Here is a 72,089-nt window from a genome sequence, read left to right as displayed (position 1 = left end):
TTTCATAAAAATTTAGCATAATAAATCAAATGTTGAGCTCCTACATTTATATAATTTGTATTAGGCATTTTCCACACATACAATTACAAATATCAAATAAATATTATATCTATTTAAAATTAACTAAAAAATTAAAAATTATACTTATATGAAATTACAAAAGTTTCAAAGAATTATTTTTATTTAGATAAAAATGAATGAGATGATTATATAGATGTGAATTAGAGCAAATTTAACTCTAAAAATAATGTATATTTCTCTTTTTTTTTTAGTGTTGGAAACGTTTTTACATAGAATTACATATTAATAATAATCAATCATAACAAATAAAGTCATTGGATGAATAGTTAAGTAGACTCTTTTTCTCACAACATACATAGGTTTTAATATTAGTTGAGTCTAATAGTCCACGAACTGCTATTTAAAAAAAAAAAAAACAATTCAAACACTTCATTTTTTTTACTGGGTTCGCCCGTGCTCACACTATACATGAATTTATATTATATATATCTTACCCCTTCATCTAATCTGTAAATTGTGAATGTTATATGTTATCAGTAGATCTTTATGCATAGAAAAAAAAAAACTAAATGTACATATAATGAAAGAAATTAGAACAACTGAACTACACACATTTGACATGTTAACCGTAAGTCAAGCAGAAAAATCCATTCAAATTGAGAAAATACTAAAACTACAACATCCAATTGAAACTGAAATACACACATTTGACATGTCAACCTTAAGTCAGGCAAAAAAATCCATAGAGCTTGAGAAAAATATTAAACATTTATGTGATCAAAAGAAGGTAAATCCAAAAGTGACATTTGAAGAAAAAACAGAGGAAGGTTCCCCTCAATACTGAGCCATTCATTTCCATCCATGAAGTGCCTCTCCTTTGAATAGTTCTTGCCCCTTTTGTGAGATCTCAATCTATTTATCAATCTTTTTCCAAATAAAATATTTATTAAAGTAATATTTTGTTTAAATCAATGGCTAATATGGTGGGACCAACTTCAAAAATATTCAAATCCTACTAAGCATTTGCTAGAATATTATAAATTAGAGAACCAATATTAAGCATGGATAGACAAATATGTTAGAGAACCTTCATGCCAAAGATCATAGTATCAATTTGCATCAAAGGACAAAAATAAATAAAATTAAAAATTGTATCTAAGGACAAAAATCCCTTGAGAGTAGTAAGATTTGGACATTTGTAGATTGTATTGCTTGTGAGAGCTTGGTATTTTGGTTTTTGTATATAATAATAATAATAGTTTTCTCACTTGCTATTTTCTTCTACTTCTTTTTTAGGTATTATTGATTTCTTGTCATGCTAAGCCATTCTTAAGCTTGTCTTAGGGCCGGCCCTGAAAAAAAGTGGGTCTAAGACGGTTTTAATAAATTTGAAAAAAATGGGTCATTTTGTATATGTAATTTTTTTAGGGTAATCTACAAAAATGCACTAAAGTTAAAAAAAAATATGAAAAATACGGTACATTACAAAAATACAGAATTTTTGGATAAAAACACAGAATGGCAAAATCATAAATAAAATCTGTAAAATATAATTTTTTGTGATCAACGTTTACAAACTAGTAAATATATGTTACAAACTTGTAAATATCTGTTACATGTTTGTAAATAATATTTACAAAATCAGTTATAGAATTGTAGATTTTTTTTTTTAGATAAAACTTACAAACAAATTTATAACTAAATTTTTTATTTTTGTAACAATAGTTTACAAATATAGTTTTACAACTAAGAAAGATATTTTTGTAACTAACATTTACAAAAATATTTTATAGTTAAGAAATCATAAACAAAATATACATAAAAATATTATACTTTTCCATATTCTTACAATATTGTACCAACAAATTGCAGGAACATTCATATTTATGCTATACAACTTAAAAATATAAATTTAAAATATTCATTATTTATAAAACACTTTATTGAATATATATATATATAGAGGTGAAATACAATATTCTTTTAAACAAATTTTACAATTTTGTAGCAACAATTTACAAAACTAATTTCACAACCAAAAAAGTTTATTTTTGTAACTAACATTTACATATATATTTATAAATTTATTTAACATAATTGTTACAGAGATTTATAAAATTAAGTTATGAATTTAGTGCATGTTTGTAACAAAAATTTATAAAACTAAGTTTCTTACTAAAATATACTATTTTATTTTGTAACTAATATATACAAAAATGTTAGATTGCATAAAACAAGTAACAAATATTAGAAAAAATATATAACTACTAATATAAAAATAGATTATATTTATTAAATATAATAATTTATGCAAGCATAAATATTTGTTTAATATTAATAATACATTCATTTTAAATATATAAAAATAAAAATAAAATTGAAGAGAAAATGATTGAATATTATTATATCACATCAATATAATTAAATTACATCAATTAATGATGTTTCTTTTTATGAGTACACGAAAAAATAAAAGCTCATCAATTAATGAACTGAACTCTTGTTTTTTTCTTTTTACTAATCTCTGAGTATTATTTGAGGCACCGTATAATTGTAATTATTTATATTCACCGTATATTTCAAATTTTTTATAAATATGCAGTGTTTTATGTAATTAATCTATTTTTTTTATGTAATTTTAAATAAAATTAAACTAATATTTAGTAATATAAATACATTCCAAACCAATAAGAATTTACATGATATTTTTGGGCCCTGGGTAGGGGTGGGCCCTAAGCACGGGCCTAGCCCGCCTATGCCCAGGGCCGGCCCTGGTCTTAGACATGAGATGAATTAGGTAAGGTACACAAAGTCCTAAATCATCAAAATATTTTTAAAACTAATTATTTCTCTTATATATTTATATTTGATAACTAGATGAATTAAAGAAGCAATTAATTGTTGTTGGTGTTGGGTTATATTAGTCTAGCAAGTTATTTGGCACAATTTTTCGATTCAACTAGATGATAATTTGATATTTGACTTTTAAGTTAAAAAAAGAATACTCGTGTTACAAATTTTCAATAGTGTACAATAACTTTCTAGCTAGGGATGGTGACAGACGATTAAACTTTACAGATGAAATACTAATTACATCCCAATTGGAATTAAGTTTTGTTAATTCAATAATTTAAATATGTACATTAAAAATTAACTATTTTACAAAGAATGTGGTTTGAATACCATGTATGGGCTATATAGAATAGTAATAGATTTTTTGTTTGGAAATAATGCATAATTAAAGCTTTGTATTATTGTGAGTTACGACAACCAATTGATGCATAAAGATTGCAATTTAAAAACACTTTTTGTAATTCTTCAAGTGAAAATAAAAAAGGAACACTTTTAGTTAAATTGTCAATTTTCTCTCTTTTTTCTTTTTAATTAGAAACTTTTCTTCTTATCTCATTTCTAATGAAAAAATAATAATATTTTTTCCAAAAGGAAAGAGAAAGCACAAAATTTACAAAAAAATTCTAAGTAAAGCAATAAAGATTAGGACGCTTTTGTTTTCTTTTGTAAAATAACAAAATAAATTTCCTATATTTTACATTAGAAAGTAATTTTAGAGTCTTTGTTTAGTATTTTTCTTTATAGTGGCTCATAAATTAATGTGAACTCCTTCTGTAAGACCAATAAAATTACAAAACTATACAATATACAATTTTGAACGGGAAATATCACATATACGTGTATTCTAATATACCATAATTTTTAAATATAGAAACATAATTAATTATCCAAAAACCATTTCATTTTGTAAAATTTAAACACAATTACCACTATCATTGCCACTATCATTAACAACCTTGCTCTCTCTCTCTAAAATTATTTCACAAACATTCTCGCAGCCACTCTCTCATTCTCTACCATGATGGCACCACCACCCCAACCTCCCCACGGCGGCAGAGCACCACCTCCCTACGTTGTCGCCATCATTACCACTGTCCTCTCCATTGGCGCCACCACCTTCCATCACCATTGAAGGACCCCATCGAATATCTCTCTTCATTATTTTTTATTTTTTAATGATATGCAATCATCGAAATTGTATGTAATACATACAAATTTTAAGATTTTACATGATCTAATCTTGTAGATCTCGAAAAAATACAAAAATTAAATAAAAAATTAACTGAAATGGACATTTGAGTAAAAAGATATGAACCTCCAAAATTTTCATCAAATTTCAGTGCATAGTATCGAAATTGCATCGAAAAAGTATCGTTTTAGCCAAAAATCAAGTTTTATGATTGCATCGCAAAAGTATCGAAACAACATCGAATTTTTTTAATCGAAAAAACATCGATTTTGCATCGAAAAAAATCATCGTTTTGACCAAAAGTCAAGTTTTCATGATTGCATGGCAAGAACATCGAAACAACATTGATTTTGGATAGAAAAATATCGTTTTGGCCAAAAAAATTAAGTTTTCATGATTGCATTGCAAGAGCATCGAAACAATATCGATTTTGCATGGAGAAAGCATCGTTTTGGCAAAAAAAAAAAAGTTTTCATGATTGTTTGCATTATTTTCATTATTTTTTGGTACAAAAATGATGTTTTCTCAATGTTCTTGCGCTGCAATCATGAAAACTTGATTTTTGGGCAAAACGATATTTTTTTTATGCAAACTCGATGTTGTTTTGATGCTCTTATGATGCAATCATGAAAACTTGATTTTTTTGTTAAAACGATGCTTTTGCGATGCAATCATGAAAATTTGATTTTTTTTGTTGCCAAAACCATGATTTTTCGATGCAAAATCGATGTTGTTTCGATGTTCTTGTGGTGCAATTATGAAAACTTGATTTTTGGTCAAAACAGTGCTTTTTTGATGCAAAATCAATGCTTTTTCAATACAAAATTGATGTTGTTTTGATGTTTTTGTGATGCAATCATGAAAACTTAATTTTTGGCCAAAACGATACTTTTTTCGATGCACTTTTGATGCTCTGCACTGAAATTTGACGAAAATTTTGGAAGTTCGTATCTTTTCACTCAAATGTTAGTTTAAGTTGATTTTTTAATTTTGTTATTTTTTCGATATCTAAAACATTAGATCATGTAAAATCTTAAAATTTGTATCTAGAACATACAATTTCAATGATTTCATTTTGAATCATTAAAACATAAAAAAAAATTAAAGAGAGATATTCGATGAGGTTTTTCAATGGTGATGTAAGGTGGCAGCGCCAATGGAGAGGACGGTAGTAGTGACGGCAACAACGTGGGGAGGTGGTGCTTGCCGCCGTAGGGAAGTTGTCGTCATGGTAGAGAATGAGAGAGGGGTTGAGAGATAGTTTTAGGGAGAGAGAGATTGTTAATGACATGGTGATTATGGCCAAATTTTATAAAATTACATAGTTTTAGGATAGTTAATTATATTTACATGTTTAAAATTGTTGACGCTGTTATTCGTCAACTTAGATCGTAGAGCAATTAAACAACGTGAACTATGAAGCGAATGAATGAAGAAGAAAAGAAAGAGGGTTTTTACATGGTTCAGCAGTTAACTCTGCCTAGTCCACGAGTATGTGTTATTAAGACTTAAAGATTTCTGGAAATTCCTCAGAGATGAATTACCCAGAGCTTTTTCTCCAGTAAAAAGAAATCGATCATTTACAAGTGGTCATTCCTCCTCTATTTATAGGGGAGGTTACAGAGTTCATTCCCACATATTTTGGGAAGATACTCTGCATATCAATTTAAATAATGACATTAAATGTAATATCTCCTATATACATGGAAACGTCCCATAAGAATCGGGAACGAATAATAGACTAAATGATATCCCTTAAATATTGGGATTATACAACAATAAATGTGTTCATACGTAATGGGCTATCCAAGGTGACTCATCAGATCTTCGAGATCAGCAATCGGCCTTGTGGCTGTCAAGACTTATGGTACTGCTACGAGCTCGCCACCCTACTTCAAGACATGCTCGGAGTAGATTAACACTTTCGAAGCTATCACACTCGAGCTTGCACTTCCCAAGCTTGGACTATTTAATCTGAAGACAATCAATAACGGATGTATCCCAACGTCGTGCCATTTCAAACTCATAAAGCATCCCGAGGTTAGACATCTTTGAGGTCGTTGTTTTACTTCAAATATTATACAGCTGGACCATACAACGTTTTCATACATTTCGAGCTCGCACTTGACGAGTCCAGTTTTCGAGGTCATAACCTCTGGTCTCAAAATTTGGGTGTAACAGTTTGCCCCCTCAAAAGTATCAGTTCGAATTCTATGAGAAGGAAACTTTTGAACTGCTCCTCTTGGAAACTGTACCATAAAAAACACTCGAGTGTGGACACGCGTCAACCGGGTATCGATCAATCAAAGTACTTGAGTACCTTGGAAACCTGCCCACGTTCATTCGTCTGCCACTCTTTATGGTACTATCATTTCACAGATCCCTGACCGTCGGATCTGATATGGAATCTAGCCAATGACCCAGATTAATTTGGCTTTTTACATTCCCATGGGTCTATAAATACTTCTTCACTTGTCTTCCCCGTTTTACTTTCATGCTCAAGCTTTCGCAGAGAGAAAAGAAGAATAAACCATAAAATTTTCCCCAGTTCTTGCATGTTCTCCAAGCCCAGAAACACAGAGCAACGTTGGCCTCTTTGACTCCGTGAGATCGTTTTTGCAACCGCTTAGTTGGTCATCAATCTCCCTGTTTTCGCCGACTGTATTGTGTAAGTCTTTGTTCATAGCTTCATATGCCCGTATATTTTTCATGCATGCATGTTTGTATTGTTGTACTGTTAATCCCATCACTAGTTTTGCACATTAGAGTGTTTTAGTAAATATTAGTCTTAAGTTTTGATATCACGGGTTCCAAGCCCAGATCATGTGTAGAAGACCGAAATTTTTTTCCTTTACTGAATTTTTGAATTTCGGATGACATAGCTTGCACACCAAGATATTGGGTACATAATTAGGGATTTATAAATTGCATGTTTCCCAAAAATATCACTTTTTGAGTAACCGCCAACTTTTTTCCCTGAAATATCGGGATCTTTAAAAATAAATCCACCTCCCTTTCTTTTCATTAAATATACGCTCCGAGACTGGCCTCGTCTTTTGGACCGAGTTTGCCTTGTAGCCTTGATTATTCGAGCTTAGATCATTATGATTTTCATTCTTAACTGCTTGTTCGTCTGGCCCTCACCCTTTTTTCTCTTGCTAGATGCTGCAGAACTCGAAAAAGCGGTGGGGGTCAAAGCTCGCAATTCCTTATTCGCTGAAGACTTCGAGCCCAGAATCACCTTTCACCCAGAACCAGGGTCTGATTCAGGAGCACCAACTAAAGCGCGAGCAAGAAGACACCCGAGATCACTTTCGGTGCCAAATCGACGAGGTCGAGGAGGGAAAAAGGAAGAGACTTAGGGTCGCCGTATACCCGGATCCAGACTCCGAGCCCAGGCCAATTCCCATCGATCCCACTCTCAGAGTGACAATCGCCTTCAAGTCAGGGGACCTTCAATTTTCACTAATGGGAGAACCATCAAACCCCCTTCTACCTTGCAGCCAACCTCCATTCCCACCTCAAAGAGAGAGTTCTTTGAGGCCAAGCACTACTAGAGCTCTATCTCTTCATTAGGGAAGATCTCCGACATCTTGGCCCTTCACAACATCGGATTATCGGGCTCGCTGAGGTGTCGAGCTCCGTCATCCCATGAGCGAAGTTGCCGTGCCCCGGGAGATGGGAACCCTGACAACAAGCTGAAGTATGCGGCCTGGAGCCAGGAACATATGAGGGCAGAGGCTTTACTGCCCTTAAAGTCCTTTTTCAAGAACTTCTTGGACTTCGTTGGGCTTGCCCCTTTCCAACTCAACACTAATTCGTACAGGGTCTTGTCCGCCTTGAGGTCGCTTTACCACGAGCTAAAGTGGGAAGGACCTTCACCAAAGGAGATCATGTATCTCTTTTGTTTGAAAAGCAATCCCTCCCGAGCTCGAGGAGGGGACGACTTCTACTACCTCTCGAGCTATCCCAAAGAGAAGAAAATCTTTGAGGATCTACCCAACCATCCCCCAGACTTCAAGAAGGCTTTCTTTTGGATGGATGGATTAGCTCCTTCCAAACACTACTCGTTCAGGCGAATTCGTAAGTTCCTAACAAATTTCTTCTTTTTGTGCTCGAGTTTTGTTTAAGCTCGCGCTTAGTCATAATATGTTCATTTTTCCAGCCAAGTACCGTTGTCCCACTCCCACCAAGGAGATGAAAGAGCACAAAGAGGCTTTGCTTCAACTTCCTTACGGCAGGAGGTCCCTTTCCTATCTCCTTCACGAAGACAAGCTCTGAGCTGCAGCCTCCTGGAGAAGGATTAGTCCACATTTGACTGGTCCAACAAAAAATATATCGAGTGGGAGCTTGTGCCTCTCCCAACTGGCAGCCTTCCTCCTAGGCAAAATGCTAAGCCTCCATCCCCAGCTCGGCGTCGCGGGAGCCCGCAATCGGGGAACGAGGCCAACGATGAAGCCTTGAGCTCGAGCTCGAGTGACAGAGGTACGGTCATCCTTAGCTCGGATTTGTGGTCTCCCTCACTACTTAAGCATAATCTCGACAGATTAGTGTTGTGTAAGGATGATAGGGACCATTTTTATGTATGGTCTTGGGTAGATGAGAGGGTTCATAGGTTCGATAGTTGGCTCGGGAAGTATGACACTATGTATAGTCTGAATGAGGTATGGAATGGAATAGCCGTTCAATACAGGACGAACGACTATAGAGACCTTTCGAGGTTGACGTCAACTTATAGGGAAGGTACTCCCCCCGCTTCCTCTGAAGATGGGGGAATCACATGGTCACCGAGCAAGAGCTCGGGGAAGAGTTCCAGTTAGGTTTCTCTCTATTTGTCTTTTTATTCTTTGCCTGTCTGCATCATGCTAACTTTTTTGTCTTGGAATATCTCATAATGCGATGTAACTGTGCATGTGATATGGATTCCAACCTCGACACTGTGCTCGCTAGTGGCGAGGGAGCCCAGAGGAGTAAGCGCCCGAGGGGGTCGCAGAAGTCTGACCGACCCGCCAAGGTCCTCAAGAGGACTGAGAAGACACCTCCTCCGCCAGCTCCAGCTGCTACGAGCCCGGCTGTGGATCTGACTCCTCAGGTCAAAGCGTCCACTACGGTCGAGCTCCAACCTCCTCCGATCATGGTTCATTCAACTGTAACGCCCTACTTCCTTAGAGGCGTTACCAAGTGAGTTTTAAAAAAAAAAACTTTGTGCAATTAACTCGTTAACCGAGGTTTTTAAAACGAAAGTGTGACTAAGCAAAAGTTAAGGCTGTAATCTTTTGAAAATGCTTTACTTCATTGAAAACTTCGAGTATCTAATATTTGAGATCCCAAAATAAGGTTTGCAAAATGTTTTACAACTTAAAATAAGTTTACAGTTGATTGACTATCAAATTACAGGTTAATACAACCATTTAGAAAATGCCCCCAACCAAAGCAGTCGGGCAGGCCAAACATGTACGCGCCGCTTCATGCTCTCCATACTCATGGCTGGTTGACTAAATCTTTGCCCTTACCTGCAAGACAGAGCACCCGTGAGCCGAAGCCCAGCAAGAAAACTCGAACAGCACATAGCATATGCATAATATATAATCAACCTATCAGATAATCCACAGATAACCAAGTAGTCCATCAGACTAAACAAACATTCCACGTGCTAGGTATTACTCCCGGCCCCGCTGCCGTTCGCGGCTCCCTTGCCGTTCTCAGCTCATTTGCCGTTCTCGGCACCTTTGCCGCTCTCGGCTCATTTTCCGTTCTCGGCACCTTTGCGTTCTCGTCTCATTTGCCGTTCTCGCTACTATAATCACATATAGTATAATTCAAATAACATTCAAACATATAACAATTCAATCAAAACTATACCATAATCATATAATACAATTTAGGGTCGTGCCCTGCATTAACACTATGGGTCCATGCCCTGTCCTACGGGTGCTACAGTTTTCTTACCTGTATCCCGAGCTTCACAGTGCACCAAAGTCACGAGCACGGTCCTCTAGCACGAGCCTCTCCGAAATCCTAGTCACAACACACATAAAACACTTTTAATACTAACCAACCCAAAACCACTTCCCTGGACCAATCCTGTACTTTCGGGACTCCCAAATTCCTAAAACAATTCATTGGAAACATCCCCCGAGCCCCCGGAACAAATGCCCAAAATTGCAAAATTTCCCATCTTGAAAATAGCCTAGCGCCGCGGCGCTACCCGTGAGGGCCGCGGCGCCCAGCGAAGTCAGAAAGTTCCCCTGACTGGAAACAGCCTCGCGGCGCTCCTTCGCGAACCCAGAAATTCTGGGTTTTTCCTCTGCATTTCTCCGAGCCAATACCCCTCCAAATCATCCCAAACAAATACTTAAACCCCAAGATCAATTTAAAACCTCAAATGAACCACCTAACAACCCATAAACACTAGCATCAAGATCAAACACACAATCACACCCAAAATTCACCCTTTGATTTCTAATTTCAACAAACTCAAACAAGACTTAAAAACTTAACTCATGCATTTAAATTTCTCAAATCAAAACAGAAACAAGACCTAAATTTTCATAGAAACCTTACCTCAAGTGGAGAATTCACCCCTAAGATCCCTTGATTCTCCTTCTAAACTCCCACTTCAGCCCCTTCTACTCTTCTTCTTCTTCTTGCCCTAGCTTTTCTTCTTCTAGTTTTTCTTCTCTTCAATTTTTATCAAAACCATAATATGACCCAATGCTTAAACCGAATACCCCAATATCACAGCTGAAATTTGTCTAAACCCCTTGCCAAATGACCATTCTACCCCTTTTAATAATCCTTTCTTAACTAAACCTCCAAGGGTACTCAAGTCTTTTCACTTCTATTTCAATTCTACCATTTTCCATCTAAACTTGTTACTCAAAGCAGTTACAAATGGTTACCCAGGTTACTCAATCACCAATAACTATATCCACTAGTTCTCAACTCAACCCACAAAATTCCCCAAAATACCCCTAGGCTCCTCCCGAACCGGGTATAAAATCCCGTTGTGACTTTTGAGTTAACTAGCTCTCTAGGACCGTCTCGGCACGTGCATCACAATAATAACACCACACTCACGTGGTACAAATCACATAGAACAATTATCACATATATGCCCTCAACGGGCTAAAATTACCCATTTACCCTTATCATACAAACGGGGTCCACATGCATATTTATTTCACCTAAACATGCATACTAACCACATATTCATTAAATTCACATAAATTAATGTAGTATAACAATTATTGCCCTCCAGGCACACTAATCAAGGCTCCAAGCATTATTAGCAAATTTGGGTCGTTACAACTCGGCCCACCTTCGAAAAAACCCTCAGCTTCCACAACACGCATGTTGTCAGTTTCTACTCACGTCGATGAGTATGTAATCAACAATGCTGCTGGATCCCATGGGGCTACACTCGGCTCGGACATTCTGTCTCGAGTGGGCCAGAGCTTTAGTGGCTTTGATGCCCCTCATTGGAAGTTTTTGAACAATGCTCGAGACTGCAACACACTTTATGAGAAGAGCATAGAGCTCACTGCTGCGGTAACTTCCCTCATCTTGTTATTAGTTGTACTTGTACCTAGTTCATGTTCTAATTTGATTTCTTTGTGTGTCAAACTCTTGCTGTCTATGCTCAACTTAATTATAAGTTGAATAATGAGGTCCATTCGAGCAAGTCTTATGCCCAGGAGGCAAATGATCTCCAACTCAAGCTTAGTGATGAGATTAAGGCCACAAAGGCAAAGATGGAGGCTGAAGCTGAACAACTAAAGGCCAAGACAGCCGAGCTCAAGAAGGTGAATGCCCGGCTCGCGGAGCTTGAGAAGATTAAGGCCAAGCTTGAGGAGGAGAAGGCGACCACTTTCGAGATTATGGAGGACAAAAAGGCTCGTCTCCTTGCAGAGTTTAAGGAGAAGAAGGATCGGGCGATCGACCTGGCCATGCATAGGATCTGGGCTAGTAATGCCGATCTCGATACCAGCTTCTTAGGCTCTTTCGAGGAAGAACTTGTGGCCAAGTGGCAAGCTCGGCTCGACGAGGAGGAGGCTGCTCGGGAGGAGGCAGAGAGAGCCAAGGAGGAAGCTGAGAAGGATAATGAGGATGCTCATCCCTCCTAAGTCTCTACCTGGGGCTGCGTCCCTTCAAAAAAAAAAATTGTAATAGTTTTTTTATCTTTTTTATGCCCCTGGGGCTAAGACAATTTATAGCTCGTGACAGAGCTAATTTCTTATGACATCTATAATACCGTATTTTACTTTACTTTAATATTTTTGCTTTACATTTCTTAGGTCGAAATATTTCACGCAATTTATATTAAAGTGTCCTTATGTCTGTTTATTCATACAAACACGCGGTGGATTTTAAGCTCGAGCTTCAATGCATTCATGCATAGTTTGCACGATATATCCGTATCCGATCTCGTTATTTGTCAAGGTCAAAAGTTACTTTTACCATGCACCCGAAAGTACTTCTATGGCGTGTAACGTAGGTGGTTTAGTTATATCTTGCTTTTTTAGTTACTTTTCCTCATCCTTGGGTAGCTCCCCAAGGTTATGAGGTCGAAACTATCTTTTTGCAGGATATTCCAGCCTCGATTTCGACTTAGCTTGAAGTAGGTTGTGTTCCAACTTACTGTTGATTAGTTTTAGCTGGTTCATTCCAAACCTATTCAGGTCGTGTTTGGTTTGAAATCCATACACTTTTAATTTTTAATAATTTGGTTATGTCCAAACTATCTTAGCTCGCGTATTTGGTTGTATCCAAACACTTTTATTTTTTAATAATTTGGTTATGTCCAAACTATCTTAGCTCGCGTATTTGGTTATATCTAAACACTGTATATGCTATTTTATTTTTTCAAGTCAATGGTATATATATACCACTAATGCCCCCTTAATATCCTATGAGTTTGACCATAGGTTATTAAATCAAGAGAGTTTGCAAAAAATACAGCATATTTAAACGAAAACGAAGTTTATTTGAAATTGAACACTTTATTAACATAGAAAAGATAAACAAACATGGTTACAGGTGCCATTGTCCTATACTATTGATAGTAAGGTCGCAAATGTTCACCATTCCATACTCGTGGGACCAAGCTTCCATTCAATCTTGCCAACTTGTAGATGCCAGGTCGGATAACTGATTCGATCTGATAAGGTCCTTCCCAATTAGGCCCAAGCACGCCAGCAATTGGATCCCGTGTTACCAAGAACACACGCCTAAGCACCAAGTCTCCCACCCCGAATTTCCTATCTTGAACTCTTTTATTGAAATACCGGGTAGCTCGCTGTTGGTATGCATCATTTTTTAGCTGTGCCCTGTCCCTTCTTTCTTCAACTAGGTCCAGACTTACTTCGAGCTGGGATTGGTTCAAGGCTTGATCATAAGCGTGGGTTCGAATGGTGGGTATTTCGACCTCAATTGGTAGCATAGCCTCGCATCCATATGCCAGAGAAAAAGGGGAATGTCCTGTTGAAGTACGAGCTGTGGTTCGATATGCCCACAAAACTTTGGGCAATTCTTCGGGCCATTTCCCTTTAGCTTCTTCCAACTTTTTCTTCAGAGAAATCTTCAGGGTTTTGTTTACAGCCTCAACCTGGCCATTTGCTTGGGGATGGGCCATGGAGGAGAAACTTTTTATTATCCCATTTTTCTCGCAAAAGTTGGTAAACAAGTTGCTATCGAATTGAGTGCCGTTATCGGACACTATCTTCCTTGGCATCCCATATCGGCAGATGATATTTTTTACCACGAATTCCAAGACTTTTTTCGAGGTAATTGTCGCCAGAGGTTCGGCCTCGGTCCACTTCGTAAAGTAATCTACTGCAACTACTGCGTATTTGACTCCGCCTTTGCCAGTTGGCAATGAGCCTATGAGGTCGATTCCCCAGACCGGGAATGGCCATGGGGAGGTCATCATAGTTAGCTCGGAAGGTGGAGCTCGAGGGATTATGGCGAATCGTTGACACTTGTCGCATTTCTTGACGTAATCAAACGAATCTGCTTTGATGGTAGGCCAGAAGTATCCCTGGCGTATGATTTTCTTAGATAGGCTATGCCCCCCAGTGTGGTCTCCACAGAATCCTTCATGAATTTCTTCTATGATCTTCTTAGCCTCGGGTGGTGTCACACATCGGAGAAATGACATAGAGTATACTCTTCTATATAGTCTTCCATCCACAATGGTGTACCTGGGGATCTGATACATTAGTTTTCGAGCCTTGGTCCGTTCTCTTGGGAGAATGTCGGTTTCAAGGTATCTAATTATCGAGGTCATCTAGGTTGGCTCAGAGTTTATCATGCATACATCTTCCTATTCAGGCTCAGTTATACTGAGTGTCGATAGATGTTCGATTGGCACGACATTCAGCTCGTCAACCTCGGTGGACATGGCGAGCCTGGCTAAGGCATCTGCATTCGAATTTCGCTCGCGGGGAACATGTTCTATCGTGTAAAATTCGAAATGCTCGAGGGCTGCCCTCACTTTTTCTAAATATGCAACCATTCTCGTCTCGCGAGCCTGGTATTCTCCTAAGATTTGGTTGACCACCAGTTGTGAGTCACTGTAGCAATGTATTGCCTTAGCCTTGAGTTCCTTGGCTATTCGAAGTCCTGCCAGTAGAGCTTCGTATTCAGCCTCGTTATTTGACGCTTCGAAGTCAAATCTCAAAGCCGAGTGAAATCGACTTCCTACTGGGGTGATCAGTATTATTACTGCCCCTGACCCATTTTCACTGGAAGACCCATCAACATAAAGTTTCCATAGCTCGCGGGCTGGGGTTATCACTTCATCGTTAGTCACTCCAGTGCATTCCACTATGAAGTCTGCCCGGGCCTGTCCTCTTATGGTTGTCCTCGGATGGTAGGTGATCTCAAATTATCCGAGTTCAACGGCCCATTTTAGTAATCGGCCCGAGGCTTCTGGCTTGGACAAGACTTGTCTTAGTGGTTGATCAGTCAGCACATGAATGGGATGCGCTTGGAAATAGGGTCAGAGCTTTCGAGATGAGTGAATTAGGCTGAGAACCGATTTCTCCATTAAGGGGTATCTCAATTCTGCCCCCAGTAACCTTTTGCTGACATAGTATACTGGCTTCTGCACCTTCTGTTCTTCTCGGACGAGCATGACGCTAATGGCGTGCTTGGTCGTAGCAAGATATAAGTACAAAACTTCCCCCGTGACAGGTTTCGACAAGATGGGAGATTTCGCGAGGTGCTTCTTGAGCTCCTGAAAAGCTAGCTCGCATTCTTCTGTCCACTCGAATTTTTTGCCTCCCCCTTAAAAGGTTGAAAAATGGAAGACAGCGGTCTGTAGATTTCGAGATAAACCTACTTAGTGCCGCCATTCGCCAAGTCAAACTTTGGACATCCTTATGCTTTCGAGGTGAGGGCATATCAATTAAAGCCCGAATCTTGTCTGGTTTAGCTTCTATTCCCCGGGCGTTTACAATGAAGCCTAGGAACTTTCCTGACGATACTCCAAAAGAATATTTTTGGGGGTTGAGCTTCATGTCATACCTCCGTAACATAGCAAAACACTCTTCAAGGTCATCCACATGGTTACTGTCATGTTTAGATTTAACTAACATATCATCAACATAAACTTCCATGTTATTACCTATCTGTTCGGAGAACATCATGTTTACGAGCCGCTGGTAAGTGGCTCCAGCATTCTTTAGTTCGAATGGCATGACATTGTAGCAATACAGTCCTTTGTCTGTCACAAAACTCATATGCTCTTAGTCTGGAGCATGCAGGGCGATCTAATTATATCCAGAATAAGCGTCCATGAATGACATAAGTCCATGCCCAGCTATGGCATCTATGAGCTGGTCGATTCGAGGTAGGGGAAAGCAGTCCTTAGGGCAGGCTTTATTGAGGTCTGAATAATCAATACAGGTCCTCCATGTCGTGTTAGGTTTCAGAACTAGCACCGGGTTGGCGACCCAATCGGGGTAAAAGGCATCTCGAATGAATCGGTTTGCCTTCAACCTGTCGACCTCTTCCTTTAGGGCCTTCTTCCTGTCGTCATCTAGGAGTCTTCGGTTTTGCTACTTCGGGGGGAAGCTCTTGTCAATATTTAGAGCGTGGCTTACCACATTCGGATTTATCCCTACCATATTCGAATGTGACCAGGCAAAAACATCCTGGTTCTTTTAAAAAAGAAAATTAACTGCTATTTCGTTTCTTCTGGAAGGTTTTTCCCTACCTTCACTGTCTTTGGGGGGTCTACTTCTTTGAGCCTGACCTTTTCGAGCTCTTCTAATGGCTCGAGGTCAGCTCTTTCCTCTATTCTCGGATCAATTTCTTCGTCTATCTCGAGGACTGTTCCGTCCTTATTTTAAATTATGATAAGTGCTTGTTCACTTGTCTGTTTCTTTCCTCTAATGGAAATTCTATAGCATTCCCTCCCTCCGAGCTGGTCTCCTTTCAGTGTCCCGATGCCACTAGAAGTCGGGAACTTGATGGCCAAGTGCCTTACAGACGAGACTACCCCCAGCCCTACTAGGTCGAGTCTCCCGAGCAGTACGTTGTAGGCCGATGGTAGATCCACTACAACAAATTCCATCATCTTGGTTGTCGAGACCAGGTAGTCTCCCAAGGTTACAGGGAGTTCGATGGATCCCATACAAGCAATCCCTTCTCCTGAAAAGCCGTATAATGTCGTTGCACATGCCTTTAGGTCATGAAGCGTGAGTCCCATCTTTTATATGATGGCCTTATAGAGAATATTCACTGAGCTCCCGTTATCAACCAGGACTCGGTGAACCCTCTTATTCGCAAGCTGAAGGGTGATGACTAGCGGGTCGTTGTGAGGAAACTGCACATGAGATGCGTTGTCCTCAGTAAAAGTTATAGGTTGAGATTCAACCCTCTGGTGTTTTGGAGCCCCGGGTTCAGGTTCGTAAGGGAACCTGTCACCAATTTTTAGCTCATTCACGTATTGTTTTTGGGCGTTCTTGCCCGATCCTGTGAAATGAGGTCCCCCCGAGATGGTTACAACATCTTCTCCATCAATCGGAGGGGGCCGCTCGTCCTGCCTTGCTCGGGAGTTATTGTTTTGGGCAGGCGGTGATGCAGCTGCCCTCTGACTGGTAGAAGCCTGATTGGGATTTTGGTTTCTCACATATTGCTTGAAATATCCTCTCGAGATCAAGCCTTCAATCTCGTCTTTTAGTTGCCTGCATTCATCGGTTGTATGTCTGATGTCTCTATGGAATCTGCAGTATTTACTAGAGTCTCTCTTTGCTTTCTGGTTCCTCATGGGGTCCGGACGCCTGAAAGGGACCTGGTTTTCATTAGCCAGGTAAATATTCTCCCGAGACTCATTCAGCTCGGTATACACTTTGTACACGGAGAAATATCTTTCCCCTTTCTTCTTCTTTCCCCTTTCCGCCTCAGGATTATTTCCTTCATTCTTCTTTCTTTTAGAATGGTTATCCACAGGGGGTTTCGAGGTCGTAGGATCTGCCGAGGTCGAAGTAGAGTTTACGTTTGTTGTTGTAGTTATGGGCTGAAAGGCCATATTCAACGCCGACCTCGCCTCTTCTACATTAACAAACCTGTGAGCTCGTCGATTGAACTCGGTTAAGGACCTTATGGGTTTCCTCTGCATATCTTCCCAGAGAGGACTTCCAGGCATTACCCCGACTCGGACAGCCATCAGATGATCACTGTCATCTACGTCACGAGCTCGGGCGACTCCAAATTGAACCTTGTAAGGTAACTTTTCAATGTTTCATTTGGCTGCTGTCGGACATTGGTCAAGGCAGATGCTTCATGCCTTATTCCAATCATGGCTCTGAATTGCTTCTTGAAATCTCTAGATAATTGATCCCAAGAAGCAATTGAATGCCTCTTATATTTTTCAAACCAATTTTTTGCTAGTCCTGTGAGCGAGGCTGGAAACAGCATGCATCTGAGCTCGTAGCCCACGTTACTCGCTCTCATGATTGTATTGAACGTACTCAAGTGACTGTATGGATCGAAATTCCCATCAAACGGTGGGATATGAGGAATTCGGAATCCTTGAGGAAACGGGGTGTTGGAAATATGGGGGGCGAAGGGCTCGAGTTCCTCGTCAAACACTTCGTCCCGATCCCGACCTCGTTCATTTTGTAAGAGCCTGAATGTTATTTCCAGTTGTTCGATCCTTTCTTGGACTGGATCCATGGGGGGTCTGACTTGAAACTGGTTATCGTTGATCACAATTCCAGCTTCGCGCCTCCGCATAGGATTCTTGCGTCCATTGAGGTGATCCCTCAGATCTAGGTTTGAGGGGTTATCATTACCCCAATTCTGGTTCAGGTGTTCCCGTAAATCTGGGTGATCCCTTTGATTCCCAGTATTTCTGCGTCCTTGGTCATACATACTGACTAATTTATATCTCCTGAGCCTTCACTGATATGGCTTGTCGCGCGGTTGTTTCGAGATGGGTTCCTTTCTGGTTGTCTCATCTCAATAGTGTGAGATCGAGACATTTGGATTCTCGTGGGTTGGGTACCTCTATGCTCCCTATCACCCTGAGTCGGTTGCGTGTTTCTCCGAGTTGGTGAGGGATACCTTATCGACGATGGTGGGTGCCTTATGGGTGATGGTGGCTGCCATCCATTACGGGGCCTAGAAGGTCCCGAGTTTGCCTGTGCCGGTTCAGGAGCATTCTGCGTGTTACCAGGATTTTGGGTCCGAGATTCCGTGGGGGCTCGGTTATTCCCAATCTCAGCCAGTACCTCAGCAGTTGAGTTGGCAGGGGCTCCAGCCTGGGTACTTCTCTAGGGCCTTGAGGGAGCAGGCTGTTCTGCAGGTGGCGGAGGTTGCTCCGTTCTTCGTGTGGCAGCATTTTTGCGAGGGCGCCCACGAGGCCTGCGTGATGGAACATGAACATCTCGTGGCGGTGGAGCTTGAGCCTCAGGCGGAGGCAGGGGCTGAGCCACCTGCACCTCGGCAGCCAATCTGGCCAGCTCCTCGTTACGTTTCTTGGCCTCCGCCAACTGCTTTTCGCAGTTGACGATTTTCAAGCTCCATAATAGGGACATATCGCTCAGGGTTGTAGTACATGTCCTTGTCGTCCCTAGGGGCGGGTGGTGCAGGTGGTCCTCAAGAGTCAGAGGACCCACTCCTCTCATCTGGGTCCGAATTCATCATCGGTTGCTTCCCAGGGCGCTGGGGGTAGTCAACTTCCTCTAAGATTTCCTCCTCAGGAATATTGGGATCATTCGCGGCCATAGTTGATTCAAGGAGGCTTCTTCGACTGAATAGACTCACATATGTACTGCTTAATGTTCTCAATGAAAGCACCAAACTGTTGACGCCATTTTTCGTCAGCTTAAATTGTAGAGCAATTAAACAACGTGAACTGTGAAACGAATGAATGAAGAGGAAAAGCAAGATGGTTTTTATGTGGTTCAGCAATTAACTCTGCCTAATCCATGAGTTTGTGTTATTAAGACTTAGAAATTTCTAGAAATTCTTCAGAGATGAATTACCCATAGTTTTTTCTCCAGTCAAAAGAAATCGATCATTTACAAGTGGTCATTCCTCCTCTATTTATAGGGGAGGTTACAGAGTTCATTCCCACATATTTCGGGAAGATATTCTGCATATCAATTTAAATAATGACATTAACTGTAATATCTCCTATGTACATGGAAACGTCCCATAAGAATCGGGAACGAATAACAGACTAAATGATATCCCTTAAATATTGGGATTATACAACAATAAATGTGTTCATACGTAACGGGCTATCCAAGGTGACTCATCGAATCTTCGAGATCAGCAATCGCCCTTGTGGCTGTCAAGACTTATAGTACTGCTACAAGCTCGCCACCCTACTTCAGGACATGCTCGGAGTAGATTGACACTTTCGAAGCTATCACACTCGAGCTTGCACTTCCCAAGCTCGGACTGTTTAATCTGAAGACAATCGATAACGGATGTATCCCAACATCGTGCCATTTCGAACTCAGAAAGCATCCCGAGGTTACACATCTTCAAGGTCGTTGTTTTACTTCAGATATTATACAGTTGGACCATACAACGTTTTCATACATTTCGAGCTCGCACTTGACGAGTCCAGTTTTCGAGGTCATAACCTCTGGTCTCGAAATCTGGGTGTAATAAAAATTATGTGATATTTTCCCTCTTCAACGAATAAATGTATCAGATATCAACTATCAAATGCTAATTTTTAATTTCTAAATGTGGGGAGACTGATTTGACAGTGTTACAATAATTTACATGCCAAGTGCATATTTGACAATTTTCACATTGACTCTGTGTTCTAGAAAATGAGATACAAGTCTACAAGTCTATGATTGAATTTCAAATGAATCATAATCAAATGTCCAAATACGATACGTTTTCATTCGTCGTTTTAAAGAATCTAAAGTAGTGAACAGGTCCCACGTTGGCTTTCGGCCTTTCTTTGTGTGTTCTATTGACCTCGCGAGTTCTAACCAATAATTGGTTGCCACCCTGTCATTTGCCTTATCGCCTATGTTGTGGCCCCTACCAATATTTGTCGTCGAATCATCAAGTCACTAATTTAGGGAACCTACCACCAAGCCGGCTTGCGTCTCCGGCTTGAGCCAAGTGGTTCGAACCTGTTTACCTTGGCCCAACGTGGATGCAACTTGCAACACCTTGGAAATATTTGACTCAGAATCTGGTACAACCAAAAGAAATATCATCAAACTATACTGAATTAATTGATCAATATTTGGGAGTTTTTTTATTTATTTTTTGTTTTTATCTTGAACTTTGTATACTTCATGATTTTAATTAGGGTTTATACTATTTTAGACCATGTGTTTTGTCTCATTATCTATTTAGATCCTGTGTTTTGATAAATTATTTTTTGGACCCCGTATTTTCTAAAATAGTTCAAATAGACTCCGAAACCCGATTTTGATCAAAGTTTTTTGAACTAAAATCACAAATAATTCATCAAACTAATAACTCAGAACAAAAATATAGTCATTCTGCCTAAGAACTGTGTTGTTATACTCAATTTTTTGTTCATCAAAATCAGGTTTATGGGCCTATTTGAACCATTTTACAAAACACAGGGTCCAAAAAATAATTTGTCAAAACACAGAGTCCAAACAAGTAATGAAGCAAAACAAATGCTCTAAAAAAATATAAACCCCTTTAATTATATAGAAGAAAACACTATCCTTATGAGTACTTAAAGGATGTAAAGCTATAAAAAATCTACTCTAGTGATAATTTAGTTCATGTTTCTTTTTTAATAACTCCTCAACTAAACAAAAGATAAAAAGAAGCATTACTACCTATACATTATCTAGTCCAAGTTCTAACTTTTACATCTCAATGTGTATTAAAAGTTCAATTTAACTTTTTTTTCTCTCTAAATAATAATAGCTGTCAAAATATGAGTTTTGAAAGTATTATGCGGTTGCATTGGAACGGACTCACTCAATCAGCTCGCTCAAGCTTATTATGAAAACTGACTCCGCTCGGCTCGGTTCACTATAAAAATTACGTGGGAAACGCAAACGCGTACTACTATCTAATTTATGAAAACACCGGCTTAATTAACACTAACTTTTATTTATTTATTAGAAAAAAAACAGCAGAAGTCCTAGTAAAAAAATTATATTTAATTTTGAATAATATAAATACAAATCCAGAGATGACAGGCTGAAAGGTGCCAGAGCTCAGCGCTCCAATTTCTCTCACTAAATTTTTGTCCCTCTGCAAGCTGAGCAAATCTCACACATTTTACGAGAAACCTGAAGCTTCGACGGAAGAGATCGTCGGAAGTTGCAGAAGCTCAAGTGCTTCGCTGTGAAGGTCTATACTCCGGCCATGTGTAACTCACGCGCTCTAGTTTCAATTGCTCTTCTTTTTAGCTTGGCTGTAGCTTCGGTCTCTGCTCAGGGATCTGGTTCCAAGAGTTCATGGGAAACACTTAGCGGTATTGTGTTTTTATAGCTCTCAGTATTTTGTGCCTTTTTCGTTTTGTTTATGTTATATGCTGTACTTGAAGGATTGATTGTGCTTTGTTGAGAAACTATCTTTGGATGCTGATAAACCAGTGGAAAGATGAAATGGAGTTCTTTTTTTTTTTTGGGGGGGGGGGTTCTCGTTTTTTTAGGCGATCACAAACTGTTATGCTGTTTGAACTGAGTGCGGTTTTGATTAGACTTGGTTTATTGAGCTCTAGAGTGGAAATGGAATGAAAATTGGGAGATTTGATTTTTCTTCTTGCATTTTAATTTTCTATTTTTATTTTCCATAACTGGTTGGAGACGTTTCTTGTTATGAGAACTGGAAAGGGTGCAAGTTTGAAGTGACATTTATGAGTTGTGCTGTTTTGGTTGAGCTGCAGACGGCAAAACCGTTGGGTTAATTGAAATCTATAGCTAAATTTGTTTTTTTGGCTGATTTGCTGCGCTGTCTTTAACATAGTTTCATTATAGCACCTAACTAGGTCGGTTCTATCAGCACCCTCGTTTTTTTTTGGTGGTGAGAAAACTAAGGAAAAAATTATGGAATGTAGTTGGTCAATTCACATAAATGAATTTGAAAGCTTAAGGTTTATCTGCTGGAAATGGTAGACATAAAAACCTAGAAGCTGCTGTTTTTGTACTTGTTTCTATGTGGTCTTTTGTTTCATGAGCTGACCTTTGATCTCTCTCTCTCTCTCTCTCTTCCAGGGAACTCACCTCTGGTCATAGCCCGTGGTGGATTTTCAGGGATATTTCCTGATTCCAGCTATGCTGCTTACAGTTTAACATTGTTAACTAGCTTATCCGGCGCGGTCTTGTGGTGTGATGTGCAATTGACAAAAGACGCTGCAGGAATTTGCGCTTCAGATATCAAGTTAGACAATAGTACTGATATTTCAGATGTCTTCAAGAAGAGGGATAAAGAATATGTTATTGATGGAAAACCTACGAGAGGATGGTTTTCGGTGGACTTCACTCTCAAAGAGCTAGCAACTGTCTTCAGTAAGTATAAACTTTTGTCGAATTGTTTCTTGTGATAGTCTAACCCCATATATTTTGCTAGAATTTCATAACATTTTCAAAAGTCACTGATCAGTTTTGTGAACTTGGCATGTATTCTAAGAATCGAAGAGAAAAGCACGAAACTTGAAAATGTACCAAACCTGAAAGTGGGATTTAATAATGGAAAGTATTTTTAAGTTGTGAATAAATCTTCATACCTAGATTTCCATGCTTTAAGTCACAATTTATGATACTTTTGCCGGTGGTGGTCATAATAATATGTTCGTTTCCCTCATTTATATTTTTATTATTAGATGTTACAGAAAAGAAAGTTTCATTTGGAATTATTAAGAATGTCGTTTTCTTTCTAAGGAAAAAAATCTGGAATAATGGTGTTGCAAAGGGAGGATTGAGATCTTTATTAAGATTTTTATTCCCCACATCATCTCACTGGTTGAGATTATTGTAATCATTGTTATTTATTTTTCCTATTCCTTTCATGCAAACCATATAAAAATTTCTGATATTATGATCAATTAATTAATGTTCCTACAAAATCTAACTCTTTGCGTTTGCATTGATAATGGTTGCTTTTGCTATAGTTGAGATCTTATTTTATTCTAATTGGTTACTCTTGGATAGTACAAGTTGATTGAATGGTCTAGTTTCTCTTTGTTGAAGATGGTTCGTTGAGAAACTCTTCTAACTTTTGTTTTGTTATATCCTCACAGTCCAACAAGGAGTCTATTCTCGCACCAATAAGTTCGATGGAAATTTATTTCAAATTCTCACAGTTGATGATATGACTCAATTGAAACCACCAGGCTTATGGCTGAATATTCAGGTATGTGAGACAACGCATCTTGGCTTACTTTAATCTGCTTTTCAGCACATTTGCTTTCTCAACCTTCAGCTTCTTTCGATAAATAGATTCTGGTTTACCATATCAGGTTGAACCGTATCATATTTTCTGTTTTTTCAGCATGATGAATTCTTCACGCAACATAATTTAAGTATGAGAAACTATGTACTCTCTTTATCTAAAAGAGTATACATCAATTATATTTCATCGCCAGAGATGGGTTTCCTGAACAGTATTAGAGCAAGACTCAATACAAAGGTCACAAAGCTGGTCTTTCGGTTTCTAGGAAAAGATGAGATTGAGCCTTTAACTAACCAGACATATGATTCTCTCTCGAAGAATCTTACAAAAATCAAGGCATTTGCCTCTGGAATTATTGTCCCTAAAGATTACATATGGCCTATTGATACAAAAAATTATTTGGAACAACATACTTCTCTTGTCTCGGATGCTCACAAAGCAGGGTTGGAAATATATGCATCAGAGTTTGTGAATGACTTTCCTTTAAGCTACAATTATAGTTATGATCCAGTAGCTGAGTACCTGAATTTCATTGACAATGGCGACTTCAGTGTTGATGGTGTGCTAACTGATTTTCCAATAACTCCATCAGCAGCCATAGGTAATTTATTTTCTGTATCATAAGAATATTGGCTTACCTATTTATAAATTCTCTTCATGGTTATTTAAAACGTACAAATTACTTACAGTTTGACCAGAGATATGAAGTTTGACTCATTACCTATTTCCATAATGGGAAGAACATCAGAAAACCATTAGATGGAAACCTTTCCTTGATTCTCTGTGGAACATGATCATTTTTTATCGTTTATCTCAAACTGCTGACTTCTCAATAACACTGCAGGTTGCTTTGCTCACTTAGGCAAAAACGCCACAGAACAAGGTTTATAACACTGTATTTGTTTCTTATTAAATTATTTTTCTTCTTTTTTTTTCAGCAAGTTTCTTATTCAGTTCTAATTAGTCACTTTGTTATTTCATTTCTAACCTGTTTTTTGCATTTTCTCTTGCTTCAGTAAAGCTTTTGGTTATCTCAAAATGCGGGGCCAGCGGAGACTATCCTGGTTGTACTGACAAGGCTTATTTAAAGGCAATTGATGATGGCGTGGATGTACTTGACTGTCCAGTCCAGATGTCAAAGGATGGGATACCATTTTGCTTAAGCTCTATAAATTTAATAGACAGCACAGATGTGGCTCAATCTGAATTTAGCAACCTTACAATAAGCGTTCCGCAGATTAAGGGTGGCACTGGCATATTCGCCTTCAACATGACTTGGAATGAAATTCAAAAATTAAAACGTAAGTTCAAAACAATTCTCATGTGCTCACTCATTTGTGTGGTATTTTTGTAATTTCATCTTTGTTGAGTAATGGCCAACTTTTTATAGTCATGTTATGGATTATGGGAGACAAATAGTGTGATTTTTATAATATTTATTATGACTCCAGGCTTGCTTTCTTTGTAATCATGTTACTGGCGGAATCTATTTAAACTACTTGTTTATCACTGAAATAGCTGAAAATGTTTAAGACTTTACTATGTTTTCATCTTTGGTATTCTTATCAGTCAGACAGGGTTAAATTGGAGCAAGCTATTTGCTTGATTTGCCTCTTATTTATTCTTAAATATAAGTTGGGCTATTTATGTAGTATGTTGCTATAGTATTTTTTTGACAGTGGATATCGTCTTGAGAAATTATTTGAAACTTCTGTACTTGTTTATTTTCTGCTTACATGCAGATGTTATATCAAGCCCCTATTCATCATACACACTGTACCGGAATCCAGGGAGCATGCATGACGGCAAATTTATGTCATTGTCTGATTTTTTGGCCTTGGCAAAGAATTCAAGCTCTCTTACTGGCATCTTGATCAGCATAGACGTGAGTTTTTTTGTTGTGTCTGATTTTTCAGGATGGATGGTTTTCTAAAGGGTATTAAAACATTAAAAAAATAAAAATGTGAGATTAAGAATATTATTTAACAAGAAAGAATGCCTGGTTAATTTCAAATAATAGATAAATCCCAAAGCGGATCACAATTCAATTTTTACTTTACAATGATTTTTTCTGTTTTTGTCATTATTTTCTTTCAGCATGCGGCCTATCTTGCAGAGCAGGGCTTAAGTGTTACTGATGCAGTCATTAGTTCCCTGAGCAAAGCTGGCTTCAACAATCAAACAGTCCCAAAGGTTATGATTCAGTCTACTAATAGCTCTGTTCTAACAAAGTTCCGAGGCAAAAGTAATTATGAACTTGTATACAAGATTGAAGAGCCAATCCGAAGTCTTGATGATGGTTCCTTGGAGGACATCAAGTCATTTGCTGACTCTGTGGTTGTTAACAAGGCCTCTGTCTTCCCAGATACGTTGTTGTTTTTAACTGGTTCTACAGATGTTGTAAGTAAGCTTCAGAAAAAGAAGCTTCCTGTTTACGTAGAAACATTCAGCAATGAGTTTGTATCTCAAGCATGGGACTTCTTTTCTGATGCAACCGTGGAAATAAATTCCTATATCATGGGAGCCAATGTTCGTGGTGTAATCACAGACTTTCCTAAAACAGCTGCTAGATACAAAAGTAAGTACATAGTTCTATGCTAATTTATATTCCCTCTTTCCATAATTTGAATGATGCAAACCCATGTGTAATGCTCTTTTGACCAGCAGCCTTTTATGCTAGTCAGTTTTTTTTATTTACACCTGAATTTCTGAAACCAATTTTCCTTGATTCAATACCAAATGCAAATTTATCCTAGATTAGGGAAAAGTAAAGGTTACTGATGATGTTTTATATACAAATAAAGATTGGCAGGAAAAAAATTAGAAGGATGGAAAATTATGATATCCTTCCTTTTTGTTTAGTATTTTGGGTAGAAAAGAGCTCACTGATGGTACTTGAAACTAATGCAGGAAACAAATGTTTGGGTCTAGGTGACAAGACACCTGCTTACATGAGCCCTGTTGCGCCTGGCAGTCTCATGCAACTCATCACTCCTCCTTATATGCCACCATCCGAGGCACCAAACCCAGTCTTGACCTTGGATGATGTGTCGGAGCCACCTTTGCCTCCTGTCTCCCCAACGAGTTCGATTTCTGCGCCCAACTCTACAGCAAGGGCACCATCTCCCAATGCACAGCCAAAGATTGCTGCAGGCTCTTTGCTGTTGAGCTTAGCTTTGCTACTTTCTGCTATTCTCCTGTTTTGAAGCCATATTGGTCTATAGCTTTGAACTCTCTTTCTGCACATGTATTTCCCGTAGCTTGCTTGATATTTGCCTAGTTTGCAGATTTTTGCTGCTCGAATATATGGCTGATCCATTCTTTTTGCATCCTCTTTCCCCCTTTTACTGAATGTTGGTGATTTTCCCCTGTTGATGTTGTAGTTATGTTCATTCTTCTTCCAAATGTAATTTTAGGGATATAATGTATTTGAGAGATACATGTCAGATTGAATATTTTAGTTAGCATTTTCTTACTTTTCAATTGTTTTATGAAATGTTTACAAGTATTCTTTAGTGTGTATTATAAGATGAATATTTGAGTCCACAACTTAAACATGTTACATCTTGATCATGCATTTTTTGTCACGAGTTTTATTATGTGATCTTTTTTTTTTTTGGACATTCTTTACATTAATATGGGCGTTTGGAATTTTAGAGAAAATATGGGATAAACTAAACTAGTTATATAGGATTTTGGAAAAGAAATAGAAATGTTAAACATTGTTTGATAATGTGAAGGAAATTAAGGAAAGAAAAATGAAATGAATTCCTGTATTTTGAATTAAATGATTACTGAGAGATACTGAGGTATATAAAGTGATGTGTTAAAACAAGAAAGGTAAAAGCCAGTTGGCAACTTAAATGACAGACTAATGTAAAACTAAAAAGGGAAAAACAATACATAATGGAAAAATAATACAAAGAGAAATAAGCCTAAGTTGACGAAGTCTTGATAGGTCCCCCTCAAGATGGACTGTCTATATCGTGCACAATCATCTTGGAAAGATGAGAATGTAGAGTTGTTGAGGGCAGCAGCTTGGTGAAAGCATCTGCTAGTTGATGTTTGCTGTTGACCGAAATGAGTCTAATGGTGGAAGCTCGAATCTTATCTCGTATGAAGTGACAATCCAACTCAATGTGCTTTGCTCGCTCATGAAAGGTGAGGTTTTTGGCAATGTGAACAGCAGAATTGTTATCACAATATATGAAAGTAGGAGAGGATTGTTGGATGTGGAATGCATCAAGTAAGTATTGGAGCCATATTATTTCACTAGCGGTAGCTGCCAATGCTCGATATTCAACTTCTGTAGAGCTTTTGAGATAGTAGGTTGTTTCTTTGAGCGCCAAGATATTAAGCAATCTCCGAGAAAGACGCAGAACCCAGTGGTAGAACGTCTTATTGTGGGGCAAGAAGCCTAGTCAAAGTCTGAAAAAGCACGCAAATTAAGTCTAGATGAGGAAGGATAGAGGAGTCCTTTAGCCTTTAAGTATCGAAGGAGATGGTGAGTAGCCTATAGATGTGGTGTTCTAGGGGCTGACATGAACTGACTAAGGCATTGGACAACAAATGTGATGTCGGGCCGAGAAAGAGTGAGGTGTAATAAATGGCCAATGAGATGTCTGAATTGTGAAGGATCTTGTAAAGGTTGTCCTGAAGTAGTGTCAAGCTTGACTCTTGGGTCCATGGGAGTGGCTGCTGGTTTACTCCCTAGGTAACCTGTGTCTTCCAAGAGCTGTAAAGTGTATTGTCTTTGAGAGATGAAGAGGTCAGTGGCAGATCTTGCCATCTCAAAACCAAAGAAGTACTTCAACTGACTCAATGCTTTAAGTTTGAACTAATTGTTGGGAGTTTGCTTTTCTTACAATGATATCCTCCCATAGATTGTCTTTCAAATCTTGTGGGACCTTCCTCTAATAACCTGAGTTGATAGAAATCGTGGCTCGTACTGTAGATCCAAGATATGATATCATGTTTGTATACACATCGCCTATTGGTTGTCCCAAATCGTTCCATTCAAGATTTTTCTTGATACCTTTGGCTTTTTGTTGGGTCATGTAACTCATTCTTGTTTTACCACGATCCTGATGTTTCTCATTGTCATCTCTTTTATCCGCCATCTGCAACACACAAATTAATAATCACAAGTGTTAATGCATTATACAAATAAATAATCACAAGTGTTAATGCATTATAGAAATAAATAATCACAAGTATTAATGAATTATATAACTTACTAAACATGTTTTCTTCTTTTTCTTATTTTATTTTTGGTCGATTCACAATCGACCCATATTCCTTCTTCGATGTCGTTTCTAAGATAATCACGATCATCGGTATCGCTATCATTATCATTATCCTGAATATTCTCAACTTGTTCATGTATCGGTTGTCCAACAATGAAACAGTCATGATATAAATCATAATTTTCATCGTAATCTTTTTTATTTATGAGAACTTTCGCTCGGGAACTGATAAAACGATGGACCATTTATCATTAACTGGATCAAGTATATAAAACGCTTGTTTTGCTTAGGCAGCCATGATAAAAGGATCGTTCTTGCTTCCCTTCTTGCTTAAATTAACCAGAGTGAATCCAAGTTCGTCAGTTTTAACTCCAGTATTGTTGTCTACCCAAGAACATTTAAGAAGTGGAATACAAAATAGTGAATAATCTAGCTCCCATATTTCTTCAAAAATCCCGTAGTATGTCATTGTGCCTAAAATTGGGTTATTATCTTTTGCACTGGCAAAATGTATAGCTTCTGCAACTACACTTACTCCATTATTTTGAACCAGCTGAGCATCATCTCTTGACTTAGTATGAAATCGTTTCCCTTCGACAATGTAAGCTTGATGCTTTATTACATCAATGCTTGCTCCAAGAGATATGCGCTTCAACTCAGTCGACAATCCATGATTTTTTTCTCCCAACTTCGTGAAAATTGTATTCTTCAGCCACTGGAAAAATGTTTTATTATGCTCATCTATAACCCATTTTTGTTTATTTTTAACCTTGTTTGGAATCATCGACTGCAATAACTCTATGTGATCACAGAAACATAAAAAAAAAATAACAAAAAATTTAAACAACAAAAAGAAAATCACTACTCTAATATATATGATTGAAATATATTATCTACTTACATTATATATGATTGAATCTCAGGATTATTTTGCAACACAACTAATTGAGCTTGATCTAATTCTGCCCTAGACACGATGATCACTGTTTCGTTCCCTCGTAGTCCTTTATCAACTCCATCTGAGTTATTTCGTGGTTTGCTGATTCCGATTGCCTCAACCCCACTCATGTATTTTGAGCAAAATTCTACTGCCTCTTCCGATATATAACATTCAACCATACTAGCTTCAGGACGATAATGGTTACGCACATAACTTTTCAACACCTTCATACTTCTTTCAAATGGATACATCCATCTCGTCCAAACTGGTCCACACAACTTGGCTTCCCTTACTAGATGAACCATTAAATGTATCATAATGTCAAAGAAGGATGGTGGAAAAAACATTTCAAGGTTGCATAGAGTTTCCACTATCTTACAATGCAATGCATCCAATGTTTTCATTTCTAATTCTTTTCCACATAAATGATTGAAGAATATGCAAACATTCATCAAACAATCTCGAACTTCTTTGGTAATACTGACCGAATAGCAATCGGAAGTAATTGTTGCATCAACATATGACAGTCATGCGATTTCATACCCATCAGGTTCAAATCTCCCATGGATACCAAGTTTCGAATGTTGGATGAATAGCCATCAGACACTTTCATCTCTTCAAATGATTTACATACAACTTTTTTCTCTTCTCTGGACAACGTGAAACAAGCAGGAGGTAAATATGTGCGTTTACATTTCTGTTTAGGTGTTAAATTAGTTCGTATACCCATTTCAACAAGATCTAAACGGCTAGTTAAACCATCCTTAGTTTTACTGGGGATATCAAGTAATGTACCTATAATACTTTCCCACACATTTTTTTTCTATATGCATGACATCCAAACAATGTCGAACAAGTAAATCTTTCCAGTAAGGGAGACGAAAAAAATTGATTTCCTTTGGCCACATCCATTTACTTTCTTATTTTTTTGCATTTTTCCATACTTGAAATCAATTTTCTCTACTTCTTTAAGAATTTGTTGTCCCGAAAGTGGCAAAGGAGCAACACCTTGTTCTTTATCACCATCAAATGCTTTTTTTTTCCCCTATAATGATGATTTAGGGGCAAATATCGTCTATGAATCATATAAAAGATTTTGTGCCCATTCGACAGATGAATAACCCTTGTGTTAGTGCAACATATTGGACATCTCTGGTAACCTTTTGTGCTTAACCCTGATAGATTACCATAAGCTGGGAAATCATTAACAGTCCACAACAAAACAACTTTTAAGTTAAAGACTTCTTTCTTAAAACCGTCATATGCCTCAACACCATTTTCATACAAATCTTTCAAATCATCAATTAATGGTGCCAAATAAACATCTATATCGTGTCCCGGTTGTTTTGGGCCAGAAATCATTAACGTGAGCATCAAAAACTTTCTTCTCATCACTAACCATGGAGGAAGATTGTACATAACAAGGAAGACAAGCCACGAACTATGCCTACTACTTAGAGATTTATGTGGATTTACACTATCGCCAGCTAGACCTAGACGAAGATGTCTTGCTTCAGTTTTAAATTCTGGATTTAAGTTATTAACTTTTTTCCAAGCCTGCGAATCTGCAGGATGTCGAAGTTTACCATCTTTCACTCGCCTAGTCTCATGCCATATTAAGTTTTCAGAGTGTTCTGCACTTCGATATAATCGCTTAAGCCGTGGAATCAAAGGCAAGTACCACATCACTTTTTGAGGAATAAGTTTCCTAGTCTCCTTACTCTTGTTAGGTTTGTAGCGAGGTGAATCACATTCTGGGCAAGTGTCCATGTCTGCATACTCTTTACAATATAACACACAATCATTCAGACATGCATGGATCTTCTCATACTTCAAGCCTATGTAATTTAAAGTTTTCTTCACTTCATACATAGACCCAAGGAAGCAATTATCTGACAGCAAAACACAACACCAAAATCTACTTTCCACAACACATAATTATAAGTTTATTGAAATGTATTATAATTTGTATAAGAAAGAAAAAGCGGTAAAGTACACTAACTAAAAAAATAAGCGGCAAATAAAAATATAAGCAGCAAATTATATGTTAACTTTTCCCCAATTTGTTTTCATTCACTCTTCCCTCCCAATAAAAAAAAAATAGAAAACCGTAAATCATTAATTCCTCACTTCTGTCATCTTCCCAGTTGCCCTTACAGTTTTCTCTTTCTCTCTCTCATCCTTCTCTGTTTTCTCTCACTCATCTTTTTAGTCACTGTCACTTTTGGGTTGTGTATGTAATATCTCTCATTGTTTCATTGTTTTTTCATTTGGGAAATGTAAGGGTTCTAATTTATTCATCCTTACCGAATCACACCGAGTGGTTACAAAGATACAAACTGCACTACAACCCGATTGAATCCTAGAAAATCTCTCACTGATTGACTTTCACACTAATCAGTCATCACAGATCGTGCCGTCCGCCGCCGTCGATCCGCAGAGAATCAGTGCCGCCGATGGTTCATCCTCAAGCAAAGGGAAGCTCCTCTGGTTTGCTTCTATGCTACTAATTCTAGTTCATCGCTTTGGAACCATTCGAGTTGGCAAATCTGAGGTCAAATTTTGGTAAAGTTCTCGAAACTTCTGAATTTGATCCCAGAAACTTGGCCTCTGTTCTTGGGGAAATTTCTCATGCATGCCACTAGAACTACTGTCTTCATCCATGTTGTGTTGTTTGTCCCCAGCAAAGAAAGATACGCATCTGCAATCGAAGTCACAAAGTATTGCATGCTTGTTGTTTGATAAAATGACTCAACGAAACAAAATTAAAAAAGTAAACTCAGGCTTTTTTACTAATAGATTATTAATTTTTGGTAAAATGACTCAATGAAACAAAATTAAAAAAGTAAACTCAGGCTTGTTTACTAATAGATTAACTACGAATTGTCATTTGAGGAGATTACTCTGAAGTTTATTACTATGAGCGAGCAGTTAACTGCCAATTAATGTTCTGGGTGATTTTGTTCATTTAAATGATGGATGCATGGACTTTGAGTTTTATTAACTACTTTGCCTACTTGCAGGATTCTTTGAGAACTTTTTTACTGTGAAAGATTGATAATCTTGCAAAAGGTGATAAGTGCCAAATAACAATGATATCAACTTGGGCAACTGAATTATACTTGGACAAGGTTTTATTCCCCACACTCCTTTCTTTTTTTCTATTTTATTTGGTGTGTGTGTGCGCATAAAGTTTGGATTTAAGAACTCTGATTTCTCTCTTTATTTTTTGTCCTACTGCCTAGATGGGTTACAGGTTTTTTATCCAAAATGAGATATTATAAAAAAAAATTGCATAATGACTAAACGAAGGGATCATAAATTTCCCCAAAAGAAAAAGGATTCTAACACAAACAAACCAATAGTACAACTCAGCATAAAAAAACTAACTTATCTGATAGATATGAGTTCCAACTTTGTGAACACAGAATTATACATATTCGCATTTATGGCAGAACATTTTGATTTTACTTTCCTAGATGTTTTATTACTATTTGCTGTTGTTTCAGATAAATTTCAAACTTGATCTTTCCATTTCAGGCAAATCGTCTACTCTTGGAAGATGACACTGCTTTGGATAACCATAGTTCAGAACCGATCAATAATAAAAGAGTTCTGTGCTTTTCTAAGTGACTGCAAGGATGTGTTGGATGAGGCAACTATAATGAAACTTTTAGAGAGGTAACAATTGACAGGATCCTTTGTAAGTTAATCACATTTTTCGTAAAAGTATCTGATATCGCCTAAGCGGTCGCAGTAATAATCGGGCTATGTCGTATCCACAGAGAGGTAAAATACAAAATTAAAAGAAAGATTAGTAAATTAAAAATAATAAACTTTGGAAAGATGTAAATTTGAAAAAGAATATAAACATTAAATGAATAAAATTGAGGAATTAGAATAAAAAAGAAAGTATGGAAGGCATAAGTTTCATTCATGCAAACATATATATATTTTAATAAAATTGATTCATTCTACTCAACTATAATTCTACACCATTAATTATAGTTGAAAAATATATATAATAAAGCTCACCTTAAAATATGTTCTTTAATTAAATTATACTAACTTCTAATTTTAAAAACCTATCATATTATATACCTTAGAACGACAAAATACCAATGGCAGAATGCAGTAAAAATCATATAATATAACAAATATCTTAAATTAAATTAAAAGCCTAAATTACATAAGAAGAGCATGACTAGACTTATGTAAAAGACACTAATAACTTTAGAATAAAAATTTAAGAAAATAAATTTAATTGTAACAAATATATAGAAATGAATAACAAAATAAAGAATCAATATATTAAAAATATAATGTTAAACATAAACTTCACTTTAGCCTTTCCACAAGAAAATTTAGCCTAAAATAGACATTGTTTTCACTCACAAAAATGTAAAAGAAAAATATGAAAAATAAGTGTTTTTCTCTCCAATACTCTCTATACTCTCCTTACACAATCTGATGAAATTTTACCTCATTTGGTACTCTATTTATAGTGTAAATAGGACCTAAAAACATGCAAAACCGTGTACAAAATAGTGGGAAAGTGGCATAAAAAGCTGGTGGAAGTGGGGAAAATGTGTTGAGCCGTGGGAGACAGGGATTTATTGTGGCAGGCGGCTGGTCGGGTTCATGGGGAGCAGGGACTGACGAGAGGGACGCGTGGCAGGCTATGGTTCGTTCAGCAGCTGCCTCGTGTCAGACGGATGGGACACGTGTCAGTCGTGCAGGTGTGGCGTCAGGTGGCAGGGGGTGCAGCTGGCGGCTCGGCTGGCGTGCGGCTCGGCTTGGAGGCTCGAGTGGATGAATGGCGAGCTGCCATGTGGCAGCGTAGAGGGAGCAGTTGAAACTTGGGTTTGGGCTCCATTTTGGGCATATTTCTCCTTCAAAAATACCATTTTCTTTATGATTTCTTCAATTTTAATTCTTTTTTTCTCCTTTTTTTTTTTTTGTGTCAAAAATATATTTTATTTCCGGAAAATTAAACACAAATTAAATTAAAATTAATATTTTCAAATATAAAATATATGACAATAAATCCGTGAAAATATTAATTAAAACTTAATTAATTTTACACTTTAAGATTATTAAAATGATATTTTTGAGCACTAATCAGTATCAAAGCAATAGCTAATTCTTTTCTGTTTTAGTTTAGATGGAAGTTTTGGTTAGTATTTTAGTCGCTTTTATCTGTGGATGCTTACCTCTAACATGACAGGTGTTACGGCAGTATGTGTCACTTTTTTTAAACATTAATAATAGCTGGCATAAGCAGAGACTGTAATTAACTTCTTCTTTTTTTAATTATTTTTTGCATAATCACGTGATCGTTTTTATGTTCTTATTTAGATGAAAGAACACTAGATTTAATTATTTAGCAATATGTTGCAGTTATGGCCGGGTTGAAGAGTTGGTGTTTTTTGCCCGTTTAAAGGAGTAGTATGAAATTGTAATTCATCATTACATACAAGTGCTTCATCATTCCTTTCTGTTATGCATTTCATTTTTGTGATTTTTGTCATCATAAATCGCATTTACTAATGTTTTATACTAGTTCTGTACTTTAATCCATAAATACATAGACACACTTAGTATTGACATCTTCCTCCTTTATTTCTTTTTTTTCTCTTCCAAGTAAATTTATCATCACTTGAAATCTATAAAATATGTTTATGTTCACTTTACGGCTGAGATAAACATGATTATGTTTTTTTTTCTTTTCCGTATAGGACTTACTACTTGTTAAACTTAAAAACTATTAGAACTATCGTTCTTTTCTATTGATCTTTTCAGTTCAGTTCTATATCCTAGGCCAATTTTTTTAAGTTGACAAGTATTTAATTTTATTTTCCCGTATGGATTCTATCATTAGCAAGGAGAAGCAAAGAAAGCATTGGAAGTGCTTCAGAAACCATATGTTTCTTTAGATCTTCAGGTATAGATATCCAAGAATTTCAATTAAAATTGATTTTTACCCCAGATTGTTTAATTCGCTAAAATATTTGCAACACTTGATTAGAAACAACCAAATATATTAATAAAGGACCCTAAATATAAATTACTTATAGAACTAGTTCTCGGAGTAAGCCTGAAACAAAAAGAAAGAGCAGCCCAACAATTGGAAACACCCCTATGAACAAAATTCATCCAACTAGAAATATTGCAGTTTAGTGTTGAAGATCAACCAAAGTCACAATTTTCACAGCTCTGAAGTAGGAAACTTAGCTGTTTTAAGTTTTCTGATGCTATATTTGCTGTTCTGAGTTTACTTTGATGGATTTTATGTTTTGATTTAAGGATTTGCTTTGAACATTTGGTTGTGGACCTTTAATTTTGAAGTAATCTTTAAACAATGTACTGAATTTGCTATTTTGACTTTATTTGAATTCGCCACTTGGTTTAGAATTTGATTAACCTTTCTGCTTCCTTCAACCCCATTTTAAAAAAGACCTTATTGAAAGTCAGGCAAAAAAAAAAAAAAAAAAGAAAGAAAATGAGATAATGATTGAGACAAAATCTAAAAAGAAAATCTAAATCATTGATAACTTATAAAAAGAAATTAAAAAAACTTAATCATTACTCAAAGGAATATCTGGTTACATATGTAGCATATTTTGTGTTGGGCAGCTGTAGAATATTTTGTGCTGAAAGTAGTAACTTTTCAATATGTTGAATATTTAAGATTACTTGAATACTTAAAGAACATTTTGTTGTTGATGACAGTGTTGAATGTTTTAAACTAATTTGTGGATTGTTAATACAATGTTGAATGTTTTTACTTTTTGTTATTTGAAAATCAAGTTCATTTGATGATGCTAGTATATATTAGAAAGCTAATTTTAATTATATAAATAAAAAATAAAAAATATAATAGAATAAATTAGTGTTATATAAATGAATATATAATGAGAATTTAAACTTATCTAAATATTAAAATAATACGAAAAATGTGTTATAATATCTATTACAATAACACTTTTTATAGGTAAAGAATTTTGTTATGCCAACTTCATTATATAACACAAAAAATGTGTTATACTAAAGTGTAGTATAATACAAAAAATGTGTTATACTAAAGTGTAGTATAACACAAATTTATAAGTATTGAAATGTGTTATATAATCGACTATAAATAATATAATTAAACACTTATCTATTTATTAAAATAACACAAAAAGTGTGTTATCGTTGACAGTATAATAACACATCTGTAGAACAATGATAAAATGTTATGTAAAGTACTCTGACCTACGATAACATAGTCGGTCTTAACACGTCAAAAAGTGTTATGGTATGTTTTGATAACACATTTTTGGTCTTATTAAAAACATTTTTTCTTGTAGTGAAATCTCTTTAAAAGCAGCTAAAAATTGACTAAAACATTTATCGCTAACTCCATTTTCTACTTTTATGTTGTAAAATTTTACCATCGTTGGTAATATTTGTTTCAGACAACCATTGAATAATTTTTTATTTGCATCTCTAACCAATTTATCGAATTTTGAAGGATCATCAACAAACTCTTCTTGTGCTTCATTGAGCAATTCCATAGATGATCGTCAAAATCACTATAACCCAAATCATCAATCCCTCGCCTTCTGAATGGATATAGATTATTATTTTTCAATGATTCCCCATGCCAATACCATGTACGATAACTTGTATCAAATCCCTGACAAAATATATGATTTTTTATCATGGTAATATTTCCTTTTGATCCATTACCACAATATATATATATGGACAATGAATTCTTTCCGGATCACTACAATTTGTTTGGAAAAATTCTAAAAATTGGTTGAATCTGTCTTGAAATTGTTGTGTTTCTATATTCTCAAGAATCCATGATGTTTACCGAGATTTTCGGAAACTATATTAATAAAAAGTAAGCGAGATTAATGATATGAAATTTAGAAGATATAAACAAGATTTTTACGTGGTTGGGGTGTTACTGAGCCTTAGTCCACGAGACAGGTGTATTAGAGTTTGGAAAGCCTTTAACCATGGAGTTTCTCTCTATGTTTTAGCAGAGTAACTGTATATCAACAAAAAAAAAAAGGTCCTTTCTTCAGTGCTCTATCACCTGTATTTATAGGCTCACAAGAGCATTGGGCTTGGGCCAGGCTGACCCGGGCCCAAGAAGGATATAAATACCCATGACTTTTCAACCAGAAGCCCAATACAGAGGATAAAAATATAAAAGACAAAGAACGATCAAAGCCCACTGGGGCAGCCCAAAGCCTATACTTTGCCCGACAAAATGGGGCTTTTGGTCTGGACATTCCGAGTTACGAGGCAGATTTAGGGGACAAAATCAGTCAGTGTAGTGGCAGCGCAGGTCTGAACCAGTGGCGTGCAATCCTGAGGTGGCCTTTTCCACAGGTGAAAAGTGGGGACAACCCCCACACGTCATGGGGTGGCTTCAGGGGCCCGGATGCTTTTTCCTGCCAACCCTGAGGACTTGACCTGGGTTCGTTTACCTCTGTCCCTCTTCGTTTACCATTGGCCATGATCGTTCACACAGGTCCCGGATCGTGTATCAGGATCCAAGACCATTTGCATACCTATCGGCCGTAACCCCAAACAGCTATATGCCTCCGGGATGACTGTCCTGAATCATCCTTCCTGGACACTGTCCGAGCCTAGACCCACACTTGGGTCGTCGACGTTGGTCATTCCTTGCCAAGCGGGCCTGGGCTGGGCCCATCCTCCAATTATCCAGTTAGTGGGCCTAGACCACTGTCCCGGGCCCAAGGCAGGAAATGGGGATAACATTTACCCCCAAGCCTTCACCTGGGTCTGCGAGGTGGAGGCTTGCCTTGCTCCCGGATACTGCATGGCTGCCTTCCCAGTTCCTGCTTAGAATTGTGGGTCCGTGGCAAGGGGCAGTGTGCGCTGGGCGCACGCGGGGCCCGGACCATTTACCAGTGTCCGGGTCCGATTACTGAAGTCTTGTTTCGTAGTGAGAGATACACGTGTCGCCAAGCGACTGCTGCGACGATGGCACTTGACCTCGAAAGGTCACCTAACCACCTCAAGGGTCGCTAGGCCTAGGCTAGTGCGTCAGCACGGATTCCAAAGCATCCCATCCACATGGGGGTCCTTCATTAATACTTCTGCACTGAGGTGGACCGTAGGATGGGGCGACCTTTGAAATTCCCCTCTCCTGGGACGTTGGATTGAAATGGAGAGGGTCCAGCACTCGAGTGCTCATTAATGCCCTTGCACGATCTTGGACCGTCCGATGAGGGATTTTCTAACCGCTGGATTAGAGACCAGGATTTGGGTCTCTATAAATACTCCTCAGACATTCATTTGAAACTTTTACACTCTCGAGCCATTCTAAGAACTGAGGATCTGTTTATGTCCGATCTCGCCGACGACATCTTTCACCGCCAGCTCACTCTGCGCCATCGCCTTTTTCCAACAATTCCAGTGTCTGCACCTTTGCCTGCGTGCACGTCCTGGGCCTGCCCTATCGACGAGTTATTGAACCGCCTTCACCCGTTCAAGAACGAGATTCTGCCGTCCTTACCGTCGGACAACCACCATCTTTCATGGCCAGCCATTCACAATAAGTCTTTCTGTCCTTCTTGATAAATACATGAACGTAGGCTGTCTTTTTGTTCATATGCTTAGGTTGTTAGAACTTGTTTACGCTTAGGAATAGTGCTAGGCAGGTCGCCTGGTCAGGGTTGCTCCGGGTCTGGACGCTTCCCGGACAGGCGGTGGAGCCTATTTAATGGCCCCCCTTTTTTTGTTCCTGATCTGGGTCTCGTGGTTCTCTGGTGAACTCGGACCCGATCCGGAGGGGACTCCAAGCAGTCCGTAGGAGTCCCTCCGTACCTTAACCGACTTTCTTGGGTTTTGGTATTGACTGCTTGGTTTCTTTTCTTTGCTCCCAGATCATCATCCATGACGTCGGGTGTCACCCTTCATTCGGAGGAGAAAGTCAACAAGGCCCCCTTCGCCCTCCTCGGATCCCGGACCCCCAAAGGCAACAGATGGGAGATGGATACGGTGCCGAATCTGTTCCGGAACTACCAGATGATGTACATCTTGGAGAAGCGCCTGGGCATAGAGTCCACTCCCGGACTCTTCCACAACCACCTGGCCAGGATAGAGGAGCGGGCGCATACTTCCGTGGAAGGGTTCGGGGCTTGGAGCGCTGGCCACATCAGTGCGGGTGACACACTCCCGCTTCACGACTACTTCGTGCGATTCCTAACATACGTGGGAATCGCACCCTTCCAGCTTCTGCCTCAAGCCTACCGACTGCTTGCGGGATGGCGTGTCTTCTGCATCGCGAAGGAGATCACGGAGCCGACCCCCACAGAAATCTTGTACTTCTACAAGATGGAACCGCAGGTCAATGCCAAGGACAAGACCTTGGAAGGCTTCTATAGGCTGAAGCCGCGAGGTAGCTACCCCGCTCCCACAAGCTCCTGGAAGCATCCCCCGGACGTCCGGCATTACTGGTTCATGACGTCCGGCTTCCTCGTGGAGAAGAACCCCACGCTACTGCTGGACTTCCAGCGAGTGGGTAAGTGCTTCCCCAACCCTTAGCTGGCCGGTTTTTCTTTTTCTTTTCCTCTTTTTTTTTTGTTTCTCATTGTGTTACTTCGGGTGGCAGGACCTTTTGCCCATACTCCTCTCACCTAGTTCATCTTGGACCAGAGGAGGTTTTACTCCGGGCTGAGCGCAGAAGAGCTGGACGTAGGAGGCTACGTCAATACGGACAACCTCCGACTGGTCAGGATGCTCGCGACCCACTAGACTATCGTCGTCCCGAGCCTTCGGGGAATTCACTGTGAGAAGAATGCCATCATAAGGGAGCAGTTGGCCCTAGAGCACATCGGGGAGGTGGAGGTTGCGGCACGAGCAGACGTGGTCAAGCGGAAGAGGGACTTGGCCCAGTCGGAGGCGGCCGCTTCAGAGGAGCTGGAAGCCCTCTTCGACGAGGCCCTGCCGAACACGGGTACCCCCGGGGCTAGCGTATCAGGGCGAGGTAACTCACCTTTGATCTTAACTTATGCTCCCCAAGTTGGGGACTTAGCTAGGGATAGGCTAGCACTTCGAGGCCCCGTGTTCGGGGCTGACGAGGAGATGAGGCCTTCGTCTCCCATTCCCGTAGGCTCAGAAGTTCTCATGTTTTTGTCCGGGTTCCTTTCGTACGAGAATTTCTTGAACCTGGACGACATGGGGGATCGAGTCTACTTTTTCGCGTTAGATGAGTTGAGTCACGCCCGGGGCTTAGATGAGGGTTCGTCCCGGGTCACTCTTAGTTTTGACGTCTATTTTCCTGTTTAATCATACTAACTCTTTTTCATTTGCGTTTGTTGCAGGAGACTACGACATGTCTACCCTTGTGGACGAGATGAGGCAACTCCTTGAAGCCTGGGCCGCGAGGGCGGCACGGGTCGCGGCAAAAAAGGCTGCCAAGAGGCGCCAGGCCCGGACATCTCCCGCAACAAGGAGACTCCAGGGGTGGATCCTCGACCCGACGAGGGTGAAATTGCCGCGGTCCCTGTCACGGCCGTGGACCCGGCCGCCGTTCCCGGCCTTGCCCAACCCCCGGTAATCGATCTGGAGCTGGAACCCGCGGTAAGCCAGAGTTCTGGGAAGAGGGCCTTGGACTTGGGCGTGGCGGAGGCCGAGACCGGGAACAAGAGGCCCCGGACGAGGCGGGCTGGCTCAGCTGGTGAGTCGCACGGGGAAAGCCGCCTCGCCGCGAAGGAGATTCTCGCATTACCGGCCCTCCCCATACATTCAGCACTACTCGAGGAGGGGAAGCCGTCTTGCGGGACGAGCAGTCCCGGCTCATTTCCCGGACCTGAGAGAGTGGCCGGGAAAGGAGAGATGAGACGTACAAGGCCTTGACGATTCGTCGTCAGGTTGAGTTCGCTGAGCGCCCAGCGGCTTTCAGCGTCCCCCAGCCGATGGTGGATCGGCCAACCGCCGAGACGGGCTTTCGCCCTAAGCTGGGGCAGGACACGACCCCTTTTGCGGCGGACTTGTTGGACCAGGTGGGGAACACCATGTCCAACCTCCAACTCAAACTGTATGCCACCATCGCCAACTCGGACATGCTGTTCATCTTCCAGGCCCTCCGCCATTAGGCCACCGCTGTAAGTTTGCTTCATGTTTTTTCTTCCCCCTTTCTATTTGTTTGTAAGGATTCTTCTAACTTTGCTTTGTTCCAGGACACTCTGCTGTCCCATCGGAATGCTGACCTGGTGGCCCAGGCGGCCATGAAGATGGAGACGCTCTAGCTGGAGCTGGAGGCGGCCGTGAATCAAAGGGAGGTCGCCAAGGAGGCCCTGGCCAGGGAGACGGCCCAGGCTCGAGAGAGCTTGAACAAAGAGGTTGCTTAGGCCGACGCAGACCGCGCAGAGTTCGACCGAGTCAAGGCCGGGCTTGAAGAGGTCTTGTCCCAGAAAGAAACCGAGGCTAACGAGAAGGCAGCCTGTAATGCCCTAAATTTCCTAATAAGGTTTAGGACCTTGATTAGGAGGCCGGGAGGGCCATAATTGATTTATTATGGTATTTAATGAGTATATGTATGTTTATGTGAATTATATTATTATATGATGGTGAATGCATGCATATGGGCTCATATTTTAAATGCAAGGGCATTTTGGTAATTTGGCCGTTGGGGGGCGTGATTGTGTAATTTTATGCATATGGGTGAATTATAATTTTACCACATTATATGTGGTTTGGTTCGAGCCTTTCGATGTGAGACGATCATGGGAAAGCAAGTTTTCGGTCTAGTCATAACGGGATTAAGTTCGGGGCTCGGGGTGAGTCTTGGGATGATATTGATGATTATAGCGTTACCGGGGATTTTAGGGTAACGGGATATGAATTATTGGAAATTGAAAATATGGAGATTAGTGGGAATTGGGAAGCGTTAATTATGATTAACGGGATAGGTGGAAAATACCAATTTTACCCTTGAAATGGTTTAGAGGCTTTTATTGACTTAAGGGTATTTTGGTCATTTTGGGTTTTGGATACATATGATTTAAAGGCTGCTGGCTGTGGAAAGTGGTAGATTAAAACAGAGATAAAACAGAGGTTATCCTCTTCCCTTCCCGTACACTACCTTCCCTTCATCCTTCTTTGGTGTTCTTGAGGCCATCATGAGGTTTTGAGCTAGGAAATCAAAGGTGGCAGCTAGGGGACTTGTTTCAATCATTAAAGGGGATTCAAAACCTTGTTTGAGGTGAGTTCTAGTTGTGAATTTACTAGTGTGCTCTGTTTTTAAGTTCTAGTTTTCAACTTTTGGTTTCTTGATGGAGGTATGGATTTGAGGAGGTTTTAAGTGAAGTTTAGGTTGGGTTTTGATGAGGGGAAGTTTAGAGGTTTAATTGTGTGTTTGGAGGTGATTTGAGACAGGTTTGAGGGGCTGGTTCTAAGGGAAAACGCAGGGGAGAAATCTGGTGTGCGAGTTGTCATTTTGGCTGAACTGGGGGTTGCGCCGCGGCATGGCCAGGGAGAGCCGCGGCCCTTGGAGCAAGCTGGGTTTGGGCGCCTCTGTCTGAGGGGCGGGCCGTGGCATGGCCAAGGAGGGCCGCGGCCCTTAAGGTCATTTTTTGCCAAAGAAGGGGTTTTTAGCTTGGGGATTCAAGCCTTAAGCCTTAGGGTTGTACCTAGTACCCGGTTAAGTGGAGATTGATGTCCCAGAGGCTAGATATTGATTTGGGAACTTAAGTTGATCATTTTTATTGATGTTACCTTATGTTTGGTTATGACTAGGTGACCGTTAAAGGACTGATCGTTCACAAAGGTCGTTTCTTTTATTAATTCTCGCTCGAACCCAAGGTAAGAAAACTGCACCCTGTGTATATGTGACATGCATGGATATAATGGATGCATGTTGGTTGATTATTGAGCATGACATGCATGGCTATTATGATGCATGTTGGTTGGCTATTGAGTATGACATGCATGACTGTGATTGATGCATGTTGGATGTTTAAATGTAAACATTGATAGCATAATGAATGCTTGGCAAGCTTTCCCATTTGCATATGATTATTATTGAGGCATGCTGGATGATTAAGTGTGATGCATGTGGTGAACGAGAAACATATGATTAGGGCATGCCATGAATGATGAATATGAGATTGGCCAGAGCTTGAGTCTCTGAGTTTGTGCATGATCATGATTATGCCAGCAACTGTTTAGTAAGCGTGCTGAATGCCCTATTCTTGGATAACTGGCATATGATACATATTGATAGCATTGCTTACTTGTGCATGGTACTGACTAATTAGTCAGGTTTGGCAAAGGTGCTAGTATCAACTGTGAAGTCGTGATTTATTAGTCAGGTTCGGCAGTGGTACTGGGCACTGGTCACAATGCACTGACTTGTTAGTCAGAATTGGCAAAGGTGTTAGTATCAGCTGTGAAGCTGTGACTTACTAGTCAAGTTCGGCAGTGATACTGGACACTGGTCACATAGCGCTGATTTATTAGTCAGAACGGCCATAGCGTGGATCACGCAAGCCAACAGAGATTAGATCTAATCGACTATTAGCATTGAATGACTCAAAGAGCATTAATGCAAGACCGACCCCGAGGGTCGATGATTGAGATAAGCACTTGGAGGCTAGTGGCTTACCTAGCAGCCACTCTCCCTCTTGAATCATATGATGTTCACTCAATGGTTTGGAAGTTTTATGCTCCGTGTGATTATAATGATAATCATTTGATAATGTTTATGAAAAGTATTATGTTTTCTTGCTGGGCTTCGGCTCACGGGTGCTGTGTGGTGCAGGTAAAGGCAAGAGGAAGCTGGACCATCCTTGAGTTGGAGAGCTTAGGTGGTGACGTGTACATATGCAGCTGCTCGTCCGCCACGACCGAGGTTTAAAGTGGAACTAGGGTTGAACCCTGTTTTGCCGCTTAGAACGGCCTGTTGTAAATATTTTATGTAATAAACTCTGAAATTTTTATTTTCGGGATCCCAACGTATATATTAAACGTTCTAGTCAAACGTTACATCTTAACCAAAATGTTTAATCCCTAAATCGCTAATCACACTTAGTTCACGATTTTGGCCAAATGACTCGATTAGCGAGTTTAGCACTGTTTACAAGGCACACCGTAACGGTCCCAGGAGTTGGGGCGTTACACAACCCTTCTGGAGGCGGCTGCGGCTCAGTCCGTACGGGACGGGGAGAATATCCAAAGCTTGGAGGCCCGAGTCCGTGAGCTGGACGGTTCTCTTCGTGAGGAGATGATGGAGCATGAGGAGGCCCGCCGCGGAAAGGAGCGGGTGGATGACTTGCTGCACGTCACCTTTGAGGAGGCCATCTACATGGCTTGGCGCAAGGATAAAAGCATGAACCTCTTGATCTTTCCCGACCTGGACTCGAAGAGGGCTGAATTCGAGACCAAGGAGAAGGAAGACGCGGAGCTTCTGGAGGATGAAGCGTAGGCCCGGAGCTTCACCTCGCCTCTTTTTTTTTTCTTTCTTTTTTATAATTTTGTAATAGCTTTTTCGGACGCGTACGCGTCCAAGACAATTTGTATTGCCTTGCCCGGTTTATGTTATTTCTGTTATCCCTTAGAATTTTTTTTATCACCGCACATGACTGATTCTGAGGGTTTGGTCCCGGTTCCAACGACCTGGACTAGACTAATTCTGACTTTAGCTTGTCAAATTGTCTCAGTCCTACCCGCCTAATTTTTAACTTCGAAAACCTGATGGCCTGGGCCAACGAGGTTCAAATAGTTTACCGCGAAACTTGGTTCCCTTATTCTACCAGTCGCGGACCACAACCTTGCCCTGGGGAATACTGGATGCACTATACCCCCGAACATTGTTCGTCCAGGGCGGGACCAGCCTGAGGCTTGTTCCTCTTTATTTATACCCCCGGAGATCGTTCGTCCGGGACGGGACCAGCCTGAGGCTTGGTCCTCTTAATTTATACCCTCGGACATCGTTCGTCCGGGGCGGGACTAGCCTAAGGCTTAGTCCTCTTAATTTATACCCCCGGACATCGTTCGTCCGGGGCGGGACCAGCCTGAGGCTTGGTCCTCTTAATTTATACCCCCAGACATCGTTCGTCCGGGGCGGGACCAGCCTGAGGCTTGGTCCTCTTAATTTATACCCCTGGACATCGTTCGTCCGGGGCGGGACCAGCTTGGGGCTTGGTCCTCTTTATTTATACCCCCGGATATCGTTCGTCCGGGGCGGGACTAGCCTGAGGCTTGGTCCTCTTAATTTATACCCCCAGCATCGTTCGTCTGGGGTGGGACCAGCCTGAGGCTTGGTCCCACGGGGTTCGTATCCCTCGGACCTTGTCGGTCCAGGCCGAGACTAGCCTGAGGCTTGCGCCCCGCCTGGTATTTGCTCATACCTGGGATAACCCCCACAAGTGAGCGAAGACTGGTCTGGGGTCACTTGAGTAAAATTTTCATTGATTGATAACATTTCTTTATGGAGTTTTGCACATGCCATTTTTATTATTCAAGGGATCGCCCTGAGGCGTACATTATTTACAACGAAAATACAAAATTGGAACACGTTCTCCTGACTACTGATAGTATTTACGGAGATGTTCCGCGTTCCAGGCTCTTGGGACTTCCGAGCCATCGAGCCGCTTTAAGCGGTATGTCCCGGGGCACACTTCATGTTGGATCTCGTACGACCCTTCCCAATTCGGGCCCAGAACCCCTACTCCCGGATCTTGAGTAGCAGGGAAGACTCTTCGCAGGACTAAGTCACCGGTTCCGAACCTTCAGCTTTTTACTTTTGAGTTGAAATGCCATGCGATCTTGCCTTGGTACATCTTCAGCTGCACTTGCAACTCCTCCCGGATCTCCTCGTTGAGATCTAGTGATTCCTGGAGTAAAGCGTGGTTCTGGGCGGGATCAAACGTGTCTCTTCGGTGAGACGGGATGATCGTTTCGACGGGGATGATAGCTTTGCATCCATAGACCATGGAGTAAGGAGTATGCCCGGTGGATGTTCTCTCGGTGGTCCGGTAAGCCCACAACACGCGGGGCAGCTCTTCGGGCCATTTGCTCTTGCAGGCCTGGAGTTTTTTCTTTAGCGTCCCTTTCAAGATTTTGTTGACGGCTTCCGCCTGCCCGTTTGCTTGGGGCCTGGCGACCGCGGAGAAGCTTTTGACGATGCCATGCCTCTCACAAAAATCTGTGAAGTGGACGCTGTCGAACTGCTTCCTGTTATTGGATACAATTTTGTAGGGGAGGCTGTATCGACACACTATATTGTTGATGATGAAATCCAGAGCCTTCTTCGAAATGATCGTGTTCATGGGCTCCACCTCAACCCACTTGGTATAGTAGTCGACGACCACGATGGCGTATTTCACTCCTCCTTTCCCGGTCAGGAGCGATCCTACCAGATCGATCCCCCACACCGCAAATGGCCAGGGGCTAGTCATTAAGGTTATCTCTGTCGGCGGGGCCCGCGGGACCTTCACGTATCTTTGGCACTGTTTACACTTGAGGACGTAGTCGATACAGTCTTTCTTCATGGTCGACCAGAAATATCCTTGGCGCAGGATCTTTTTGGACAGACTGGGTCCGGCTGTATGATCTCCGTAGAAGCCTTCGTGCACTTCGTGCATGATGGCACTTAGTTATGTCCCGGACACACACCTGAGGTAAGGCATGGACAACCCCCAGTGATAGAGCTTTCCGTCCATCATGACATATCTGTGGACCTGGTACTGAAGCTTCCTGGCTGCGGCCTTGTCTGCTGGCACCTCACCGGTTGTCAGATAGCGGATAAGAGGTCCCATCCAAGACGTGGAGTGGTCAATGGCGTTGACCGCGGAGGCTCGGATGCTTGGGATGGGGAGATGGTTAACGGGGACTAGCCCGGCCAGCTCTGCTTCGGCGTCGGTGGCCAACTTTGCTAGTGTGTCCGCGAACATATTTTGCTCTCTGGGGATTTGGCGGATGGAGTGCTTTTTGAACGCCTGCAGCATCTCTCTCGTCTGAGTCACATAAGCCGCCATTCTCTCTCCTTTGGTTTGATATTCCCCCGATACTTGCCTGACGACCAGCTGGGAATCGCTGTAGATCTCCAGGTTCGTGGCCCCTACCTCCCGGGCCAAGCGCAACCCGGCCAGCACGGCTTCGTGCTCAGCTTCGTTGTTCGATGCCTTGAACTGGAAACACAGGGTGTTTTGCAACTGGTGTCCTTAGGGTGATACCAAGATGATCCCGGCCCCAACCCCATTCTCATTCGAGGCCCCGTCCACGAACACCTTCCACACGGGCGCCGCGGGGGCCGCAGGATCGTTCCCCTAGGATATCTCGGAACATTCCACGATGAAGTCGGCTAAGGCTTGCCCCTTGATGGAGACCCTAGGAATGTAGGCTATATCGAATTGACTTAGTTCCATGGCCCACTTTAGGAGTCTTCCCGACGACTCAGGCTTCAGTAACACTTGCCGCAAGGGGTGGTTGGTCAGGACTTTTATGGCATGGGCCTGGAAGTAAGGCCAAAGTTTTTGGGACGCCATCAGCAGGCAAAAAGTCAGCTTTTCGATTAGCGGATATTGAGACTCAGCGCCCAATAATCGTTTACTCACGTAGTATACCGGGAGCTGGGTCTTTTCCTCCTCTTGTACCAATGCGGCGCTGATCGCGTGCTCGATCACTGCCAGATAGAGGTACAGAGGCTCTCCGTCCACCGGCTTTGCCAGGATCGGCGCTTGGGCCAGGTGCTTTTTCAGCTTTCGAAAAGCTTCTTCACATTTGATTGACCATTCGAACTGTTGGCTTCCTCGAAGGACGTTGAAGAACGGGATGCACTTGTCCGTGGCTTTGGAGACGAAACGGCTTAGGGCGGCTATCCGCCCTGTCAGACTTTGCACTTCCTTATGCTTTCGGGGAGAGGGCATATCAACCAGTGCCTTGATCTTATCTAGATTGGCTTTTATTCCCTGGAAGCTCACTATGAAGCCCAGGAACTTCCCGGAGGCCACGCCGAAAGTGCATTTCTTGGGATTCAGCTTCATCCCATACTTCCGAATGACTACGAAAGCTTCGGCCAGGTCGTCCAAATGCTTCCCGGATGTCTTGGACTTGACCAGCATATCGTCGATATAGACTTCCATGTTTCGCCCCAGCTGGGCCCGGAACATTCGATTGATGAGCTTTTGATAGGTTGCCCCGGCGTTTTTCAGCCCGAAGGGCATGCCGATGTAGCAGTATATTCCCTTGTCGGTTTGGAAACTGGTGTGTTCCTGATCTGCCACATGCATGGAAATCTAATTGTAGCTGGAGTAAGTGTCCATGAAGCTTAAGATCTTGTACCCGGATGTCGCATCCACCATTTGGTCGATCCGGGGAAGCGGGAAACAATCCTTAAGACAAGCCTTGTTGAGATCCGTGAAATCGATGCACGTTCTCCACGTCCCGTTCGGTTTCGGCACCAGAACGGTGTTGGCCAGCCACACGGGGTATACAGCCTCGCGTATGAAGTTGATTGATGACAGCTTCTCTACCTCCAGCTTGAGGGCCTCAGCTCTCTCCGTTCCCAAGGGCCTTTGTTTTTGATGGATCGGGGTCGCGTTCGGGTCGACATTCAACGCATGGCAGATGATGTTGCGGTCGATCCCCATCATATCTGAGTGAGACCATGCCAGAATATCTTGGTTCTCCTTAACTTAGGCGATTATGGCGACCCGGACCTCTGCCGGCAGATTTTTCCCGACTTGGATGACCCTGGTTGGATCGGTGTCACTAATGCACACCTCCTCAATCTCGTCCATGGGCTCCAAGACGCGGTCGTCTCCTATCCTCGGGTCCAGTTCATCTTCTTCCTGGATCACTCTCTCAGCAGGGGGTGGAACCGAGTCGATGAAGTCCTCGAAGGGTTCGTCCCGGACCATGTATATTGGTCGGGTGGACACGTGGTAGCATTTCCGAGCGCTCTTCTGATCTCCCCGGACAGTCCCCACCCCTTCGTTGTCGCAAGGGAACTTCATGCAAAGATGACGGATGGAGGTGATAGCCCTGAACTCGACTAATGCGGGCCGGCCGAAAATGACATTGTAAGTAGTGGGGCAATCCACCACTACGAAGGTGCATAACTTGAACGAGTGCTGCAACTCACTCCCCAATGTCACGGGCAACTGGATCTTTCCCATGGGGAGTAACGCGTCTCCATTGAAGCCGTAGATTTGGGTTGGGCACGATGCCATATCCGCTTTGGTCAAGTCAATCGCGGTGAAGGCGGGCTTGAAAAAGATGTTGACGGAGCTCCCGTCGTCCACTAACACCCGGGACACCAGCTTGTTGGCGATCTGTGCGTCTATGACCAGCGGGTCATGGTGCGGGAAATGGACATTGCGGGCGTCGTCCTCCGTGAAGGTGATAGGGAGGTTCATCAATTTTGGGCGCTGGGCCGGGGCTTGGACCAGAGCGCACACCTCCTGATCGTGGTTGAGCTTGCTTAGGTAGCGCTTTTGATCATTCCTGGACGACCCTCCCAGGTGAGGTTCACCCGAGATGGTGGCCCATGTCCGTCCACGCGAGGGGGTGCCGTCCCGAATGGATAAGATATTCCAGGGCCGGGTGTTTGCGCGACGGGGGCCCCCTGAGGGGTTTGCGCCGCCGTACCCTGTGCATACCCCCCCTTGAGGCGGATATGCTCTGGGCGCACCCTGGACCGCGGGTTGTCCGGGACCTGCTGACAGGCCCGGGACTCCCACGGGCATCCTGACCCACTGATGGAGATGCCCCAGCTTGATCCGATTCTCGATCTCATCCTTGAGCTGCCGTCACTCTTCGGTCGTGTGGCCCACGTCCTTATGGTAGGCGCACCGTTTGTTGGTATCCCTCAGATATCTCCCCCCTTTGAACATGGGGCTAGGTTTCCGGTAGTGAACCGCCCTTTCTGTGGCCAGGAAGATGTTCTCCCTGGTGTGCACTAGATTGGTGTATTTTGAATATTGGGGCTCGTAGCCCCTTTTTCCTTTCTTAGCCGGCTCAGACCGATTTTGGCCTTTGCCAAAGCTCTTGCCCCGGGAGGGGTTTACGCTTGCCTCCGTTACTCCCGCCTGCAACTGTTGGGCCCTGATGGGGGCAACGCTGTGACCCGCTGGCACGGCTCCATATCCGGAAAAGTGGGCGGACTGGACTGGGGCATACCCTGAAGAGGTAGGACCGTACACCCTAGGGGTGTAGGTAACCCCAGGCGTAATGGCCGATCCCGGGGAAATCAGGGGTGTGACGTAGGACTACGCCGGGAACTGCACCCCGTACCCCGGGAATGCCTGGACACCGGGCTATGGCGCCGGAGGCCATCCGAAAGCCTGGATCTGAGCCTCCTCCCAGTTGATAAATCCTTGGGCCCTCCTTGTGAATTCTTCCAAGGTAGCCGCTTTGCTACGCTGCATGTCATCCCAGAGAGGGGACCCGGCCCGGATCCCGGTCTGCAATGCCACCAGGCACTGCCCATTGTCCACCTTCGTCTTGGAGGCTTCCTCAGTGAAACGCTGGATGTAGGCCCTCAGTGTCTCCGCGGGGAGCTGTTTAATATTGGCGAGGGCGCTGATTTGCATATCCATCCTCATGGCGGCCACGAACTGCTTGTGAAACGCCAACTGCAGCCCTGACCAGGATTGGATGGATCCCGGCTTAAGTCTCTTCCACCACCTAGAGTGATCGAAAAACAGAGGCACTTGCCGTCATCACTAACGTGGGCCACGGTCATAAGCCGGTTGTACCGGGACAGATGATCCCTGGGGTCGGTGTTTCCGGTATAGGCAGTGAGGCTCAGCATCTTGAACCCCTTGGGGAGCACAACATCCAGGATGTGCCTTGCACAGGGCTCTTTGTCCTCTTCATCGGAGTCGGTATCCGCTCCTTCCTGCTTGCGGACCAAACGGTCTGTGACCTTTTTCAAAGCGGCCAGCTGCTCCATGAGCTACCTAGCCATGCCATCCTCCAGGGGGATTCTTTCGTTCCTCCTGTCGTTGATTTTGTTCCTAAGGTCGCACCTCGGGGGAGGATCTTTTCCTTACGAGCCCGCTCTTTCCGAACGTTCAGTCCGTCGCGTAGGTCTATCCGGGACGTGTCGTCCCCTGAACTAAGGGTATGACGCTCTTCGCTACGTGGGCATTCCCGACGATTTTTGTTTACCAAGGCACTGGGGTGAAAAGACCTTTCCCGCCCGTCTCGCCCTGGGGCGTGCCGGGGCCGCGCTCCCCGCGGCCTCATCCCTTGCGGATCGGTCGGGTGGCCCTGTCCTGAGATGGGGCGCACCTTCTCTTTCCTAGGGAGCGGTCGGGAACGGGTCCCGGCTTTCGTGACGGGGGTGTTATTCTCTCGGGTCTTTCCCCCGACCTTCTTTTTCTCCCGGTCTGGGTTTCCTGGGACTGGCTCAGGAAATTGTTCCGGGGGAGGGGCCGGCCTCAGGTCTTCGGGGGCTCCGGCTCTGGCTTGCGGAGAGGGTTGTTGCGCCCCCGGAAGTGGGCCAGCTGGGAGATTGGTCGCCGGACCCCGCGCGGCTATGAATGCCTGCAGGGCTTGGAGGGACTCTTGCATCCACCTAGACGCATCTGCCTGCTCAGCAATCCTGGCCTCCTGGTCCAAGACTTGCTGCCTCAGTCTAGTCACCTCTAGGTCCTGTTGGTTGGGATCCACTCTTGGGATCTCAGGATCCGTAGCTTCGTCGTGGTATTCCCCTTCGTTCTCCTCCTCTTCATAATATTCCTCCTCGTTCTCCTCTTCGTACTCTGTTCCACCCTCATAGTCTTGTGACTCGTCAAGGTGAGACGTCTGAGGAGGAGCGTTCTCAGGTGGATTCTGAGGAAGAGGCTGGGAAGGCAACGACTCTCCATTGCCCTGTTCTGGGTTAGTAGGGTCGAAAGTGGTGTGTCTTGTATTCACCATTGTAGTAGAGGTTCGATGTTAGCACTAGCTTTCTCAAGCTCTCAATGAAAGCACCAAAATGTTTACCGAGATTTTTGGAAACTATATTAATAAAAAGTAAGCGAGATTAATGATATGGAATTTAGAAGATATAAACAAGATTTTTACGTGGTTGGGGCGTTAATGAGCCTTAGTCCATGGGACAGTTGTATTAGAGCTTGGAAAGCCTTTAACCATGCTGTTTCTCTCTATGTTTTAGTTGAGTAACTATATATCAGCAAAAAAAAGGGTCCTTTCTCTAGTGCTCTGTCACCTGTATTTATAGGCTCACAGGAGCACTGGGCTTGGGCCGGGCTGACCCAGGCCCAAGAAGGATATAAATACCCCTGGCTTCTCTACCAGAAGCCCAATACAGAGGATAAAAAAATAAAAGACAAAGAACGATCAAAGCCCACTGGGGCAGCCCAAAGCCTATACTTCGCCCGACAAAATGGGGCTTTTGGTCTGGACATTCCGAGTTACGAGGCAGATTCAGGGGACAAAAATCAATCAGTGTAGTGGAAGTGCAGGTCTGAACCAGCGGTGTGCAATCCCGAGGTGGCCTTTTCTGCAGGTGAAAAGTGGGGACAACCCCCACGCGTCATGGGGAGGCTTCAGGGGCATGAATGCTTTTTCCTGCCAACCCTGAGGACTTGACCCGGGTTCGTTTACCTCAGGTCCCGGATCGTGTACCAGGCTCCGAGACCATTTGCATACCTCTCGGCTGTAACCCTAAACAACTATATGCCTCCGAGATGACCGTCCCGAATTATCCTTCATGGACACCGTCCGGGCCTAGACCCACACTTGGGCCGTCGACGTTGGTCATTCCCTGCCAAGCGGGCCTGGGCTGGGCCCATCCTCCAATTATCCAGTTAGTGGGCCTGGACCACCGTCCCGGGCCCAAGGTAGGAAATGGGGATAACACATGACTTATCTATAATGATAATATCTACCTAATTCCTAAGTCGATAATGAAAAGAAAATTAATATTGTAATTGAAAAAATTATGTTCAATTAATAAATTATAAAATGAAATGGGCAGAGTTTCATTTAATTCTATAACATATCCAAAATTCATATGTATTTACAATTTCAACATAAACAAAAACATAATTATTACATATATTAACTTATAAAACATGTTCAATTAATATAATAAAAAAAATTGGGCAGAGTTTCCTCTGTATTTATAGCATATCCCAAGTTATCTACCTATAAATTCACATCAAACAAAACATATAACAAACAACATGCATGTTCTCAACCATAAGTCACCGCAGCACACACATAATTCATAGACCATACTTCACTAAGACACACATGTTATTAACCTTCTGTTATCTCCGCAACACACAATTTTATCTCAGAACCTACTTCACTACGGATGAATATCTAATATATTCAAACTCCTCTAACAATAGTTTGTAAATATAAAAAATAAAAATAAACAAATTAAGTAGTAATTACTACCCACCTTCAAAATTAATCTTCAACAATTTCAACACACCTCACACTCAAACAAATATTTCCTACAATAAAAATTTAAACATTAGTAAATATATGGTAATTGAATTGATCCTAAAATAATATAATTAACAAAATATACTTTTAAAAAACCATTACCTAAATAATATACAAAATTATGTAAGAAATAATATCTTAATATAAAAAATTATGTAAATAACATTATTATAAATAAAATAATACAAAACATACACTAAAACAGAAATATACATTAAAAAATCAAGTTTTAGTGATCAATACATGTTTTAAACAACGAAAATGTCTTCTAATCCTGTATAAACTTTAAAAAATGTTAGAAAAAACTTTGAAAATAACCCTATAAACATACATTGAAACCCCCATTAAACCCACTCAATATTTCTTCATTTTTACCCTAAAACTTCAAAATTAATCAATATTAAGTATATTGACATGATTTCAAGCTTTAATATGCAAGAAAATAAAAAAAAAATGGACAAAATGGGGCTTACCCGTGGCTGGGGACGGTGGTGGAGCCGCGCGACTGTGTGCCTCTGTGAAAATGAAAAATGCGAATGGGAGGGAAAGGTAGGGTCTCAGCCAGATGAAGGAGGGGAGAAGGGTTTTCTCCGCGGTTATATGTCCAAAACCGTGGAGAAAACCTTTAGACTTTTCTCTGCGGTTATAGACCCAAAACCGCGGAGAAAAGTGCCCACTTAAAACTTTTCATTGCGTTTTTTTTAAACCGCAATAAAATAGGGCGCAGACATTAAATATAATTTTTTCGACTCTTTCAAACCTTTTCTCTACGCTTTTTATTTATTGTTAAAAAAAACTGCAGAGAAAGCCTATATTTGTAGTAGTGTCAATTCACTACAAGAAAATTTAATATTAGAGGCGTAACAATTAGAGGCGGACTCAGTCCGCCTGTATTGTACAGGTTATTAGCGGCGGACTAGGGGGTCTACCGCTAATAATGTGTAAATATAATTTTTTTTATATATAATACTTTTTATTAGCAGTGGAATTACCATTATTAGGGGCGGATAGTCCGCCGCTAATACACTAAAGGAAATGCCCGAGAATAAATTAGGGCTTTATTTTTAGAATTATTAGTGGCAGGTAATCACTTTTATTAGAGGAGGATTATCTGCCGCTAATACTATTAGCGATGGGTAATCACTTTTATTAGAGGCGGACTACTCGTCGCTAATAATATTATTAGCGGTGGGAGAATACTAATAGCAGCGGGTCCTGCCACTATTACTCTTGCATAATTTAAAATTTTGCACAGCCATCGTCCGCGTCTCTTCTATTCTCCCAATTTCCTCAGCCCCTCTCTCGTTCTCTCCTTCTCTTCACTTCTTTTCTCTCTCAGGCGCAAGGCAATGACAACTTCTCTTCTCTCTCAGGCGCAAGGCAATAACATCAGCAAAAATAGGCTCTCACAAATAGGGGTGTTCGTGGTGCGGTTGGTGCAGTTTTTCTCTAATTTTTTGGACCGCACCACATATGCGGTTTGAACAATTTTCCAAACCGCAACCCGCACCACATAGACCTCAAACCGCATAAATCGCACCGCAAAAATGCGGTGTGGTGCGGTGCGGTTTTGGCGGTTTATACCTATCGCCAAATAATTTAACAATTAAATATTATAATTAAGAAAGATTCATAATAAACTTCATAACCATAGAGTGTTTAACAAAATAATTAAATGTACAACAAGTTAATAAACTTTAAGCAAAACAATAAAAATATAACAAACTAATAACAAATAAAAAATATAATATAAAAGAAAATATTATTTTAATTAGGGAGGAATATTTTTAGATTTAAGTATAATATGTGTTAGCATCCTATGAAACATTATATTTCTTTTTAGATATTGTGTATATTATATTATACTATATAAATATTTATGCATTAACTTTAAATGTAGTAAAATTGAAAAAAATAATATAAAAAGTTAATATATATAATGATGCGGTGCGGTGTGGTTTGAATCGCATTTATAAAATTTAAAACTGCAAACTGTACCGCACCGTGTGGCTTGGCAAAAATACAAACCGCAACCGCACTGCGAAGGATTCTAAACTGCAAATTGTGGTGCGGTGTGGTATAGTATGAACGATTTGTGCGGTGTGAGCGGTTTTATGAACATCCCTACTCACAAGTTTGGATTTTTTTTTGGTAGCTTTAGTATGTAGGTAAGTTTCATCTTATCTTTAGGGTCTTCATTACAATCCCCTTTGAATCTTTTTTTGTCTTGTATGAATTTTTTCTTTATCAGCGGCTCACCAGACATCACGACAACGGTTCTCCTTCACAGGTTTGTTTTCACCGGAGATGTATGTATGTATGTATCTATACTGGTCAGAACTCAAGAAAGTTGTTATCAGCCTTAACGAATGTTCATATATTAGTAAGTAATGTGATATAGTGAGTGAAGAAGCGTTTTGGGACTTGGAATTGGAGAAATTGGGGCCTACAACAGTAATATTTATTATTCCAATATAATTTGCTAAGCTGCTTTTGCGGTGTATTCTTTCTATATATACACCGCTATATTTGTCTGTGGGTGCATACACTTTCACTCTATCTAGCTATACGAAATGACACACTTTTCGAGATCCATTAAGAGCTGATAGTGATGCTGACTCTTATTGGTAATAAAAGATATGAAACTTGTAAAAACATTATTATGATCAATCTACTAAGATTATAAGTTATATGAGAAATTTATTGATTAAAAGAACACACTTAACGTGCTAAGTAGTTTTTCTAGGTGAAAATAAGTAATTAGTTTGAAATATTGTATTTATGTCGCTAAGTAATTTTTTTATCGTAAAAATCATATTTTTTTTATTAATTTAGTGTGATTGTTATGAATCATGTTTTGATTCATAACCATTCAATTAGTAATTGAAGTGGTTGGTTGATTGTTTTGTTTTCTTCAGTAATGTGATTGGATATTGATAATTATTGAAAATCTAGACACATAAAAATCAAGCTAGAATGTTGACAAAACCAAATAAACTCACTAAATTTATGCTGTGAGCTTTTCATCAGTTTACATGAGAATATGAACAAAAATAAAAAGTTACCACTAGCTAGCTAGTATATTATAAATATAAATAATATATATATATATCCCTATATATTTCATCACTCACAAGTCATAACTCATAATTAAGCAAGTCATAAAATGATTCAAACTTACTGAATGGCAATTCATTTTTCCTCACTCTAATACATCTAAAATAAATTATCAAATTACATTAATACCCTGGAAGCACTCTAAAATGAACTACAATAATTTTTTTTTGTCTTACATGAGGTATCAAAAGACTCAAATGAATAGTTTTTGAACAAATTACATTAAATAAATTTTACCGTCAATAAAAAAAAAAAATTCTTGTTAACTATAGTAATAATTAATTAAGTACTCTACTCAGAAAGCATAAGACATTCAAGACATTCAATAAGTCCTCCAATAAACCCCAATCAATAGTATCATAAGCTTTACTAAGATCAATCTTCATAGCACATCTAGGAGAACTATTATTCCTGTTATAGCCCTAATAAGATATTGGAAAATAAGAATATTATGCGCTATAAATCTATTATGTATGAATGCACCTTGGTTTTGGTTGATCAAAGCTGAAAGAACTTTAGCTAGACGGGCACAAAGCATATTTTAGATGCATTTATAAATCGTATTGCAGCAAGAAATAGGACCATAATCAGCTGCATTAGCCAGTGTAACGCCCTAGATAACTAAGACCGTTACACTGTGTGTTTAAAATAGTGCAAGACTTGCTAACGAAGTCATTTAAATAAAAATGTGAACCTAAAGCCATAAACAGGTTAGGTTTAAAAGATTTTTGTCATAAACAGATAATTTTCATTAAAATAAAAGTTTAGTACATGGGATCCCAAAACATGGTTTAAAAGACATATTTACAAAATTTCCAAGTGTTATAAATAAACAAAGCCACTCTAATGGCAAAATATACATTTTAGGTTTCTGTCCCTGCACAATCCCTCGACAGTGGCGGTTGAGCAGCTGACAATGTACATCTCGCCCCTAGAGCTTTCCAACCCATGGTTAATTCATCTTACCCTTGCCTTTACCTGCACCACGTAGCACCCGTGAGTCGAGGCCCAGCAAGAAAACTATGACATCATAGCACAATCAATATCGATAACCAAATAATTCACAAAGCATAACCAAATATTCAGCGGTCCACAACATTCACATAACCAGTGATAATAATTGAAAAATCAACAGTCTTTTAACCAGGTATTCAACATGCCATTGTAACGACCCAAATTCAGTGTTAAGGCTTAAGGGCCTGGAGGGCATGATGGGATTTGGTGTGTGTTTCTATTGAGTTTTATGCATGATTATCATTTAATGCACGTTATATGACTAATTGATTATTTGAGATGCATGACTATGTGAATTAGTATGCATGTAGACCTGATTGTCTTATAATGAGCATGATTGTAATTTGGCCATGTTAGGGCATATCTGTGATAATCGTACTATGTGAATTGTGCCACGTGAGGTGGTGTTTTTATCAGGATGCACGCATCGAGACGGTCCTAGTGAGCCAATAAGTTTAAAAGTCACAACGGGATGTTGTACCCGGCTCGGGAGGAGCCTAGGGGTACTTCGGGAATCTTATAAGTTGAGTTGAGGATGAGTGGTTAGCTATTGGTAATTGGGTAACCATTTGTAACTGCTGTGAGTAACAAGTTTTAAGATAGAAAGTGGTAGAATTGAAATGAAAGTGTAAAGACTTAAGTACCCTTGAAGGTTTAGCTTAGAAGGATTAGTATGAAGGGGTAATTTGGTCTTTTGGCAAGGCAAATAGGCAAGTTTCAGCTGGGTATATGGGGTATACGGTTTGGGGCATTTGGGTTCATTTGTGGCTTTGATAAAATTAGAAGAGAAGGAAAAGAAGAGGAGAGAAAGGCTAGGGCAAGAAGAAGAAAGAAGAAGAGGTGTTGAAGGGGGCTGAAGTGGGAAGCTTAGGAGGAGATCAAGGAACTTTTAGGGTGGATTCTACTCTTGAGGTAAGGATCTTATGCTTATTTAAGTTTGGGTTTTGTTTTGATTTGAGGAATTTAAATGCCTAAGCTAAGCATTGTTGAGTTTTGGGTTAGTTGCTGAAATTTAAGATCAAAGGTGTGGATCTTGGGTGTGTTGATGTTTTGATCTTGATTCTAGTGTCTATAGGTTGTTAGATTGTTCATATGAAGTTTGGATTTGAGTTTGTGGTTGAGATATGTGTTTGGAATGGTTTAAGGTGAGGTTTAGAGAGTAAAATGGTGGGTTTTTCTGGGTTCGAAGGGTCGGGCCGCGGCATGGTTCTTGGTGAGCCGCGGCCCTTCGAAGAAGTTGTTTGCTGATGGAGAAGGGCGGGCCGCGGCATGGCCCAAGCAATGCCGCGGCCCTTACCTGTTTTTGGGCCTTTGGGGGTTCTGTTTGGGGGCCATGCCGCGGCATGGGTGGCCTATGCCGCGGCGCTTAAGGAATTTTGGGATTTTAGGATTTTAGGCTTGGGAATTTAACCTAGGGTGCTCGGGGTTGAGTCTTTTACCATGTTTGGTGAATTTCAACGTTCCGAGTACTAGAGCTTGGCCTGGAAGCTCATTTAAGGTTGTTAAAAGTGTCTTTTGTGTGTTGTGACTAGGATTTCGGGGAGGCTTGTACTAGTGGACCGTGCTCGTGACCGTGGTGCATCGGAAAGCACGGAATACAGGTAAGAAAACCGCAACACCCGAGATTAGGGCATGGGCCCACTGTGTGATTGTAGGGCACGACCCTAGCTTGTATTGTGTGCAAATGTGTAATCTTAGATAAACTATTGTATGTTTGAATGGCTATTTCATAATGTATGATATGTGTGATTGTAATTGAATGAACGGCAAGGCCGAGAGCGGCAAGGGCCGGGTACGGCAGTGGGGCCGGAAGCAACGCTCAGCACATGGGATGCTATAGCGAGGGTGGGACCCAAGGGATACGTGAGTTATCCTACGGTAATGACCGAGACCCCAAGCTTTGGTAAGGCCTCTGGGGCGGCATGGCCGTGCTTGTTTAATTAATGATTTCCTATTTATCAGTGAATTATGCCGGTGATATTATCTGCATATGTTATGTGCTTTTTGGGTTTTCTTGCTGGGCTTCGGCTCACGGGTGCTCCGTGTGGCAGGTAAAAGCAAGGAGTCAGTCAACCGGCCATGAGTATGGAGAGCGTGGGGGCGGCGCGTACATGTTCGGCCTGCCCGACTGCTTTGGTTGGGAACTTTTTGTAAATGGCTGTATTAGCTCATTCTTTTGATTGTCAAACCTGTTGTAAATCTATTTTTGAGATGTAAATGTTTTGTAAACCTTATTTTGGGATCCCAGATGTTTTATATCTAGCGTTTTCAATGAAGTTAAACATTTTAAAAGAATACAGCCTTAAACTCTGGTTTAATCACACTTTTGGTTTTAGAAACCACTTTGAGTCAATGAAATGCACAATTTCTGTTTTAAACTCACTTAGTAACGACTCTAAGGTAGTAGGGCGTTACAGCCATAATCATCAAATTAATAACAGTAAACATATCATACAATATCCAGGGTCGACGCCCTTAGGCCGCACCCTCTGTTTATCCCATTGACTCTAGCTCACTTAGGCCGAGCTTCAATGATTATATAATTAACCTCAGCTACCTGAGCCGCGTCCTGTGCGCAAATATTAATTTTTGCACTCTTAGGCCGTTTATCTCATGTTCACATGCAATAATACCATCATACAACATTAACCGGGTGCAGTTTTCTTACCTTTTATTCTGAGCGGAGAAGGTGAACTGGTTCCGAGCACGGTCCTTAGCCTTAAGCCTTGGCGATAAACCTAGTCACAAGGGCCATTGATATCCATCAACTTCCAATCAGAAATAAAATACCTAGGGTACAAAAACTGGCCTCCGAGATCTCAATTTCTACTAAACCGGGTAATAGAAATTGTCCCGAACCCCTAGGATCGAACCCCCGAGTCTTAACAACACTTGAATTACTTCCAAGACCAAACTACCCAGGCGGGTCACGACTTGGCTTAGCAAGTCGCGACTTGCCCTAAGTCAGAGAGCAAGCTCCCAAGCCAAAGGGGAGGCGGGTCGCGACTTGGCCAGGCTAGTCGCAGCGCGCCCCCAAGTCAGAGAGCACCCAAGGCCAGAAGGGCCACACGCGTCGCGGTGCCCCTGTCTAGGTCGCGGCGTGCCCCCTTTGTCCAAGAAAATTCTGGGTTTTTCCTCCTCCTTCTTCCCAGCCAAGAACACCCACTTAACCCCAGAATTTTCCCTATCTTTTCCCCCAAAATTAACACTAAACCATCCGTAATTACAAGACTAAATTACACATTTATTAATCATCAAAACCTTAGCTATAATAACAACATCACTGTCTCAATTCCACCAGAATCAAACACTCCAAAAGCCTAGACTAATTATGCTAAAGAACATAGGATTCAACCCAAACCAAATCAATAAAACACAAAAATTAAACACAATGGTTCTTACCTCAAATTGTAGCCCTACTCCCCAGCTAAATCCTTGCTCCAATTTAGATTAATCCCTAGAATTGTCCTCTGTTTTCCAGCCCTAATTCCCAGCTTGAAACCCCTCTAGATTTCCTTCTAAGACTCCAATTCCAAGCCTAAGCTTCAGCCCTTCCTTCACCCTTAGCTCTCAAGCCTTAAACTTCCTTCAACAGCCCCAAAAGTTTCAGCCATCAAGAGAGAGAGAGAGAGAGAGAGTAATACGTGAGAGTGAGGAAGAAGTGATCCGAGGGAGTATTCTATTTCCTTCTACCAATTTCCACCACTTGCTGTCATAGCTTTAAAATAACTGAGTGTATCCTTACTTTAGGAAAGAACCATTTTACCCTCCCAAAATAAAACTAACCTTTAACTTAATCTAAGTGTATAGTAGTCATTTGCTCCCAATTCCCACTAATTCTTCAAGTATTCCTAATATTTACCACTTAAAATCCCATCATCCAATTAATCACCAATTATTTACCCAATGTCTAATAATCTCCAATATATTTCCAAAATTCCCAAAAATTCCCCCAAGTTCCCCCGAGTTAGGTATAAATCCTCGCCGTGACTATTTCACCCATTCGCTCGCCAGAACCGTCTCGAGCCATATGCTACAAATATATCCCCATAATAATGTGGTCTCAAGAATTTATCACACATAATTACATTTATGCCCTCAACGGGCCAAAATGACAAATAAGCCCGTAAAAGCTACACAGGGCCCACATGCATATTTAATACTCATAAACATGCATTTAATCATTTTCACATAATCATAAAATCAGGCATGCCACCTAATCATGCATTTTATCATTAATTCACATAAATACCAATTATGCCCTCCCGACACACTAATCAAGGCCCTTAAGCCTTATTAGCAATTTTGGGTCGTTACAACTATCCCCTCATAACAATTTCGTCCTCGAAATTTATTCGAACACATCAGGTGATAAATCCCATACTTCTGACCATAGTTCTAGAGCCCAACTCTTTACCTTTTATCTTTCAATAACACTCTTGCTAGAGTGACAAATCTTGCTCCATAAGGTCTTATCTTATGAGTATAATTTTATTAACCCTTCCTTGCACAACAACTTAGTTGAAACCCCAAGGTCTACTTATCTCATCAGCGGTCATTTTTTCATCTTGTCATTGATGCTAGTATTACTCATAAGCCATCACCCATACTAGGGTAAGGTTAGCTTGTAAGCCCTTGGCCTAAACCTTGGTACGATCCCATAACTCTTATTAAATCGAGAGCCGAAACTCCCCTTTCTTCTACAAAATATCATACTCTTTCTTGTCTGCAATACTTGGAGAAATACAAATCTCTCATCCTGGAACTTCGTATTCCAAAGTTTACAACTTGTGAACTCTTATGTCCTTTCAAATAGGCAGATACTTCTGCCTTAAGAATTCCAACAACTTCATTGGTTTTCCCCCCGAGCCAATACTGAACCATAGTACCCACTGCCTTTAGTTTCTTTACTTAAAACTAGTACCTCTTGCTTTCTATCTCACCATATCTTATGCCGTGTCACCTTAGCTGTAATCCAGCATCCATCACTGTGACCATTTCATTAAGGGACTATACTTTCCTTAGTATTCCAAAAACTTGCACGTTCAATGCATAATTATTTAGAACAACCATTAATTCTTCAGATTGCCATTCTATCTGTAGACAACCACCAATTCTAGGTTTTAATCTTATTCCCTTCTTTCTCTAATTTCTTTCTAGAACTTGGAAAATTAAAGGGTCTCAACCTAGCACTATCAATTATCATGCCACATCACCCATTAACACAAACCAAAATGTGCTAACTCAATATGTTGAGTTGCAACCTTCCATGTCCAATCATCTCACTTGTAGTCTAATGTGGTCCACCCCGATGATCCACCACTATACCATTTTACCTTTCAATATCTGAATATTAGATCTTATCATCCATTTAAACTTCTTGGTTACCATATGCCTTAGGAGGTAGTACGATGTTCATTTAGAACTTTCATCTCCACACCAAATTCCATCGGATCACTCATCCGATCTTCATATCTTAACTCATATTATATTGGTAGGGTTCTTCACCATTTCCACAAGATCCTCACTCTGGATTCCATTGTCCAAAGAGATATGTGTATCTGTCCATAACCAATCATAGGTACTATCCTAATCTCAATCGTTACCCTGTCTGATCTAACTATAATTCGTGGTGTCCTATCCAATCGGCACAGACCTTCCCAAGTAAGGGGTCAGCTTCCAAATTAAATTTTCCTCCTTGTACAGTCAAGGGTTTCTAACATGAATCACCCATTAAGTCTCACTGAATCTTGGTCTCAGGATTATCTTTCATACAAATGACCTAGCGCTCAAACCCCTTACGTTATGCATTCACCGTTAACTTAATGTTCCATGTATACCGACCATGTTCCCATTCTTTCTCCTCTCGCGAGGCACAAATCATCATCCCTTCAGTCTATAAATGGGTGCGTCTCAGCCTTTGATGCACTACTTACAGTTTCATGTCTTAACAAAACTAAGGTCCTTCATGTTACCCCTCCGTATCCATCCATTACATGCAGATTCCTATATCATAGAGTGCAAACCAATCCTCATTCGGTGTCCCAAAAATCTGGTACAAAATTGTCCATTTAGTTTAACTTTAAGTTTTTCTGTCATTCTAATCTCTGGTGTAGCTTCCTTCGAAAATACTTATGTAGCAGATGACATGTCCACCAGTCTCAATGTACATCTTATCCCTCAGGTGTTCTTCAGTAACTTCTTTGTGGCTTCTGCTTGAACTTCTTCATACTTAATCCCTTCTCCTCCTGCAGCGTGACCTTAAATACCCTTGAAGAAACAAAGTTGATACCTTATGGAACCTTACCCGTGATCTTGCTGCTTTAGTCTTAGTATCATCAGTGTAGTAGTCGTCTGCATTCTACTTCTAGCTGGGAAGTAGATCAACGTATCCCTAACAAACCTGAATGTGCCTCATCCATATTGAACCTGTACTCTCTGCTTGTTGAACTTACCTATGTTGTTGAAGCTTAAGTCAGTTAAGAATCTTTACTGATAATCCATCACACCCCACTTGGTACAAGTATTGATTCCTGAAATGCCTCTTTCCTTGATCCTCAGCTGGTAATAACCAGATCGAAGATCAATTCCTGAAGATATTGTCCTGTCTTGTAATCGGGCATTTAAACTCTTCATCCTTAATTGGAAATGTCAACAATTCCCATGATACGATGCTCCGTCTAATCCATTCCTAAGTCAAAAACTTCTTCAACTGAACTAGTAATTCTTTTTGCCAAAACAGTATCATTTTTCACAATGTCCTTGATACTGAATCTATCCATAGCCTAGTCCTGAAGCGTACCCATCCACTCCTTGCATACCCATCTGAATCCCTACTGACCAGCTCACTTTCCCTTTAGTCCAATTAAAATACTTCAAGTGATATCCCCTACAATCTAGGGTTGTCCCTTATCTAACAAATCAACTCCCGCTCAGGCTCATGTCAAGGCTCTTACATAACAAACTCAATCACTTTCACTACGAACCCCTTTATTACTTGTATTCCAATTCTTCTTTCAGAAGTTTCTAATTCATCCCCAACAAACACTAATATCTCAAACCCCTCGTATAATAGCCCTGGGACATAAACTTTATATCTGAATCTCTCCTGGGGATATGCAACATCAAACTCTTTTCAACTTGTCATATAACCAAGAACGAGAACTATCACGTCAACTGGTCACCTCCGAGGAACTAGCCCCGACTTTTGAATGTAACAAGGCATTCCAGCCTTCCATTCTCTAATCTTGGCCATCCGCCCTAACGTACGAAACCAATCCATGTAGATAAATGTGCCCTCACCTGGTGTCCTCCCAGTTGGCGTCTCTTGCTTCTGATGAATACCAAATAACTTCACTAGGTCTCATTATTGTCTTGATGGCTATCTTGTAAACTAAACCCCTTCCTATCAAAACCAGGAGCCATAAAACTGTCAGGGGTCCTTTTGTTCCGATTACCGAGCATCTGCCCTTACTAACTCCCACAAATGGGAGTACCGTCATCTGCATTACTTGCCCTATGAAAATGCTCCATATCTCATTCCTTACATCTTAAATAACATGGCCCTCCCTGCTGCCAAGCAAAAATGAAAGTCTCAGACACTGGTGCAGCCCTGATGCTCTGGGCCATTCCCGAGTTTAGCCGTTAAATGAGACATCCTTTCTGACTACATCCACTTGTATCAACTTCCAAAACGGATTGACCAACCCACAAAACTTATTGACATACATTGTCGTTGCCTTACCATTCTAAACCAAGCTCATAAACTTATTAGTCTTTGCAACTCAGACTACGTCTTTATAACATCTTTATTAAATCATTGCCTGAATTCCTCTCAACCCGTTATGACAACCGTTTGGGTCTGAGTACCACTTTCGGGCATCCTTCTGCCACAACTACTTAGCGCAACCACTCTGTCATGACCTACCATCCGCTGATCGATTCTTAGGCAAATTCAAACCTTCCTCGAAACCAGAGGATAATGCCTTCTAAGTCTTCCATATAGTACTCTTATCTTTCTATATCTTCAAATTAAACCAACACTGGTAGCCCCACTGTCAAGATATACAAAGCAGCTATTTCCCCAGAAAAGTCCGTTGTTCACCCATCTAGTCTCCTCTATCAAACCTCACAACTTACTCACATACTAGCAAACGTCTACTGCGACCTTCAGGGGCAGATGGAGGATTCCAACCCTAACTATCATCTGCAACCCCTACTATAACAATACCAGGTCCACTTAACCATTCTGAAAGCAAACAATCTGAATTCATCCGCCATCACTGATTAAACCCCTCAGCCCTGATGTTCATATCCAGAACCTTCCCACGACCAGGTCAAAACAACCACAAAAATCATGCACACATAAAGCATGATAAACACCAATATACAATACTATGCATTTAGTTATCAAATTTTATTGCTACTAGGTACATTCACACTTACCATGCTTTCCATATACCAATAAACAGGTATAACATATAAGTTCAATTTAAACAATTCACCACATACAATCAGTATACAAACAGTTATCCAAATATTCATCCACATGCAATAGCAATGCCAATCAACACGCCTCAATTTCATCACACAACAGTCAAGGGCTAGGCCCTATCAGTATCTCATGCTCCCTGTTAATCAGACAACTTAATACATTCATATTTCCATTCAAGCATTTAAGCATATAATCTCATGTATTCAATTACGAAACCCTGAGTAGAGCTTGCCTTTAGCGGCGAGTGTACATGTCCAGCCAGTCTTTAGGAACCCTTAAACCTAGACCGCTCTGATACCAAGTTGTAACGCCCTGGATAACCTAGACTGTTACATTGTGTGTTTAAAATATCGCAAGACTTGCTAACGAAGTCATTTAAACAAAAATGTGAACCTAAAGAAATAAACAGGTTAGGTTTAAAAGATTTTGGTCATAAACAGATAATTTTCATTAAAATAAATGTTTAGTACATGGGATCCCAAAACATGGTTTAGAAGACATATTTACAAAATTTCCAAGTGTTATAAATAAACAAAGCAACTCTAATGGCAAAATATACATTTTAGGTTTCCGTCCCAGCACAATCCCTCGACCGTGGTGGTCGAGAAGCTGACAATGTACACCTCGCACCCAGAGCTCTCCAACCCATGGTTGATTCATCATACCCTTGCCTTTACCTACACCACGTAACACTCGTGAGCCGAGGCTCAGCAATAAAACTATGCATCATAGCACAATCAATATCGATAACAAAATAATTCACAAAGCATAACCAAATATTTAGCAGCCACATCATTCACATAACCAACGATAATAATTGACAAATCAACAATCTTTTAACCAGGTCTTCAACATGCCATAATCATCAAATTAACAACAGTAAACATATCATACAATATCCTGGGTCGACGTCCTTAGGCCGCACCCTCTGTTTATCCCACAAACACCGTCTCACTTAGGCCGAGCTCAGTGATTATATAATTAACCTCAGCTACCAGTGGTCGAGTCGCGTCCTGTGCGCAAATATTAATTCTGGCACTCTTAGGCTGTTTATCTCATGTTCACATGGCATAATACCATCATACAACATTAATCGGGTGCAATTTTCTTACCTTTTATTCCGAACGGAGAAGGTGAGCTGGTTCTGAGCATGGTCCTTAGCCTCGAGCCTTGGCGATAAACCTAGTCACAAGGGCCATTGATATCCATCAACTTCCAATCAGAAATAAAATACCTAGGGAACAAAAACTAGCCTCTGGGATCTCAATTTCTACCGAACCGGGGAAATAGAAATTGTCCCGAGTCCCTAGGTTCGAACCCCCGAGTCCTAACAACACTTGAATTACTTTAAAGACCAAACTACCCAGGCAGGTCGCGACTTGGCTCAGCAATTCGCGACTTGCCCCAAGTCAGAGAGCAAGCTCCCAAGCCAAAGGGGAGGCGGGTCGTGACTTGGCTAGGCAAGTCGCAACGCGCCCCTAAGTCAGAGAGCACCTCAGGCCAGAAGGGCCATATGCGCCGTGACGCGCCCCCTTCAACCCAGAAAATTCTGGGTTTTTCCTCCTCCTTCTTCCCAGCCAAGAACACCCACTTAAGCCCAGAATTTTTCCTATCTTTTCCCCCAAAATTAACACTAAACCATCCATAATTACAAGACTAAATTACACATTTATTAAACATCAAAACCTTAGCTATAATAACAACGTCACTGTCTCAATTCCACCAGAATCAAACACTCCAAAAGCCTGGACTAATTCTGTTAAAGAACATAGGATTCAACCCAAACCAAATCAATAAAACACAAAAATTAAACACCAAGGTTCTTACCTCAAATTGTAGCCCTACTCCCCAGCTAAATCCTTGCTCCAATTTAGATTAATCCCTAGAATTGTCCTCTGTTTTCCAGCCCTAATCCCAGCTTGAAACCCTTCTAGATTTCCTTCTAAGACTCTAATTCCAAGCCCAAGCTTCAGCCCTTCCTTCACCCTTAGCTCTCAAGCCTTAAACTTCCTTCAACAACCCCAAAAGTTTCAGTCATCAAGAGAGAAAGAGAGTAATACGTGAGAGTGAGGAAGAAGTGATCTGAGGGAGTATTATATTTCCTTCTTCCAATTTCCACCACTTTCTGTCATAGCTCTAAAATAACTGAGTATATCCTTAGTTTAGGAAAGATCCATTTTACCTCCCAAAATAAAACTAACCTTTAACTTAATCTAGGGGTATAGTAGTCATTTGTTCCCAATTCCCACTAATTCTTCAAGTATTCCTAATATTTACCACTTAAATCCCACCATCCAATTAATCACCAATTATTTACCCAATGTCTAATAATGTCCAATGTATTTCCTAAATTCCCCAAAATACCCCCAGGTTCCCTTGAGATAGGTATAAATCCCCGCCGTGACTATTTCACCCATCCGCTCACCAAGACCGTCTCGAGCCATATGCTGCAAATATATCCACATAATAATGTGGTCTCAACAATTTATCACACATAATTACATTTATGCCCTTGACGGGCCAAAATTACAAATATGCCCTTAAAAGCTACATAGGGCCCATATGCATATTTAATACTCATAAACATGCATATAATCATTTTCACATAATCATAAAATCAGGCATGCCACCTAATCATGCATTTTATCATTAATTCACATAAATACCAATTATGCTCTCCTGACACACTAATCAAGGCCCTTAAGCCTTATTAGCAATTTTGGATCGTTACAGCTAGGTTCTCCACTTTAGGAATTAAAGAGATAATAATATTATTTAGCGACGAAGGAATAATACCCGTCTCAAAGAAATCCAACATAGCCGTAGCTATCTCCATACCAATGTCCTTCCACATAGCTTTAAAGAAACCAACTCCATAACCATCAGCACCCGAGCTCTTGATCGAATGAATACTAAACATAGTTGTTTTAACATCTTTAAGAGTGAAAGGCCTAATCAGCTCCAGATGATCTCTAAGCTTCAGAACCGAACCAAAACCAATACAATTTTTATCTATTCGAACAGAGGAAGAGCTGGAACTATCCATAAAACTTTTAAAATGCAAGACAAAATGATTCACAACCTCCTCATAATTATCCCCTACTCTGCCATCTTTAGCAATATAAGAAGCAATACGGTTTTCCACTCTCCTTTTTTTCAAGATCACATGAAAAAATGAGGTGTTTTCATCACCAAAACGAAGCCAAGTAATTTTACTTTTTTGACGAAGGAAACTCTCATAAATTTTTTTGTGTTTACTGAACACCCTCTAAGCTTCTTTCTCCTCACCTTGCTGCTGTTTTTGCAAAGGATTATTGTGAAGATTAACTTGCACTTGCTGATAATGTACTTTGTTCTCCTTATATCTTTGAATAACTTCTCCCATTGAATTCCAATTGAACTTCTTAAGCACATGCTTGAGTCTAGTTAGTTTCCCAATAATTCCATATAATACCTGCCCTTCAAAGGCCTAATCCAACTCAATAAAACAATCTCCCTAAACTTATTATGATCAGTCCACATGTTACAGAACCGAAAAGGCTTCTCACCAGTCATTACCACTTCCACAATTTTCACAAGAATATAGCTATGATCAGAAATCACGTCCCAATGAGCACGAGCTTCAGTTGTTGGGAAAAAATCCACCTCATTCTTAAACACCTGATCTAGTTTAGAAAAAATAAGAGCACCACCATCTTGTTTATTAGATCAAGTATAAGATGACCCCACAACCTCCATTTCATCAACCAAGCCTAAAGCTTGCCACTGCCTAGCATCCTACATCTCCACTGAAGAAATAGACCTCTCTCCAATTCTATCATCGACATCAAAAACAGCATTGAAATCTTACATCATAATCCAAGGTTTCAAAGGAAAATTCAAATGAGCTAAGTCTTGCCAAAGGGATCTCCTTTCCTCCAGAATATTAGAACCATACACTATAGTAAGACAAAACTCCTAGTTTTTACCAAATTTTTTAACCTTACAGTGCACAAATTGAGAACTTTCGTGTAGAACAGAAATCTCCACAAAGTTAGTTTTCAAAAAATTAATAAAATGCACCCCTCCAAACACGTGCACCTGTAGAAACTCCAACTAGTAAAAAAAGAATGCATCACATCATTTATTTTCTCACCCTTCACCTTAGTTTCAAGAAGAGCCCCAATACCAACCTTATTCAACCTACAGATATCCAAGACCGATATCTACTTATTCCTTTTATTCAACCCCATAACATTCCAACTGAAAATGTTGCAAAATTCCATTATCATGAGCATTTTGCAATAACAAATTTGAAACTCCCTGTTGTTGCCCTTGGAGTACATTGTACACATTCCTAGTCTGAGTTGATTGAACAGGATCAGATGGTTTCTGTGACGTCCTGGATAACCAAGACCGCTACACTGTGTGTTTAAAATAGTTCTTAGCCTATTAAGCAAGTCGTTTGAACTTTAAATGTGTAATTAAAAACTAAGTCAAGGTTAAGTAATACAAGATTTGGTCAACAAAATGGCTATTTTTCATTAAAATATTAAGTTCGTACACGGGATCCCAAGAAATCAGTTTAAAAAATTAATGAAAGACAAACAAATACAATTTAGCCGTCCTAAGCAGCAAAAACAAGGTTTAACCCTAGTTCCTCCCAAGCTACCCCGACTGTGGTGATCGAGCAGGCCGCATATGTACACACCGCCCTTGAATCTCTCCAACTCATGGCTGGTCCAACCATCAACCGCCTTACTTGCACCATGTAGCACCCATGAGCCAAAGCCCAGCAAGAAAACTTAAAACAACAAGCAACACTAAGCAACAATACAAAGACAACAAATATAATTTACCAGATTCTACTGACAATAGATTATAGGCAACAATCCCAATAAAAAGAAACAGTAGCATCCA

General features: G+C 40.7%; 1 protein-coding gene and 1 long non-coding RNA gene across 5 annotated transcripts; both read left to right on the top strand.

Moving 5' to 3' along the window:
• Nucleotides 1–21,728: 21,728 nt before the first annotated feature.
• LOC133782301 (glycerophosphodiester phosphodiesterase GDPDL4-like) lies at nucleotides 21,729–27,410 on the top strand. Its single transcript, XM_062221550.1, has 9 exons — nucleotides 21,729–22,016; nucleotides 22,759–23,052; nucleotides 23,784–23,896; nucleotides 24,035–24,536; nucleotides 24,780–24,818; nucleotides 24,952–25,236; nucleotides 25,678–25,820; nucleotides 26,033–26,513; nucleotides 26,846–27,410. The coding sequence occupies exons 1-9, from the start codon at nucleotides 21,908–21,910 to the stop codon at nucleotides 27,139–27,141; spliced, it is 2,262 nt and encodes a 753-aa protein (XP_062077534.1). The 5' UTR covers nucleotides 21,729–21,907; the 3' UTR covers nucleotides 27,142–27,410.
• A 4,661-nt stretch (nucleotides 27,411–32,071) lies between these two features.
• Nucleotides 32,072–57,150, top strand: LOC133782300 (uncharacterized). Of its 4 annotated transcripts, none has more exons than XR_009870457.1 (4): nucleotides 32,072–32,686; nucleotides 33,145–33,252; nucleotides 33,662–33,802; nucleotides 56,817–57,150. It is a non-coding gene; the product is annotated as an uncharacterized LOC133782300 (long non-coding RNA). The 4 variants fall into 4 exon arrangements; XR_009870456.1 differs by lacking the exon at nucleotides 56,817–57,150 and adding an exon at nucleotides 34,627–36,913 and having other exon boundaries at nucleotides 32,073–32,686; XR_009870455.1 differs by lacking the exon at nucleotides 56,817–57,150 and adding an exon at nucleotides 35,522–36,913 and having other exon boundaries at nucleotides 32,100–32,686.
• The last annotated feature ends 14,939 nt before the right edge of the window (nucleotides 57,151–72,089 follow it).

Source organism: Humulus lupulus, chromosome 6 (assembly GCF_963169125.1).
Source record: "Humulus lupulus chromosome 6, drHumLupu1.1, whole genome shotgun sequence".
Taxonomy (NCBI): Eukaryota; Viridiplantae; Streptophyta; class Magnoliopsida; order Rosales; family Cannabaceae; genus Humulus; species Humulus lupulus.
The sequence above is the reverse complement of the archived record's forward strand: the minus strand, read 5'-3'. Positions and strand labels throughout refer to the sequence as shown.

Bases quoted from the DNA above. Each gene is read 5' to 3' on its own strand.
- LOC133782301 (XM_062221550.1), top strand. From the start codon at position 21,908: ATGTGTAACTCACGCGCTCTAGTTTCAATTGCTCTTCTTTTTAGCTTG. The intron at 24,819-24,951 runs GTTTATAACACT...CTCTTGCTTCAG, and splicing joins CAAAAACGCCACAGAACAAG to TAAAGCTTTTGGTTATCTCA. The intron at 25,821-26,032 runs GTGAGTTTTTTT...ATTTTCTTTCAG, and splicing joins GCATCTTGATCAGCATAGAC to CATGCGGCCTATCTTGCAGA.